At 35.1% G+C, this 72,089-nt stretch overlaps 1 non-coding gene and 1 pseudogene across 1 annotated transcript; one reads left to right on the top strand and one right to left on the bottom strand.

Annotated features, from left to right (window-relative positions):
* The first annotated feature begins 29,993 nt into the window (after positions 1 to 29,993).
* LOC120212244 lies at positions 29,994 to 41,500 on the top strand (annotated as a pseudogene).
* Positions 41,501 to 49,620: 8,120 nt separating this feature from the next.
* LOC120212296 lies at positions 49,621 to 49,732 on the bottom strand. The gene has a single exon (XR_005524682.1). It is a non-coding gene; the product is annotated as a small nucleolar RNA R71 (small nucleolar RNA).
* Between the last annotated feature and the right edge of the window lie 22,357 nt (positions 49,733 to 72,089).

The following is a 72,089-nucleotide window of genomic DNA, read 5'->3' as shown; positions in this document are numbered from 1 at the left end:
AATTTATTACACGTACTTACGAAAGTATCGACACTTTCAATATATCCGGTATCGTTTTACCGGTTTTTATCATTTTGATACCGGTTTTATCATATTTTTACATGTTATATCGTTGTGGATCGATATATATTTTTTTAAAGTATCGACACATTATAGGCGCTAAAACTGCTTCTCTTTTAAATTCACAAAGTGTCGATCCTTATATAAAGTATCGACACTTTCAATATATCCGGTAACATTTTACCGGTTTTATCATTTTGATATCGGTTTTATCATATTTTTACCTGGTATATCATTTTGGATCGATACATTTTTTAAAAGTATCGACACTTTATAGGATTTAAAACTGTTTCTCTTTTAAATTCACGAAGTGTCGATCCTTATATTAAAGTACCGACACTTTAAATGTATCCGGTAGCGCTTTACCGGTTTTATCATTTCAATACCGGTTTTGTCATAGTTTTACCTGTTATATCGTTTTGGATCGACACATTTTTAATTTGGATCGACACGAACCGACAAGTTAAGTTTGCCGGTTGCACAATTTTTTAATATTTCTTTATGACTTAGACCTACTACATTATTATTAGTCAACATTTCCGGTAGCGCTAAACCAAATTTGTTAAATATCTTTTAATGTATCCGGTAACGCCGTATATTAGCCATATATTAACCCGCCTTTCCTGAGACAATCCCATTTTTCATGAGATTTCTAGAATCTCCTAAATCTATAATATCCAAGGAAGGGCAAATTTATACCCAAAGCCCTTAACCTTTTTCAATTTTTCTGGTGAACCCAACATTTTAATTAACTTGCTATTTTAAACTTCACATTTAAACTAAGAAAATTTGAACCTTAAGTTGGGGTGTGACAACTCTTCTCCCTTAAAAGAATTTCGTCCTCGAAATTCACCAGAGTCAAACAAGAAACAAAACCTAGATCTTTAATAGTTCCTTCAGATGACAAAGGCTAATTACTCTATTGATGATAACAGAAAAACTCGCTAGGCTAGAATAAAAACGATGATCTTTATGCCTTAAATCAAAAATTTAAGGGTTCTCAAGTTACGAAACTCGAATATAGAAATGGCATAATAAGACATGCATGGAAAGAAACATAAATAATAAGAAATGTACCTATAAAAGTCTCTGGTTCATCTCGATAACCAGAACGTCAGGTAGCATATACAAGGGCAGAATGTCTAGCCTCATAAGCAATTGGTCCTCTGCTCTACCATCGAGCTCCACTATCGATCCTAGAAACATATCCAAAAGTCATACCCTAACTATAACTCCTAGTGGGAGTCTAAACATAAGCTTAAGAACGTGCATGAGTCTTAGCGGGGGGTCCGATCAACAGATGTTGGATCCGAACAATTTCTTAGAACTCACTGATCTATAACGATAACATGTACTCATCTTCTTATGACACTTTCCCCCATGTCGATTCCCACAGTACTCGTAACTCGGTATCGGAGTGAAACCTAAAGAATTGTTTCGACTAACAGATGGAGGTGAAAGTGACACAGGCCTCGAACCAGTATGACTCCTCTGATGAGCAGTAGTACGAGTCCTCTTATCAGGGCGTGCATAAGACTCAGACTAACCTGAAGGCCTCCTAGATTGATCTCGATCTACCCTATCTCTATCAGGTGCAGAAGCCTCGACTTCCTCAGCGTCGTTCGCTTTCCTGACTACAACATTAAATATATGATCCTGATAATTAACCACCTGATAACGCATCTCATATATAAGTCCCTAAACAAACTTTCAACACATATCCTTCTCGGTAGGTACCAAACTGGAACTATACTTCAACAACTTTAAGAACTCGATCTCATATTCGGAAATTGGCATATCTCCTTGAACCAAGTCCTGAAACTGCTATCGCCTCTGCACAAGATAATATTCTCCCAGGAAACGACTCCTAAAACACTCTCTAAAGAAATCTTAGGTCAAACAATCAGTCGGAACACTACTTACCACAGACTCCCATAAGGTGTGGGCATTCCCGTTCAACATAGAAATGGCTCCCAAACAACGTTGTTGTAGGTCTAATCCTAACTGGTTCATACGTCGCTCAGTATCGCAAAGCCAATCCTCGACCTCAGTCAGAGCTCCACCAGTAGGGCCTCTAAAAGTTTTAACTCTATTAGCAATCAGAGTTTGAGAAATAGGAACTTTAGGTGTAACGCCAGCAGCTCGAATCGATCCTTAAATCAACTGAAGGAACTGTCTACCGAGATTTTCATCTAATACTACCCTTTTAGACTCAGGCTCAACATTGGTCACTCTTCTAATTGGAGTAGTCAAACCAATACTAGGGGCAAGGGATAGATCTGTCGGGGTTCCAGGAGCATAATTACCTATTGAAGGCAAGGGATCTATACGTATATTGTCTATGGGGTCAATAAATCTAGTCCTTTGACCTCGCACACGGCTAAGTTGACGACTACACCTAGCCTACAGAAGGGTAACACCTAGGATTAGATTGACACTTAGAGTCCTGCACACAGTTAAACTCGTAAAAACTTGGTGACATGACCTTTGTGACTTATTCTATAAAACACTTTAAAACTATTTTTTTAGTTTGGACCCATTCACAATCCGAGGTTATAAAATCAAAAGTTCTGATACCGTCTAAATGTAACCCCTAGACTCAACCTATGTGATACGACCACATCTAACGGATTACAATAAAATTTCCAAAATATTTTTCAATAATGTAAAACCATGTTACAGATAACACCTTTAAAAAATATAGTTAATAACATTAAAGTTCAATTTCTAGAAAATTAAAGTCGTGAGGACTAAGTAAAATAAAACATTCCATAATCAGTGTTAAATCAAATCTGACGTTAGTAGCAAAAGTAGTATAAATTGTAAAACAAGTATTTTCGAAATATAGACACATGTCACCCAAAATAAATGCATCTCGGGGGATAAATACATTACAACAAAATAATATTTACAAATGTGTCGATCCCCCAAGTGTCAGGTCCGAGTCGCCTATCCAAAAAGTATTTGAAAGTGAGAGTTTGAGAGAGTGGGCTAGGGAACTTAATGTGTTCCAACAATGCAGAAATAAAACATACAGTTACGTTTCCAAAATCATTACATTTTCAAGTTATGAAAATATCAGTAGTATTTTTAACTTAAAATATAGAATCGCCCTCTAACCGAACACCAAATGCAGTTTCCCAGAACTGCATCCATAAGGATTTACCTTAGGCCCAAAGGATGTATGAGCCAACCTAAGGAAGCATCTTGGGTCCATAAGGTCTTACCCTAGCCGAAGCGTAGGTGCCCACTTGAGGGGTATGCCCTCAGACCTATAAGGACTTACCCAATGCATTTAGCAAAGGAGTTACCCTAAGGGAGTACCTTAGTGTCCATAAGGTCTTATTACTAGGCTCATTGGGCCCAGGAGCCCATCCAAGGGTCACCTCATGTCCATAAGGAATTACCAGCTTGATCGGAGTTGAACCTGCAGAGACTTTATACCAGATCCTAGAGTACCCCGAAGGAAAACATTTTTCAGACAGTAACCAATGGTAGCAGGAAATCATAGTTTAGGCATATTTATTTATTAGTAAAAATAGTAACCAGAGAACATGTGTCAAGCAAGCATGATTTAAAATACAGTAAATCAAGAATCATACTTAAATTAGATAAATCATACGGTAGTCAAATCAGAGCAACCAATTCATTTCAAATAAGAGAAAATAACCATGTGCACATGGTATTTCAAACATATATTTAAAACAGTTATATGGCATACAAGAAACACACATCGCAAAATTGATCGAATTAGGAAATCTATTAAGCATTGGTCTCGCTAAGACAAAAAGTAGTGCACAAACCTAAATTATATCAGAACAGAGTTACTATCAGAGTAATAATCTAAATGGATTTTTAAAAAGGTGTACTGAACCATACAGGTAATAACAGGCTCACGCGAACGAACGGGTCGGGATGAACAACTTTTATTTCGAGCTTTCAATCTTTTCTTATGAATCCATACCATCTTTATCACGAACTCAATTCCAAATAATTTCCCTCACCATGAAAAATAATTTATTAGAATATATATAATAATTTGGCGACCCAATTCATGAAATTGAAGACTAATGGAGCTAATTTAATGCTTACCTACCAAGGTTAGTGACTAAATTAATCTTGTTGAAACCATTAAGCAATATTCATAACTATATGGACTAGAAGACAAGATTGAGTTCTCACCAAACTTGGAGGACTGATGATGTGATTTTCCCCTTCTCACTTTATCAATAATTCCCAACACCACGTGCGCTATGTACCATTGCTTCATTTCTCCTTTAACCCAATATTCAATTTTTATCTTCCACGCATCATTTAATATTTGAGAAAATAACCTCAGTGACCAAAAATCCCATATAATATACGATTTTAACCAACTTTTTCCGGATTTCCCAAAATGACCAACAAAATCGCAATGCGATCGCTAATTCGCAACGCGATCTCCATTATCGTAAATTCGCGTTGCATTTTCGCAATGCGATAGTTGAAAATCACGTTGCGATGGTCTACAGTATCGTTGCGATTTTCCCAATTCGCAATGCGAATAAGTAAATCGCAACGCGAATTGGGAAATTCGCAATGCGATACTGACTATCGCAATGCGATAATAAAAAATCGCAACGAGATACTTACTTTCGCAACGCGATACTGACTTTCGCAACGCGATTTACATAGCGCCATTCGTATTAACGCGTATTTTTTTTTTTCAAATTCCAAACACGTATTTTTTCTTAATAAATCAGAAAATGAACCGTCCACAGTAATCGCAACTCATAACCTCAAACCCAAAAACACAACACTCAGTCCCATCTCCATCTCTCACTCTCTACGGCGAAATCCGTCCCCATCTCCGAAGATTTCCGTCCCCATCGCCGGCGAAATCCCTCACAACCATTCACAGTCAAAAATCCCTCACAATCATTCAGAAATGGAAAATCAACCTCCGAGGGTTAGTTTTTTGTTGTTGAAATTTTTGCATTATTTTAGGTTTTTCATATTGAGATTGATGATAAGTTTACTGGTAATTTCAATAATAGATTAACCATTTCACTTAGATTTCTTATTAAATTCATTCGATTGCTGCCAATACTGCTAACTGTTTAGCCTGTGAAGTTAGTATTTGTCTTTGCTTTGTCTTTTGGTTGAAGTAATGCAGAAGAAGAATAGTTTCGAGAATGAAAATCGCAACGCGGAAATAACTATCGCAACGAGAAATAAAAATCGCAACGCGAAACCAAAATCGCATTGCGATTTTCATTTCGCGTTGCGATTTTCATTTCGCGTTGCGATTTTTATTTCGCGGTTGCGATTTTCATTTCGCGTTGCGACTGTCTGGTCGCGATAGTCATTTCGCGTTGCGATTCTCTCGTTGCGATAGTCATTTCCGCGTTGCGATTCTCATTATCTCGTTGCGATTTTCATTTCAACCAAAAGACAAAACAATGTTGCAAATTTTAGTTTCAAGAATAAACTACTATTTATGTTTATTGTTTTGTTTTTGGTATATCTTGACAGTGTAATTTTTGGTATATCTAACTTGGTATGTTTATTGTTTTTTTGTAGAAATTTTTTTCGGCTTCATTGACATTAAGGAATAAAGTTAGCCTAGCCACTGCAATTGCTTCGAAGCTTTCACCTGCACAAAGAAAATTGTTTGAAGAAACCTGCTTCGGGCCATGGCTGAGAGTACAGCATCCGGGTGGAGATGCTAGTTTGACCCATTTGTGGCTTCAGACCATGACTAGCGATCTACCCGACAGTATACAACGTGGTGAGGAAGAGATATGGTTTCATTTTCCACCGGCGTATACTTGTTTTGGGCGGAAGGAGTTCTGCTTAATCACTGGTCTACGATTCGGACACGATGATGTAGGCCGGTACACTCGTCATATCACCCGCCCATCATGGTTATCCAGGGTTTTTCCTGATGAGTCAATAGAGAAGCCGAACTTACACGTCGACGACATGAAGAAATTGTTTAATAAGAAAGATGGTTTTACTCGGATGAATGACGTCGATGTTGTCCGAGTATGCCTTCTACTACTTTTGTATGCCGGCTTTCTAGGCAGAGAGGCCAGACAACCTATTCCTCAGGAGCTAATATTATTGGTAGAGGACCTAAATACATGGAATATGTTTTCGTGGGGTTCGTATATATGGAAAGCTACCTGGACTAAGTTGTCGTCTGCCTTTGATGACCGCAAAAGTTTGCGGGGCGATGGGTCGAAATACATTTTGTCAGGCTTTGTTTGGGCCTTTAAGGTAAGAATTCTATATATAATGTTTTCAAAATTATAATTAATTATTTAACAATTACTAATGTTTGTTATTATATTGTTTGTAGATTTGGATATTCGAGGCTTTCCCCAGCATGCGGACATATGCATTAAAATCCTCAGATGATATTCCTAGGGCTATTTCCTGGAAGAGGAAACGTATGTTGGATTGGGAAGATTTAATACCATATGTGACAATAAATAATGTAAGTTAACACAAATACTATAATATATAAACAAGTTATTAATAGTAGACGTTTAACTTTGTTTTAGTTTTTATATTTTTAGGAGGCCAACACTCCATTAATGAGACTGACACCCACGGAGGCTGAGCTTGCCACTGATTGGTGGCAAGCTAGTCAGCGTTTTTTTGATGGCACGAATGATGAGCAGCCTCCACTTCCTCCACTTCGAGAGCCATCACCTCACCCAGAGCCATCACCTGATCGACCCGACTGTACACCTCTACAACGAGAGCCATTACCTATCCCGTCACATCATCGAGTCTCTTCTCCACCATCACCTCATGATAGGCGACCGACAAAGATGCCACGACTTCTATCTCCCTGTTCTCCACCTCCACGGGATGAGTCAAGGGAGTTACGTGATGAGGTCAATGCCTTGCATGAGGAGATCGGTACTCTACGCGATAACGATGGTGCATGGCGTGTGGAGGTGTCTACTTTACGTGGTGAGGTTGCCGCTTTACGTGAGATGGTAGTATCGTTGCAGAATGAGGTTCATACTCTACGCAACGAGGTAAGTTTAAGATTTCCATATTTAACTTGATGATAAATTTACTCGTAATTTCACTTAAATTAACCATTTCACTTAGATTGCTTAGTAAATTTATTCGGTTGCTGCCAAAACTGCTAAACTTTTACTTTAACACTGTGAAGTTAGTATTTGTCTTTGTTTTGTCTTTTGGTTGAAAGTTTGAAATATATTTATCTTTGTTTTCACTGTTTAAATATCATGTCTGTTTATTTACTGATATTTGTATTTTTATTTAGCGGACCGATAAGGTGGATGCTTTACGTCGGGTTTTTCTTGCACGACAGAGTTCACGCATCAGACGGCTTGCACGTGCTATTAAGTCTCCGTATACCCCAATAGTGCGAAGACACCGCAAGAAGAAGCCCGACTCGCCTATCATCCCTCAAGATTCCACTCCTATCGTTGAAGAGGCCCCTATCATTCCTCGAGAGTCCCCTCCCACCATTCAAGAGGCCACTGTCATCGTTGAAGAGGTCCCTCCCACCATTCAAGAGCCCGATTCACATGGCATCATATGTAGGATTCTTGAGAAACCCTCTGACGTGCCGGACATGATGGATTCAAGTTGGCTCTCGTATGAGTTACCGGCCAGTACCATACCGGTATGAAGAGGAGAGGAAACAACTACCGGACACAATTCTGGATAACACCCTTTGGGCTAAGACCGCAGTTGATTTTTATCTACATGAGCGAAGCCAGGGGTGTTTTCACTGACATATGCAAGCTCAATGATGATATCTATTGTTGCTTGATCGTCTTGGTGGGGGTATTATTAGGGGTCGAAGACAATGGCTATTCGATGGAGGTAAGTCTTATATTTTTCTTATTTTCATTGATTAATTTGTTTAAAAATTAATGTAATTCACTAATATATGTATTTTTTGTAAAACAGCATATCGATGCGTGGGTGTCACGTCTACTAATAATTAGGAAACTTAAGGAAAATAAAAGAATACACGGTATACAATAATGTCGACGGCTTTTAACGCAGTTCACTTGAAATCAACGAGATGAATCTTTGTTGCAGGACAAGCTATCCCTATTTTGGAACGTAACCATTGGCTTCTCGTCGAGCTTCAGATCCCATCCCTTAAGGCAATAGTATGACAGCATGATAAATTACATATCATTGGCTGATTTAAGAGATTATAAGGGATGGAGCTCTTATTTGGCTAAATACTTGGATGCGATAAATTATTGGACTCGTTCTGGAAACAAGAAGCCAAAGAAGCTCAATATTACAGTTAGCAGAGACGAGACCGCACCACAACAGTTGGTCCTCTCGTATGCTGGCGTTGGACCGTTTGATCACAGGAAGTATAAAGTATCTCCTCCCACCGATAGATAGAGCTGCAGTAGGCTTGTGGTTTCGACATTATATGGCTAGATCGATATATACGAGACGCTGCCTACCTGCATCCGCGTTATAAAAATGTCCATAAACATTGGTATGTTTATAGGCTTGTGGTTTGAAAATGTTTGGTTTAAGTACCTAGATTCAATATTTGTTGTTTGTAGGTTTTAGATGTGTAGAAGTGTTGTTTGAGCAAATGTTTGGTTATGCAGGTTAATCTCAGAAGTGAGCTGCGTGAAAATGATGTATGGCTGCAAAAGTTGATTCAATAGTAGAAGTGTTATTTTCTCTAATAATTATTGCTTATTTTTTGATTGTTTAATTGATTTGTAAAAGGGATTTGTAAAAGTGATTTTTTAATTGATGTTAACATTCTTATTTATGCTTGTTTTAATTGATTGAAATGTAATGGTTGATTTTGTTGATTTCAATCTGCATTATTTTGAAGGCAAAAGTACTATCGCAATGCGAAATGAAAATCGCAACAGAGAATCGCAACGCGAAAATGAAAATCGCAACGCGAAATTAAATTCGCGTTGCGATTTTCATTTCGCATTGCGATTCCCTCGTTGCGATTTTCATTTCGCATTGTGAAATTCGCGTTGCGATTTTCATTTCGCATTGCGATTCCCTCGTTGCGATTTTCATTTCGCATTGCGAAATTAGCGTTGCGATTTTCATTTCGCATTGCGATTCTCTCGTTGCGATTTTCATTTCGCATTGCGATAGTAATTTCCCCGCGTTGCGATGGACATTAAGATGATGCCTATTAAGTGATAACAACTGGAACAGATCATAGCAATTTTCAAACTCAAGTTACTAATATGCCTAACTGAAAATGTTAAAAGTTCACACATAAATCTACAATACAACGTTTGCATTTAAAAATCACCTAAGTTAACAGTCCCAAAAGGTGAAGCCAGTTGTGATTGGGATTTTAAAGATGATTGCGATTTTGATTGCCTTTTTTTACTTATGATTGCAGTGTTTATCCCTATTTTGGAACGTAACCTTGGCTTCTCGTCGAGCTTCAGATCCCATCCCTTAAGGCAATAGTATATGACAGCATGATAAATTACATATCATTGGCTGATTTAAGAGATATTATTAAGGGATGGAGCTCTTATTTGGCTAAATACTTGGATGCGATAAATTATTGGACTCGTTCTGGAAACAAGAAGCCAAAGAAGCTCAATATTACAGTTAGCAGAGACGAGACCGCACCACAACAAGGCCCAAAGGGATTGGTCCTCTCGTATGCTTGGCGTTGGACCGTTTGATCACAGAAGTATAAAGTATCTCCTCACCGATATAGATAGAGCTGCAGTAGGCTTGTGGTTTCGACATTATATGGCTAGATCGATATATACGAGACGCTGCCTACCTGCATCCGCGTTATAAAATATCCATAAACAGTTGGTATGTTTATAGGCTTGTGGTTTGAAAATGTTTGGTTAAGTACCTAGATTCAATAATTTGTTGTTTGTAGGTTTTAGATGTGTAGAAGGTTGTTTGAGCAAATGTTTGGTTATGCAGGTTAATCTCAGAAGTGAGCTGCGTGAAAATGATGTATGGCTGCAAAAGTTGATTCAATAGTAGAAGTGTTATTTTCTCTAATAATTATTGCTTATTTTTTGATTGTTTAATTGATTTGTAAAAGTGATTTGTTTAATTGATGTTAACATATTCTTATTTGTGCTTGTTTAATTGATTGAATGTAATGGTTGATTTTGTTATTTCAATCTGCATGTTTGAAGGCAAAAAGTACTATCGCATGCGAAATGAAAATCGCAACGAGAGAATCGCAACGCGAAAATGAAATCGCAACGCGAAATTAAATTCGCGTAGCGATTTTCATTTCGCATTGCGATTCCCTCGTTGCGATTTTCATTTCGCATTGCAAATTCGCGTTGCGATTTTCATTTCGCATTGCGATTCCCTCGTTGCGATTTTCATTTCGCATTGCGAAATTAGTGTTGCGATTTTCATTTCGCATTGCGATTCTCTCGTTGCGATTTTCATTTCGCATTGCGATAGTAATTTCCGCGTTGCGATGGACATAAGATGATTGCCTATTAAGTGATAACAACTGGAACAGATCATAGCAATTTTCAAACTCAAGTTACTATACATGCCTAACTGAAAATGTTAAAAGTTCACACATAAAATCTACATAATACAACGTTTGCATTTAAAAATCACCTGAGTTAACAGTCCCAAAAGGTGAAGCCAGTTGTGATTGGGATTTTAAAGATGATTGCGATTTTGATTGCCTTTTTCTTGACACCATATGAGCTTTGGATTTTGATGATGATCCATATTTTGGTAGAGGAAAAGATGATTGTGATGGCACTGGTGATCCACATGTCAACCTTGTATGACCACTTTCCTTGCACCGACTACATGTCGATCTCTTCTTCTCTTCACCCTTAGACGGTATACGATCGTGACTTTTTGGTCGGCCAGGTATCCTTCTGTCCATGGTTGGTGGCAAAACTGTTTGTAAGTCATCTGGTATGTCCCACTCAGAAGGATGTGAAATAGGGTAGACAATCTCGGCATAAGACAAATATAGTCTTACCTCCCCATCCAAATAGCCACTGTCTTCAACCCCTAATAGCACACCCCACCAAGACCGATCAAGCAACAAAAACATTCATCGTTGAGTTTGCTGATGTCAGTGTAACACCCTTGGCTCCGCTCATGTAGATAAAAATCACTGCGGTCTTAGCCCAAAGGTATTATCCACAATTGTTTCTGGTAGTTGTCTCCTCTCCACTTCAGATACCGGAGGGTACTAGCCGGTAACTCATACGAAGCCAACTCTCATCCATCATGTCCGGAACCGGTGGGGTTTCTCAATACTTCGATATATTACCCATGTGAATCGGGCTCTGGAATGGTGGGAGAGACCTCTTCAACGATGACAGTGGCCTCTTGAACGGTGGGGGAATCTTGAGGGAGAAAAAGGGCCTCTTGAACGATTGAGGGGACTCTTGAGGGATGACCGTGAGTCGGGCTTCTTTGCGGAGTCTTCGCACCATTGGGGTGAACGGAGATGTAATAGCACTCACACGCCGTCTGATGCGTGAACTCCGTCGTGCAAGGAAACCCGACGTAAAGCATCCACCTTATCGGGCCGCTAAAAAAAATTAATACATAAATCAGTAAATAACAACATGATATTAAAAAAAGACAAATAGTTTCAAACTAGCATTGTATTCACCCAAATCATTATTCTATCATAGTTCACAAAATGCTCAGATAACATTCCAGAAGTAAGCACTTATATAAACTTTAAAAGGACAACATATATAAACATTCCAGAAGAAGAATATTTTACTTTTGCAACACGAACTTAAAATCGCAACGCAAAATGACTATCGCAACGCGGAAATGGCTATCGCAATGCGAATGAAAATCGCAACGACAAAATCGCAACGCGAAATGAAATCGCAACGACAAAATCGCAACGCGAAACCAAATCGCATTGCGATTTTCATTTCGCGTTGCGATTTTGTCGTTGCGGTTTCATTTCGCGTTGCGATTTTGTCGTGCGATTTTATTTCGCATTGCGATAGCCATTTCCGCGTTGCGATAGTCATTTTCGTGTTGCGAAAGTAAACTATTCTTCTTCTGCAAATTGAAACTTGAATGGATTGCATTACTTCAACCAAAGACAAAACAAAACCAAAAACAAATACTAACAAAAACAGATTGGCAGCAACCGAATGAATTACGAGTATGAAAAATCTTAAACTTACCTCGTTGCGTAGAGTATGAACCTCATTCTGCAACGATGCTACCATCTCACGTAGAGCGGCTACCTCACCGCGTAATGTAGACACCTCAACACCCATGCACCATCGTCTTTGCGTAAAGTACCGACCTCCTCACGCAAGGCATTGACCTCATCACGTAACTCCCCTAACTCATCCCGTTGAGGTGGAGGTGGAGAACAGGAGATAAACGTCGTGGCATCTTTGCCGGTCGCCTATCTTGCGGTGATGGTGGAGAAGAGGCTCGATGATGTGACAGAATAGGTGATGGCTGTCGTTGTGGAGGTGTATACCGGGTCGATCAGATGATGGCTCTAGGTGAGGTGATAGCTCTGGGCGAGGTGATGGCTCCCGAAGTGGAGGCTGCTCATCAACCGTTCCATCAAAAAAACGCTTACTAGCTTGCCACCAATCAGTGCAAGCTCAGCTTCCGTGGGTGTCCTCTGTAGAGGAGTGTTGGCCTCCTAACAATATAAAAGCTCAAACAAAGTTAAATGTGTACTAGTAATAACTTGTTTATAAACTATGGTAGTATTTATGTTAACTTACATTATTTATTGTCGTATACCGTTAAATCTTCCCATTGCAAGGTTCGTTTCCTCTTCCAGGAAATAGCCCTGGAATATTATTTGAAGTTTTTATTGCATGTCTTCATGGCGGGAAAGCCTCAAATATCCAAATCTACAAACAATATAATAACAACATTAGTAATTGTTAAATATTACTTATAATTTTGGAAACATTATATAAATTCTTACCTTAAAGGCCCAAATAAGCCTGTCAAAGTGTATTTGGAACCATCGCCATGCAAACTTTTTCGATCATCCAAGGCAGACGATAACTTATTCCATGTAGCTTTCCATAAATACGAGCCCCACGGAAACAGGTTCCACGCATTTAGGTTCTACCAATTTGATTAGATCATTTGGAATAGGTTGTCGCCTCTCTGCCTAAAAGCCGGCATGCAAAAGAATTAGAAGGCATACTCGGACAACGTCGACGTCATCCATCCGAGTAAAACCATCTTTATTATTCAAAATCTTGTCAGGTCTTCTACGTGTAGACTCGGCCTCTCCAGCTCAGGAAAAACCGGGATAGCCATGATGGGCGGGTAATGTCTAGTGTACCGACCTACATCATCGTGTCCGAAGCGTAGACCGGTGATTAAGAAAACTCCTCCCGCCCAAACACGTATACGCCGGTGGAAAATCAAACCATATCTCTTCATCACGACTTGTATAGTCTCTGGTAGATCTCTAGTCATGGTTTGAAGAAACAGGTGTGTCAACATCGCATCTCCACCGGATGTTGTACTTTCAGCCATGGCCCGAAGCATGTATCCTCAAACATTTTTCTTTGTGCAGGTGAAAGCTTCGACGCAATTGTTTTGGCCAGGCTGACTTTATTCTCAAGGTCAATTGAGCCGAATAAAAGTTCTACAAAAACAATAAACATACTAAATTAGATATACCAAAACTACACTGTGAAGATATACCAAAAACAATAATAAACATAAATAGTAGTAGTTTTTCTTCAAACTTAAATATGCAACACTGTGAATTTCGTATTTGTCTTTGTTTTTTGGTTGAAGTAATGCAATTCATTCAAGTTTCAATTTGCAGAAGAAGAATAGTTTCTGAAAATGAAAATCGCAACACGAAAATGACTATCGCAACGAGAGAATCGCAACGCGAACTAAATCGCGTTGCGATTTGCATTTCGCGTTGCGATTCTTGGTTGATTTAATAAAAATCTAAGTGAAATGGTTAATCTATATTGAAATTACCAGTAAACTTATCATCAATTTCAATATGAAAAACCTAATAATAATGCAAAAATTTCAAAAAGAAAATAATTAAAAAAACTAACCCTCGTTGGTTGATTTGGTTGATTTTCCATTTCTGATTGTGAGGTGGCTCTGAGAGATTTAGATAGACGGATTTCGCCGAGATGGGATGGATTCGTCGGAGATGGGTGAGAGTGAGAGATGGAGATGGGACTGAGTTGTGATTTTAGGTTTTATGAGTTGCGATTACGGGATATACTGTGGACAGTTCAGTGTTCCAATATATTTATATTCATGTTTGGAATTTAAAAATAAAATACTTGGCCAGGATACTAATGGCGCTTTGAAAATCGCATTGCGATTATGTATTATCGCGTTGCGAAAGTCAGTATCGCGTTGCGAAAGTAAGTATCTCGTTGCGATTTTTTATTATCGCATTGCGATAGTCAGTATCGCATTGCGATTTTCCCAATTCGCGTTGCGATTTACTTATTCGCATTGCGAATTTCCCAATTCGCGTTGCGATTTACTTATTCGCATTGCGAATTGGGAAAATCGCAACGATACTGTAGACCATCGCAACGCGATTTTCAACTATCGCATTGCGAAAATGCAACGCGAATTTGCGATAATGGAGATCGCGTTGCGAATTAGCGATCGCATTGCGATTTTGTTGGTCATTTTGGCAAATCCGAAAAAAGTTGGTTAAAATCGTATATTATATGGGATTTTTGGTCACTGAAGTTATTTTCTCTTAATATTTTCAACCTTTCTTTAAGCCTTCACACCGTGCTTTGTAAGTGAAACAAGAAAGCTTCGCCGGCCGACAAGTCAAACGCCGGTGACCACCACTTCAGTCGCCGTTCCCGTTCACTGTTCACAATCAAACTTCATTTTCCAAAGTGCCTTGCCTTCCTCGTCAAAGATCCAACCTCTGATTACCCAAAAAATACCAATCGTCGTAGATATAGTGAAAAACATTCGATTTTCTCAAAGCAAAACACATCGATCTACCTCCTATGACCGTCTGATGGTGCGAAAATCGAGATATGTTGTTCACATCCTACCACTCCGACCTTTTCACCGTATAGATTTTCTCACTGGCATTTGGATCTTCAGAAAATGAAAGACTCCCCTGTACCAAGTGATGATACCTTGATTTAGGGGTGTATTCACGTTTGATTGCTTCGTTCTACAATTACGAGTCAGTAAGGTTGAGGTTGGTGTCATCTGTTAAGCTCTGGTTATGCTTTTGTTACTGTGGCTAAGAGGTGTAATAAAATAGTGGTTTATAGTTAAACTGTTTAGAATGAGGCGGGTTTTTTTGGTTCTCACTGCCTTCTCACTGGATGGTTATGGCTGTGGGTGCCCAAGAGTGTTGGGTAGTAGTGTGTCTCCTTGGGGTGTTATATTGTTCTGGATTTGCTTGTTTGTTATGTTGTATTTCTAACACAATCACATGCACTCATTTTTATCCGTTTAGGTTTAGAGAGGTATTTTTTTAATAATACCTACGTTTGTGTCGTGTTTCTACCTCTCAACAAAATGCAAAGTACATCTCTTTAAAAAAAATAATAATTAAATGATGATAATCTTATTTTATATTATAAAATACTAATTATTATAAATTGTACTAAATAATTTATTACAATTATTTTATTTTATTATTAAAAATTATATATTTACAAATTGTATAGGAATGTGGCGTTTGGTTGGATGTAATCTTTTGGAATTGGGAGAATTGGAATCCAATTTGATCACTTTCTCATGTTTGGTTCAAGTTTTCCAAGGGAATTGAAATTTGATCATACTACCTTCATCAATCTTTTGGTAACTTATTCATATATTGAATAAAAATATTTTTTAATTATTTCAGGTCGGGTTTCTAATTCATATATTCGGGTCGGGTCGGGTGAAACTTTATTTTGGTCGGTTGGGTCGATTTTTTTAAGTGTGATATTCGGGTCGGGTCGAGTTCGAGTTTAGGGTGAAAAATACCCGATCCGAAAATATATATAATTTTACCTTATACATTTAGGAATAATTACAATAATACCCCTATATATATATATTTTCAATTAAGTCACTGTTTTTATTGAATAAAAATAATTTTTTATTATTTCGGGTTGGGTCGGGTCGGATTTCTAATTCATATATTCGGGTCGGGTGAAACTTTATTTTGTTCAGGTCGGGTTTTTTAAGTGCGATATTCGGGTCGAGTCGGGGTGTGATATTCGGGTTGGGTTCGGGTTTAGGGTGAAAAAACCCGGACCGACCAGAAAAAAATATATAATTTTGCCTTATATATTTAGGAATAATTACAATAATACCAATCTATATATAATTTTTTTCAATTAAGTTAATATTTTTATTGAATAAAAATAATTTTTTTATTATTTTGTATCGTGTCGGGTCGGGTTTCTAATTTATATATTGAATAAAAATAGTTTTTGGTATATTTTTTTGTAACTAATTAACATACTCCGATTGAAATATATCGAAATATTGCTCTATTTTTTCGTAATTTATTAACATATTTTGATTGCGAAGATTTTAACTTATGATTTTTATTAGCATGATTTTTATAATTTATTAAAATAAACAATCAATCAATAAAATAAAAATTTAATATTTTTTAATTTTTTATAATATATTATTGCATGTATGTTGTAAAATAAACTAAAATAAAATAAAAAATAAAAAAAGTAATTTTGTCATTTTACATTATTAAAATCAAATTTATTTAACATGTCTGCGAATCAAACATAATATAAAATTAAATTCCAATTTCATTTTCTATTAACAAAATAAAATATGAAACAATTTCTTACTAATAAAATAAGCAAAACTTGTTTTCCTGTGTTTGGTTTTCGCAAAATAAGAGAGTCAATGAAATTTGTTTTACGGTCAACGGAAAACTTAAAGCAAAACACGATAAAATGACTTACCGTTCGGAAAAGGATAAATCATTTTCCTTCGTTTTCCGTCCCTTGCTCCACACCGAAAAATCAAGCGAGGCGGACGGTCATCTTCTTAAGTATCTCTCTTTTCATCTTCTCCGTTTTCATATTCCTTGAACTCCTTCTCACCGGCGAGGCGTAAATGAGTACTTTCCATGGGGAAATCTTTTCTTCCTCAAACCCTTCTATATTAATCCCTCTTTCCCATATCCAATTTTGCATTAGATTCGCTGAAACCGTCATTGCACGAAAGCAGTGTTCTTGACACTCCAAAAACTGTAACTCAGGTGCAAACTTCTATTTTAGTTGATTATCTGAAATGGGTTTGATTAGTTTCATATTAATTGGTTGAGTTCTTCTATGTTATTGTTTTCGTTTGGCTGAATTGCTAAATCACTAAACATGTAAAAATTTTCAAATCATGATAAATGGGCTTCGAGGTTATGAAAATTATTGTACTATCTGTGAAAGATTGTAATGTAGCCCCTTATCAACATTTACGAGGATTTATCTGAATTTTATGGTTTAAAGTTTTAGAACAAAATGGAAATTCTGTTACTTGAATTTTAAAAAATTCCTGCAAAAGGTTCGCTTCTAAGCAGTGTGTTGAAAAGGTTACAATATATTGAATAAGGAAATTAGACAATATGTTATTTGTAGTTACCAAATCGTCTCAGGTTTACTATTGCACAATACTGTTGTTAACTGAGATTATGTACTTATTTGAAACCTATTCAATTTGTTCTTCCCATGTTATGATATGCTTTAAACTAGATAATTTGAAATGCATGTTGTTTTTTGTTTTGCTTCTAACTAATAAAACAGTTGGTGGTACATGACTTGTGGATCTTCTTTTCCATCTGTGGTTACATTCTGATTTGTAGAATATGTTAATGTTATTTATTGCATGTTCAAAGAAATTATAATCTGTAGTTATGTTATCGGCATTGTACTTATCTAATCCGGTAGGTGATGGCTAGTTTCATACTCTTTAATTTCCCAATCCCTTTCAGTTTCCTCTGCATTTTCTTATTATCTGCTATGTTTAATTGGTTGAACTTTAAGTTCAATTCCAAAAAATATATAGAAAAACTATTAACAGCTTTGATTGCGATGTCATGCTATTTATCAATGAAGGCAACATGATATCCCATCTAGGAACAAGAATGATGTGGTGCAATGCTTTTGACTTCCTTAAATGTTCTTTTTCTTTATTTTTCTCATTAATTCATGCCCAGTTGCAGATGAAAACAATGGAAACACAATGAAAATCAAAATACAGGTTTATCACTTTCGATTTCGATCTATTTCCTAGAATGCATTTCCCTAAGGAAATATGTTTTTCATTATTAGTATTCTTAATGCTCTGCAGTTTCACATTCATAATTTCACTAAGTTGGCTCTTCAAATAATTATTAGCTTCTTATTGCAGTTTGTTTATGGTTGTTACTAATTTTAGTTGAGATGTGTTTTATTATTGTTGTTCTTGTTGTTGATGATGATGATGTTAAAAGTGAAAGGATTTGTTGGGATTCTGTAATTTTTGCTTCCTTTTCCAGCTGCAGTAGTAACAATGTATACTTAAAAAGGAAAGAATAAATCAATTTACACCCATATTTCTTATCAGCCATTATAGGTACAAAAATGATGTAATCTGTTGTGACTTTGAACAAGTCACTTTACATTATGTGTTTTCGGATTTGTGTGATAGTTGAAGGAAACACTTGTATCCTTTGTGTTCTCTTGAATGTTGATGTTTGGATTTTGATGGTCATGATGATGATTATTTCATTTCTGATGGTGATAATGGAACTAGTTTCTTGGTTTGGATGAGAAATGTCTATGGTGATACTTTTTGGCGTCTTAATCACTAGCTTGTAGATTGTCATCACTGTGTCTTTGATTCAGCTTGTTCTGCTTTTATCAATTGAAGTCTAGTAGATCAAAATGGCATCAATTTTGTGAGTGTTTGAAACGTAATAACTCATTTCTTAATAGGTAATAGCATTTTTTCGGTCAGTAGCAGTCTCACTCTGCTTATTCCGAAAAGCAAAATGTTATTGGAAAGAATAGAGTCCAAAGGTTTTAAGGACTCAAACAGAGGACTAAGTAATCTGTTGTAGGAAGAGCTTTCTTTTTAAAATCCGATAAGCCCCTATTTGACTTTTTCATCAGTGGCCTGCTGTGATCTGGTTATCCTTGTGTGTTTTGATTTCTCTTGTTCTATTGTTGAATTTCTCTTACGTTGTCAATCTTTCTTTTCTGGATGGATAATCTGCCGTCTATTTTGTATCGACTGTAAATGGAGTAATCTTTTTTTTGCCGCACGTCTATACAAGATACTCAATTTGCCTTTGAAATGTAAATATGGCTTATCTCAATAGTCCATTGGTCTTTTTTGTATGTCAGTATACCCTTGAACTCATTTTTCATCTTAGCAAACATTGTAAGTTCAAGTATTTAGTGATTATTATTTATTGTACAGTTCAAGTATTCATTTCTTTGTATTCATAATTTAACGTAATAATATGAATGTAGATTGTCCATAATTTAGTGATTATTATTTATTATATAGTTCAAGTATTCATAAATTATTACGATCATTTCTTTGTAGATGGAACATAATTATGAATTAGACTTTGTATTATTATGGTTGAAAATTATTGTTGTTTTAATGTGATAAACCCTTTAATTATACATTTTCACACTATTATTATTTTTACAATGTTATGTACTATTGTTGTTTTAATGTGGGGTACTATTAATTAAACCTACATAATATTTATAAACTTTTATAATATATTTTTAATAAATTATTAATATTGTAGCAAATAAACCTATATAATATTAATTATACGTTGAAATTCATTTCTAAAAATACTAATGAATAAGCATCATAAAGATTTTAAACCTAAAATAGTGTATTTATAACACAATCAACATAAATTATTAATATTATCTAAAATTTAGTTAGACGTACTTATAAAAATACAAATTTTTATAAAATATAATTATATAAAAAAATCAACCTTTAAGAAAATTAAAAGGTAAAGAATAAAACATATCGAATATGTATGTTTCTTTATTAAAAATAGATTCTGAAAACTGTTTTCAGAAAAATTAACCAAACAGTGTAAAACATTTTACAATGTACCATTCAAATACTGGGAAACATTTTCTGTTTTTCAGATTTCATTTTTCGGAAACTGTTTTCAGTGAAACAAACTGACCCTAATAATAGAAATAAAATATTATTATTTTTATTTAAGATTAAATTAGTAATTTTCAATCTATTCATTATTTATTTCAAAATGTTATTTTACCCAAATACTATATGTATATTCCATTAAACCCAAATAAAATATTTTTAGTTTATTGAAAATGCATAAGAAATGGGTGTGATTCTCTGAATATTCTTACATATCAATGACCTGAGCACTTATCATTGTTAGGGTAAATTACTCTAAATATCACTTAACTTTTGTTTTTGTTATTATAACACTGAAAATTAATTTTATATTCAATTATATCATATAACCGTTAAGTTGGTAACATGGCTGTCACTAAAACAACTGTTAGACATGACTAAAATTCGATGAAATGATTGTCCTATTAAAACGATATTGTTTTTCTTAAAATTGTTATTAAAATTTTATGTTTAAAGGAATTGTATCTTTAGTCCTTTGGAATCAAAGACCGAAGCTTAACCATTAAGCAAATTTAATTTTTTATTAAATTCTTACAAACATAATATACATATCATATACTTCATATATATATATATATATATATATATATATATATATGGGGAATGACTTTTCTTCTACTCATGCTTGAAGCAATATCCTCATCCGAAATCTTATTAGCCGATGACCTCCACAAATATCGCTCACTTCTTTTCTTCCTTACAATCTGATTAAAATTGTACTCCATGCTCGCACTCTTAGACCCCAACGAAGACCCTGATGATCAGTGTCCACTATCGTTGAATTCAACGTCATTTCATTGTCTCGGTTGGTTTGGGGAATCAAGAAATCAGGATTAAGCACTAAAGTGTTACATTTCCTCAAGAATGGTGACATGTCTTGGTAATGTTTAAGGAAAAATCCACTTTAAAATTCAATAGTCTTCGACCAAACCCATTAAATTGCATATAAACCCTAATCCTTGAGCTAATTTAACTAGGCATAATTCAAGTGAATACACAATGTTTGGGGGAATTTATATGTTCTTTTTTGAAGCCATAATTTAGCAAGATTTATTGACTCAATATAATTTTTTTATATGTTATTTTGAATCATTTGATGAGTAAAAACAGATTATTGAGATTAGTAATAGTAAATGAAGAGATTTTTACAGAAAAAAGATATTTTTAATTTAAAAAAATTTAATTTCAGTCATCAAACTTAAATAGTCTAAAAAAATCTGTATAATTTTAAATTTTGCACTCTACAAGTGTATATGGATTAAGATTTAGGGTTTAGAGTTTATGTTTAAGGTTTTAAGATTTAGGGTTTAAAGTTTAAAGTTTAGGTTTTAATATCTAGGGTTTATGGTTTAATGTTTTAAGGTTTAAGTTTTAGTGTATAGGGTTTAGGATTTTTGGATTTAGATTTTAGTGTTTGTTGTTTTAGGGCCTAGAGTTTTAGGTTTAGGGTTTAGGGTTTATGTTTTAGGCTTTAAAGTCTATGGTTTATGTTTTAGGCTTTATAGTTTTAGAGTTTAGAGTTTTAAGGTTTATAGTTTATGGATTAATGTTTAGTTCTTAAGGTGTAGTGTTTTAGGGTTTAATGTTTATGATTATAGATTTTAGGCTTAGGTTTAGAGTTTTAGTGTTTTAGCTTTAGAATTTAGGATTTAAAGTTTAAGATTTAGGGTTTTAGTTTAAGTTTTAAGGTCTATAGTTTAGGTTTTAGGGTTTATGATTTATTATGTAAGGTGTAAGGTTTATGATTTAAGGTTAAGTGTTTAAGGGTTTAGTGTTTAAGGTTCAATGTTTATGAACCATGGTTTATATATTATGGTTTTAGGGTATAGTGTTTAAGATTTATTATTTAGAGTTTAGGGTTTATGATTTATAGTCTATGGTTTAGGGGTTTAAGGTTTATGTTTTAGATGTTAGGGTTTAGAGTTTAAAGTTGTAGGGTATATGGTTTTAGGGTTATAATGTTTTAGGATTTAAGACTTAGGGTTTAGGGTTTAGGCTAATAACTTTAGGATTTAGGGTTTATAGATTATGGTTTAAAGTTCAATGTTAAAGGTTTAGGGTTTAGACTTGATTTAGATTAGATTCGAATCGGGTTGAGTCATTTCAGATTTTGATTTTATTCAAGTCTACAGTAAGTTGGGTTGAGTCGGGTTAATATCAAATCGGTTGATTTTGGATCGAGTTAAATTGAATCGGTCGATTTTTTTGGTCGAGTCAATATTAGATCAATTATTTTCAATTTGGGTCAACTTTAGATCTTTCAGTCAATTCATGTTGAGTTGAGTATGAGTGGGTGATACAATTTAGTTCAGATAGATGAGAGAAAATAATGGAGAGTGGAAACATTCTATCTTCTACCAACGAAGAGTGGACGACTTTTGTGGACAACTTGAGCAAATGAGTATCAAGAGGAGCATTATGGGAACTATTTAATCATCATGGCAAGGTTCTTAGAGTTTTTATTCCCACTACCAACAGAAACCCAAGGTATAAATATTCTACTTTTTCTTTTGTTCATTTCGCAAGTGAGATAGATTTGCAGAGAGCCATAGCAAATGTAAATAACACTCGTGTTGATGGGAGAACTGTATCGGTATCGAAGGCAAGATTCCCAAATTCTCAAAATCGAATAGGTTCTACTTCTCGGGCAATTGAAAGGTCAAAGAAGAGGTCAAAAGATGATTTATCTAATCAAGAAGTTCGGGTGAAAATGGTTAATAGGGAAATGGATATGAATATGGCTGCAAAGAATGATGGCAGAACATGTAGGGAGGTGTTACTAAGTAAGTCAAGGGAGAACTTGTCATCCAAGGTCCTAGGAAATAATGTTAATAGTAGAGGAGAAGATGTGGTGAATAGGGGAAATCTGATGGATGTCTTCATCCCTATCGAAGAGACTGCGTGGATCAATTACTCCTTAGATGATATTTTGAAAAGATCATATGAATGTGATTTTGTTCAAAGATATTTGCTTAGTGATGGGATTAAAGTGAAAGTTGCAAAATGGGGGAATGCATATAATTCATGTATTTTTACTTTTGAATCGAAGGCGGAGAAAGAGGATGCATGGTTGAACAAGAAAGAGTTATTTTTCTGGTTTGATCATCTGGTTCCCTTTGCACTGGAGAATGGTGTGTCGTTATCCTACTGCATAGTGTCCCTCATTGGTGTTCCTCTTCATTGCTGGCATGAAAATTTCTTTACAAGTTCAACCAATCGCTAAGGAATTTTTGCTGGTATTCACGATTCAACGAAAATTTGAATAGCAGATTGTATTTGATTGAAATTAAGTTTGGTGAAAGTTTTCATGGAACAAAGATAACGTATGTTAGGGATGGAAAGGAACTTTGCGGATGTGTGGCTTGAGGAGACTATGATGTATTGAACTAAGCCAGATCGGAATGATCATGCCGAGGGCGATAACTCTCCGCTGTGTCAAGCTGGTCTAGCCGGTGGAGATTTCTTGATCGTACAGAACCAGGATGGTAACGTTTCGGGTATGATGATCAGTGGCATTTTCGAGGCCACTATCCATGCTCCTGTATTGAATAATGTGTTGGAGGCGGCGCACGAGAAGATTATAGAAAACGTTGGACAGGTTGGCCGTGCATTTAATTTGACAAATAATAGGAGTTATGTTGCCATATTGGCCCCAGCCCCCAAGCTTCTACTAAACCCAATTCTATGGGGTGGACCTCCCGGAGGCCCACTTTAAACATCTCATTGGGTAATATAGGGTTTGGAAATCCTTTAAGCATTGGTGCCCGTAAAATATCTATGGTTCAGGAGGCCAGCAGTCCAGTTTGGATTTGTAAAATGCTGTTGTTGCTGATTCTTTCGAGTCTAGTTACTTTTCTCCCTATTTGGATTATTTCTCTGATATTGTACCTAATAGCTTAGATGGTCCATCTCTTTCAAAAATAATCCTCCCTTCAAGGAATGGGTCAGAACCACTGGAGGACAGGGAAGCTAATCTGTCGGAGAATTCCAAATCTGCTCAGTGTCGTCCTTATTTCAATGGTATTGGAAGGGTCTTTTTAAACGTTGTGCATAGAAGATTTGTTAGGAAGCAAATTCGGGACTCTCTCGATCATGAGATTAATGTTTCCTCCCCGCTAGACACATCTGCAACTCACTCTTCGGAAAATTTGAGCTATATTGAGGAAACTCTTGGTGCTTGGGAGGTAAGTAAAATTCTTGAAATTTCGTTCCATGGTGGGAAATATGTTTTTGTGGATAAAGTTTCTGATATTGAAAATGGGAACGGTTCGTAAGGGGTTACGATTAGTGAAGTTTTTTCGGGGGTTTTCTTATGATTATGATGAATATATCAATTATTACATGGAATGTAAGGAGGTTGATTCATATATGGAAAACTTATTCTCTCCTTTTGTGGCTTCAGCTGGTGGTCTACTTTGCATGTGGGATGATAATTTCTTTACTGTGACAGATAAGTTTGCATCTCGGATGTTCATAGCTTTTGTTGGTTACATTAAGATGAATCAATTTCGGTGAGTTTATTAATGTATATGGTCCATAGTAGAGTCGGAGAAAGAGGTTTTCTTTTCAGAATTGCTCTCTTTTTTGGGTAATTACAATGTCTCATGTTGCTTAAGAGGTGATTTCAACGCATTTCTGAATATTGAAGAGAAAATGGGCTAGTAGGTGAATCTTTCAACGATTGATTTATTTAGAAACTTTATTCAGGAAGTTAATTTAGTTGATTTGCCCTTCAAGGTGGAGCCTTCACTTGGAGCAATAACAGAGACCCTCGTATGTTCGTAAGGTTAGACCCATTTTTAGTTGATGTTCAATTTTTGCCTTCATTCCCTAATTTGACTCAAAGGTTGCTTCCAAAATCGATTTCGGATCATAATGCAATCCTACTTGAAAACAGTGGATGTAGTTGGGGGCTGAAGCCCTTTAAGATTTATAATTATCTGTTAGATGAGGAGGGGTTCGAAGAGATGGTTATTGCTATTATCCGGGTTCTTAAAAAGAACAATAAGCAATTTTGTATAGTTAGTATTCTTAAAGGTTCAAAATCGGCAATCAAACACTGATCTAGGAATAGAAACATCAACTTATCCGAATCAATTTCGGTCCTAGAAAAGAAAATCCAGTGTTTGGAAGATAAATTGCAACAAGGTTCCTTTGTTTCTAATGTTTTGGTTTCTCTTGCAAAATATAAGGAGTTGTGAAAAATGTTGAGGAAGGAGGAACTTATTTTGTTACAAAATTCTTGATTGAAATGGTTTAAGGATGGAGACGGAATATGAGGTTTTTTCATCTATCTGCTTCGAACAGGAGAAGAGTTAATCCGTTGCAGTGTATAATGTGTTTAAGAATTTTTCTCCAGCGCTTATAATACTTGAACTACACTCAAATTAAAGGAAATGAATCTTAACTTTCCGAAAATTTATCAAGACCAGAAGTTGTTTCTTGAAAAAAAGTTCTTGGAAGAGGAGGTTTGGGAAGTTATTTCCTCTACTGATAGTAATCGAGTGTCGGGACCTGATGGATTCAACATGGGTTTCTTTTTAAGAAATTCTAGTCATATCTCAAGGATGATGTTTTGAAGTTTTTCAATGATTTCTATTATGGTAGAGAGACTGGGAAGAGGGTGTGAACCATTCTTTTATCACGTTGATCCCTAAAAAGAGCAATCATGAGTCATTGGAAGATTATAGACCTATTAGCTTGGTGGGGGGGAGTTTATAAAATTGTCTGAAGTTCTCTCTAGGAGATTAAGGCTCTGTGCTGATTCTGTTATTAGTAAATCTCAATTCTCTTTTATCCCATACGGACAAATATTATACTACTCTTTTGTTGCTAATGAAGGGATTGACCACTTACTCAATAGGGGTTCAAAGGGGATTGCCTTTAAGATTGATTTCAAGTGGGCATATGATACAATAGATTGACACGTTCTTTTAAGGATTTTGAAGGAAATGGGGTTTGGAGATCGTTGGTACAATTGGATTTTCAAATGTATTTCATCAGCTTCTATCTCGATTTTGGTTAATGGTGTGCCAACTAAAAGTTTTCCAATGGCTAGAGATCTTTGACAAGGATGTTCTCTCTTACCCTTGCTCTTGAACATAGTCGGTGAAGCTCTAGGCCTCATGCTCTCTAGTGTTGTCCACTTGGGGCTGCTTCGTGGATTAACAATTGGTAGGGAAGAAAATTCTTTTAAGCTATCTCATCTGTAGTTTGCAGATGATTTGATGATTTGATGCATGATTAACATTATCAATATAAGTCGCATGCTTTCCTTAGTAACATCAATAACCAATAAAGCAATAATATATCTCAATGTCATCAACATTGCAATTTCTCTCGGTCTCGTCTAACATCAAGTATAATTATATATAAGTGATATCGGATATATATATATAGATCTTGCCTCTAAAGTCGTATCGTTATATATATTTCAAGTGCCACTATGGCCATATATATAGTCACCGCACATGTATAATCACAAATGCCACTAAGGCCACTTGGACAACTATAAACATGTCACATCTTAAACAAGGCCCATAACCTATTTTATCTTGTTGGTATCGATACCTAACTTTTGAATATCAACACGATCCCTCGATATTGATGCTAAAACAAACCTCAAAATGGATTTACTGAAAACGTGTGTTGATACTCCCATGCTAGTATCGTTATCACCCGATGGGTATTTATACTCATAAAGTATCGATATCGATTTAAGCTTTGAAGTTCTATATTTAAAATGGGGCATCGATACCAAAGCCTAGAAAATGAATTCGAAGGCTTGAAAATAAACCCCAAATCCCTTCTACAGATCACCATTAAGGACAAATAACATTCCTAAAGACTAAGGGGGTCTTATGTGTTCATTTAGTAGATAAATAACCTATGCAAAACATCAAAATCAAACAGCCAAGTCATAATTCATGCATATCATTTAGAACATGGTTGAAGGCTATAAACTAAGGCTATAAACTACTACAAGACATCATCTTTATGATAGTCACGATACAACAAAGGATGGAGATACACTACCTTGTTCAAAATCAACCAAAGAAGGCTCTTTGCTCAAGTTCTACCAATCTTCTCCTTGCCTCTAGGTCTAGGGGGCTTTCCCTTCTCTTTTACTAATCAAACAACACTAAAAGATACTTATAATTAGTCAAAATGATCAAATAAAGGCTAAAGATGAATTTATAGACAATTATATACTCTAGAAACTCTTCTAACAAGCCCTAAGCTTAAACCCTCCTAACCTCTCCCAAGCTCATGTCTTCACATATGAGCAATATGACTCTCATATTGAAGCCCATGAAATTCTTGGAATGTTTCTTACCTTGAAGAAGCTAAGATTTACTCTTAATGATGATGTGATGAAGCTTAGCATCAAAAGGAATGAGAATAAGGTTTTTGGAAGAAGAAGCATAAAAGAAAGTGAGTGAAAATGAAGCATTTCCCCATAATATGGATGATGACATCACCCTAAATCACCTTAAATCAACCATAAAAATCTTCAATGTGTTAATTACCCTTTTAGTCTCTCCATCTTTAAACTCTCATAAAAATCTCTTCTTTAGGATCAAGTCGGTTCAATTCGGTTCAATTCTAACCCAAATGAGGCCTAATATACCTCAAAGGTCCAATTAAACAACTAAACTGGTCCACGGTTGTCCCAAGTCAACTCTCATACGTTGACTCAGAATTCCAGCCATTACAATGAAATTCTTAATGTGGATAACTAATGTAATGAATATAGATTAAGTTTAAAAGTTGAAGCACTCTAAAATCACGTGTCAATTTTTTAATTCCTAACAAAAACTTCCACTAAAATATTTTGTATCAATTCACTCCCCTCTTGTTTACACTCTTGATTGATTGACTTAACAAAAGCATTGGAAAGTAAACATGATATTTTCTCTCAAATATTTTTTTAATTGTTTTCTCTATCATTTTGCATTTTCGAGGCTCTCTTTCCTAATGACCTTGACATCGTTAGGTGCTGATCAGAATTTGTCGATCCTTTTTTCCCCTTCTTTGTCACACTTTTATTCTGGTCTAGGGGCCACATGCGAGCCTTTTGTTGGTTGTTCATAGAGAGGATCATAGGCTTGTTGGGTTGGAGAAATTCCTTTGACATCTTCTGGTTCTTCCTTGAGAGTGAAATTCATGCTATGAGTCATGTTTCCCCTTTGTTAGTTGTTTCTCAAAGGGTTCGAAGGAGGCTTTAGTTTCTATATGTTGCTTTCTTGTTTGTGTTTTTTGTTATGACAAGAAGAAAGTAGATCTCTTCAAATGACCTTTGAGGCTCATTCTATTGCTACTTCAGTTGTTCGTCAAGGTCTTCACAGTCATTGGAGTTCCACTGGTGATTAAATCCCCCTCCCATTGGCCGAGAAAAGTTTTCTCCAATGAAACTTTTCTAATATCAGACCCTTTAACGCTTCTAGTAAGACTTTTGCATGATACAATCAACGACCGCCTTATATATTTTTTCTTATTCTATTAGTTTCTTCAATTTAGGATTTATGTTACCTTTTATCCTTGAACCTTGCTTATTTTATTTTCATTGCCCTATTTTTACTATAATTATTTTCCTCTCCCTTATGAAAGTTTTTTCTTTGATAAAAAATAGATAAAATGAGTTTTTTAGTACAATAGAAATTGCACATAGTAAATTGAACATAGGCACGCATGTGTCTATGTGGAGAAGGTGAATCCAAGTCAATAGAATAAGCAATTGGTAAAGAATCAAAATTTGTATAGTCATTAAACTCATTTATTTGGTTTAGGGTATTTGAGAACACGCAATTTGACCGTTTTGATGACTTACCATATTTTTTTATAATAAATAGTGGTAGTATTTGTTTTAAAGACTCTCAAATACCATGAGTCGTTGGTGCTCGAACCGAATATCTATAACAATAACAATCATCATTTTAATCATTGAAATCGTTTGGTTCCTACAATAAAATATATTTTCTTAAAAGTTTAATAGTTAAAAATTATATAATGAAATTTGAGTGACTAAATATTTGTACCTTATTTATAAATAGAGTTAATTGCATCATATATCCCTAAACTATAACCTTCATTTTAGATTGGTCCTTAAACTTTTAAAGATGTCAATTTCATCCCTAAACTATGACTCTCTTTCTAAATTGGTCCCCAAACTTTTGAATATTTCAATTTCATCTCCAAATTCATGCAAATATGTAGTTAATTTCAACCATAATTTAACCTAAATTTTGTTTTTTTCTCTCAAACATATAATAATATAACTTGACATAACGATTTTATTAACAAAGGATGTGATTAGTATATGTGTATAGTTCGGGATGAAATTGGAATGCTTAAAAAGTTTAGGAATTAATTTAGAATGAATGCCATAGTTTAAGGATGAAATTGAAATATTCAAAAGTTTGAGGACTAATTTAGAATGATAATCATACTTTAGGAATGAAATTAAAATATTTAAAAATTTAAAGATTGATTTAAAATAACTACCATACTTTAAGAACATATGATATAATTAACTCTTACAAATAAAATTATACTTTTAACCTTGATTAGTATTTAAAAAAAAATTATAAATAAATAATATACTCATAAACTATAAAAACAAATATTTTCCTAGGAAGTACGGAAGAGAAAAAAGGGACACTGAATAAATAAAATGCAAATACTATAAACTAATAATTTAACCTAACAGGCTTTTGCATTTACATCTTTAAACAATTTTATAACGAAAACCACAAGAGAAGAAAGCCAAGAAAGAAAGGGTTAGTGCTCCGGGGATGGGGGACGTTTATTGTTCGGACTGCAAGCGGCAGCGGAGGTGGTTTTCGACCACTCGGCCGGCGACACTGTGTGTTCGGAGTGCGGGTTAGTTTTAGAGTCACACTCCATCGATGAGACGTCGGAGTGGAGAACGTTCGCAAACGAGTCGGGCGATAACGATCCTGTCCGTGTTGGTGGTCCCACCAACCCGCTTTTGGCGGATGGCGGTTTATCCACTGTTATCGCTAAGCCTAACGGTGCTTCTGGTGAGTTCCTCTCGTCTTCCTTAGGCCGGTGGCAGAACCGGGGGTCGAATCCGGATAGGGGGTTGATTGTCGCTTTTAAGACCATTGCTACCATGGCTGACAGGTATTTGATTTTTATGGCTGGGTTTTTGGATTTTGTTTTAGGAAGGTATTATGAAGGTTGTTTGACTGGTCATCATGGGAGAAAACTGGATGATAGGGTTACGGATCTTGTGAATTGTTTGAGTTTTGTTTTTATTGAACTAAATAAGTTAGGTGAGTTCAGTTTGTCCGTTGCTTCTAAAGATAAATGAGTGCACATGCTTAGACATTTTAAGGGATTTTGATTTGTTGTTGAAAACAATCTTGATGCAATTTTTGTGTCTCTTGTTTGTTCATAAGAAATTGTTGAACAAAGATTGAGGGAAGATCCTAGGAAATTTACAATGATTGTCATTGCAATAATTGGAAAGTGTAATGCCTTTTCATTTATTTTTCTTAAGCAGAATCAGACTGGTATCTAATTGTATGAATTAGACAAATATGGTGTTCTCTGTTGAGTCTGATGTGATCTGACTGACTGTTAGAATGTTGAGTTTGGCTTGATGCAATCCAACTAAATATTAGGATTGCATTTTTCTATAGAAATATATGTGATTAATTTACAAACGGTTTTTTATACTGGCTTTCAAGTACCATTATGTTTTTTTAGGCTTAAGATTTGCATTACTATTCACCTCCCATACCCTTTCTTCATGAAGTGAAGTTTTATGCTCGAGTGATGGTAGTATACTATTTAACGTCACTTATTTGGAGAATTTTTATGTTTCAGGTTGGGCCTAGTTGCAACCATCAAGGTATGCTACTGATTGTCGTTTGAATCATATATGATGTTTCATTCTATTACTATGGATTGGTGTCATGAACATATGCATAGGTTTGATCTACTTTGTTATTTTAGTATGTTGTATGTGTATATTCTTGATACTAGTTTGCACTGCTACCGTAGACCAAAGCAAGAGTTTATCATGTCGGAAACAACACTAAGTTATAAGAAAGTTAAAAATGCATCATGAAGAGCTTTATAAGAATCACTTGTTTGAAATAGAATATCTCTACAAACACATTTGTGATAAATTGGCCAGCTTGGAACAAGTTATACTCTTGAATAACGAATTCTGACTGAAAAATGAATAGGAAAGATGGAACTCAAGGAAACTTAGGTTAGAGAAAATCTCTAGTTTTTCCTTATTAATTCAAAGATGATAATGAGATAGATATGTTGGTTGTAAAGCCTTCAACTTGCAAGTTACTAAGTTTTCTTGCAAATAAAGCTTTATTTATAGCCCTAGACGTTTTCCCATTGCATTCAAGCATAAATTGCATTTGATAATTCTTCAGTTGCCCGTTGAAACTTGAAATGCAGCCAATTCTGTTCTTGACATTGATTTTCTCTTCCTTAAAGCTTAGGGTTGTAGAAAATCAACTGTAAAAGAATTTTGACTGAAAATCTGATAGGAAAGATGGAACCTAAGAAAACTCATGCTAATGTTTTGTACACAAGTAATAACATAAGGAGAAAAACTTAGTTACATGAGTTTGAAAGTAGTTTGTTAAAACATAAAGAAGAATTAGTACAAATCTGAACTTGATATTAGAAAGATAAGTAAAAACTCAAGTAAAAAAATAATAACTATTCAAAATAAGCAATATTTATTTCTTCACTTTATCCAAACGAAACCATGTGAGTGGCTAAAAGTTACAAAGTTAGTTTATTGCTAACTCATGTACTAAAATGTGCACAAACATGAGTAATAAATGATACTCCTTTCAAACGTATCATTAGGGTTATAGCAAATCTCTAATTTTTCTTTATTTATTCAAAGATAAGAATACGAAGAGAATGTTGGCGGTAAAGCCTACAACTTATTTGTATATGGTTTCTTCTAGAAAGTACAGTTTTTAGGCTTTCTTGCAAGTAAAGCTTTACTTATATGCCTTGATTTAAACCCTAAAAATAACTAATAACCCTAGCCATCCATAATATATCTAGAAGTTATTAAATAAATCTGAAATAATAAAATATTATAAAATCATTAAAGGCTTATGTGTCATGTTGAAAGCCTAAAATACATTCAAACATTATCATACCTCATCAGAGATTAGTTACCTAAGTTAAGAAGATTGAGTTGGATTTATAAATATTTTATCTAGTTAGTATCCCTAAATCTAAGAGATTCTTTTTATTACTAGAATTAGTCTCTTACCTAGTTTAGAAGTTACCTAAGATAATGCTTAGGTTTGTATATATAATTGTAAGTTTCCTACACGTTTAATAAGAGCGAATTACTATAAAATTCATGGCTTTTGTCATGGTATCAGAGCTAGTCGTTTTTGGGTCTTAATCTCCTTGTTGAGTTTCTTTTCATGGTTCTTAAGAGAGTATGACACCTAATCAGCAAAATATAGGCGATATGGGTGATTTCAGCAGTGCAGAAACTGCTCAAGGAGGCACAATGGGTGATGGAAGTCACTCTAATTCGATAAGTGACTTACAAAACATACAAGCCTCTTATAGGTTAAATGGAAAAAACTACCTTAAGTGGTCTCAACTGGTTCAAACTTTCCTAAAAGGGAGAGGTAAACTAAGTCATCTCCTTGAGACGGGTCCAAAGGAAGGAGATCCCAGATTTGAGGCTTGGTTGTGGAATTCAATGGTGCCTGAAATTAGTGACACCTGCATGTTTCTTGGAACAACCCAAGAGATATGGGAAGCTGTAAAACAAACCTATTCAAATGTTCGATATGCTGCCCAAATTTATGAAATAAAGAGAGATTTCAGCCACTAAACAAGGAAGCAAATCTATAACAGAGTATTCTAATATTATGAAGAATCTGTGGCAGGAAATGAACCGCTATCAATGCATTCAGATGAAATGTAGTGAGGATGCAGCAATCCTAAAAAGGTTTGTAGAAAAAGATAGGATTTATAATTTTCTTGCTGGACTAAATATATAATTTGATGCAATAAGGGTCCAGATTCTAGGAAAAGAAGACTTGCCCTCACTGAATGAAACTAGTGCTATCATTCGTGCTAAAGAAAGAAGAAGAAGAGTGATGGTGGTTGAAAATAATCAAGTAGAAAGCTCAGCTTGGTTACTAGGGTTGTTCCTGAGGGACCAAATCGTATGGAGTAGCAGAATATTGAAGGCAATGAAGGAACAAGGATGGTTAACAAGGACTCCTTATGGTGTACTTACTACAAAAAACCTCGTCACACCAAAGAGAAATGTTGGAGTTGCATGGAAAGCCTCAGACTGCAAATAAGAACTTCACAGAGAAAGGAGGTTCAACAAGAGGACAAAGCAAAGCTTATGCAACTAAACATGTGGCTAAGGAGTCTGATAAACAATCTGTTGAATTCAACCGAGAAGAAGTAGAAAAATTGAAGAACCTACTGGAATCCTTAGAAAAACAATCCTCTGCAGGTACATGCAATTTAGTTTTCTCAGGTATATCTTCCTTCTCTTCTCAGAGTTCTAATGCCTTAGAATCATCTACCCACATACCTACCCAAAACTCCTGGGTAATTGACTCAGGAGCCACTGATCACATGACCAATTCTTCACTGAACTTCCTCACCTATATACCATGCTCTAGCAACAAGAAAATCACAGTTGCATATGGTATTATGATAATGGTTGCTGGCTAAGGAGATATTGGCATCAGTAAAAATCTATTGCTTAAAAATGTTCTACATGTGCCAAAATTATTTACTAGCCTTATCTCATCTTACACAATGTATTTTTCAGGAAAAGAAACGAAGAGGATGATTAGGCGTGCTAGGGAAATAAATGGCTTATACTACCTTGAAGACCTTAGTGAACCAGTTAGAGTTTTTAATACTCAACCATTGTCTTTTTTATCCAAATCTACAACCAATAATGACCAAATTTGGTTACATCACTTTCGCCTTGTTCACCCATCTTTTAGACTCTTAAAAACTATGTTTTCTTCCTTGTGTAATTCCTTAAATGTTGAAGAATTTCATTGTGAAGTTTGTGAATTTGCAAAGCATAAACATTCCTCTTTTCCATCAAGTAATAAACGAACCAACAATCACTTTACCCTTATCCACAATGATGTTTGGGGGCTTCCACTATTCCTAACATAACTTGGGCTAGATGGCTTGTGTCTTTTATAGACGATTGTACTCAGTTTACTTGGATATATCTACTAAAATAGAAGTCTGATGTTACCTTTACTTATAAAACCTTTTACACCATGATCAAGACTCAGTTTGGGGCTAAAATAAAATGAATCAGATCAGACAATGCCAAGGACTACTTTAATCAAGTCATGTCTCCTTATTTCTTAGAAAGAGGTATTATACATGAGTCCTCTTGTGTAAACACTTCCCAACAAAATGGAGTAGCAGAAAGAAAGAATGGACATCTTCTTGCCATAATTAGAGCCATTTTATTTCAAAACAATGTCCCTAAAAGGTAGTGGGGGGAAGCTGTGTTAATTGCCACTTACATGATAAACAGACTACCCACTAAAGTTCTTGAATCCCAAAGTCCCCTTCAAACTCTTACAAAGTTCTTTCCAAATCCATCTGTTAACCTAAAACCAAGGGTATTTGGGTGTGTTGCTTTTGTTCATATTCATTCTCAAGGCCGAGGGAAACTTGATCCAAGGGCATTAAAATATATTTTTCTTGTGTATTCCTCCACTCAAAAGGGCTACAAGTTTTACCACCCTCTTACAAGAAAATACTACATTTATCCTGATGTTACTTTTGTGGAAAAAGAGAATTATTTTACATCTCTTTATTTTACAGTTCCTTATCTTCAGGGGAAGATAAGGATGCAAATTTGTTTTTACTTCAGCCCCTTGTTGATTTCCTACATCTACATCTATACCTATACATTCTACAGAAACACAGACAGAAACCCAGCCTGCTTCTACTTCATCCTCTCCCCAATCAGAACCTAATACTCCTCAACCAAACATTAATACATCATAGCCCAATATTCAGGACACTACTTGTCCTTCTGAACAAAATGATGCTGAAAATACTATATCTGCTTCTGATTTTGAATTTTCCATTGCTATTAGAAAAAGAAAAAGAATCTGCACCACCAAACATCCTACCTATCTGTTTTTTACCTACAAAAACCTGTCCCCCAGTTACAGAACCTTCCTTATTAGCCTAAATGACATTGCTATTCCTAAAACAGTATCTGAGGTATTAGAAAATGAAAACTGGAAAAAGGCTATGAATGGGGAAATGGAGGCACTGGAGAAGAATAAGACACGAGATTTAGTGAAGCTGCCAGAAGGGAAAAGAACAGTAGGATGCATATGGGTATTTACTGTTAAGTATAAATCAGATGGTTCTCTAGAAAGGTACAAAGCAAGATTGATGGCAAAGGGGTACTCTCAAACCTATGGAATTGAGTATCTTGAAACTTTTGCCCCTGTTGCAAAGATAAACACAGTAAGGGTTCTACTGTCCTTAGCAGTTATTCAAGGATGAGATTTACAGCAGTTTGATATCAAGAATGCTTTTTTGCATGGTGACCTTGAAGAAGTTTACATGGATATTCCACCAGGATTTGATTCGAATACTGGACAAACAATGTGTAAATTGAGAAAAGCTCTTTATGAACTAAAACAGTCCCCAAGAGCTTGGTTTGAGAGATTTACTAAAGTAATGCTAAAACAAGGCTTCAAACAGATTCAAGGTGTCATGCTCTATTGGTGAAATGCTCTCCTTCAGGGGGGAGTAACTGCACTGTTGGTGTATGTAGATGATATAATTGTTACAGGTAATGTTTTTGAAGGAATTTTTAATTTAAAGAAGTGTCTTATAAAGGAGTTTGAAGTGAAGGACCTTGGAAGATTAAAAATACTCCCTTGGTATTGAGGTAGCTCACTCACAAGGGATTTTTATATCTATGTAGAAGTATACATTGGACTTGTTGAAAGAAATTGGAAAATTAGGAAGTAAACCAGCAGAAACTCCTATAGAAGTCGATCACAAGCTTGGAGACTCAAAGGAGGATGATATGGCAGTTGATAGAAGTTTTTTTCAGAGACTAGTGGGAAAGCTTATCTGTTTGTCACACACCAGACCAGACATAGCATATGTTGTAGGGGTTGTGAGCCAATTTATGCACAATCCCAAGGAATCACACCTAAGGGTTGTAGTCCAAATTTTGCAGTACTTGAAGGGTACACCAGGCAAAGGAATTCTATTTAGAAGAGGGGGGAACTTGACTCTAGAAGCATACATAGTTGCAGAATATGCATGATCCATAATTGATAGAAGGTCAACCTCATGCTATTGCACTTTCTGTGGAGGAAACTTAGTTACTTGGAGAAGCAAAAAGCAGAATGTGTTGGCTAGATCAAGTGCAGAAGCTAATTTTCGAGCTATGGCATTGGGAATTTGTGAGTTATTATGACTGAAGATTATTTTAGAAAACTTGAAGATAAAGTGGAATGGACCAATGAAACTCTACTGTGATAACAAGTTAGCAATCAACATTGGTCATAATCCAGTTCAACATGATAGAACAAAACATGTTGAAGTGGATAGACATTTCATAAAAGAGAAACTTGACATTTCAAGTTGCAGTCATACTTTCCAAGGGACAACTTGGTAAGTATTTTAAGAAGTTAACAGGCAAGCTGATGATGGAAGATATCTATGCTCCCAGCTTGAGGGGGAGTGTCAGAGATTAGTTACCTAAGTTGAGAAGATTGAGTTGGGTTTGTAAATATTCTATCTAGTTAGTATCTCTAAATCTAAGGGATTCTTTTTATTACTAGAATTAGTCTATTACCTAGTTTAGAAGTTGCCTAAGATAAGGCTTAGGCTTGTATATATAATTTTAAGTTTCCTACACTTTTGATAAGAGTGAATTACAGTAAAATTCATGGCTTTTGTCATACCTATTGTATCTCTCCCTTTCCCCAATCTGTGCATGAGCAGAAATGAATTACAAATATAAAACACACTAATCTTGTGCATGAGTTGAAAACTTGAAATGCTTATAAAAGTTACCATAGCAGCTGCAGCTCGCTCCCAGAGTCCCTGTCTACGCATGATAAAAAAATAAGTTGTGAATTTAAACATCCAATCCTGTTCATGAGTTGAAAGATCAAATAAGCTTCTCTGCTCTTAGTCACCTTACCATGAGGAAAAAGAATAATGTTAGGGTTGGTGGCTGGGCAAGGAAGTACTTGTTTACTGGACAAAATTGTTTGGTAGATGTGATTTATTAAATAGACTTCTAATATGTAACTAGATCTTATTATTAATAAATAAGGAAAAGTTACTAGAAAATCATTCGCTATTCTTTTATATATTTATTATCTTACATATTTTTTGACAAATTTTATAACGATAGTTATACAGTATTTCTGCTGTATAAAAACTAAAAGTCGTCTATTTACTACTAGTAGGATTAGGTAACCGAAGAATGTTGCGACTTCATAGAATGCCAGGATAAAATGTTCTATATTTTCGGAAATATTTGAGTAACAATTGGAGAGGGAGCGAGACATCCTGTCAATAATTTCTTTACTATGCCTTTTTGTTATTAGTTTTATGTGAAAGCTTTCAGAAAAAGTAAAATAATGTGTTACTAACGAACTGTGCCAGGAATAATTCTTTGCGGTAGTTAGGAATTGGAAATTCACTTCCCCCACTTTTAAAAACTTATATTGGAATCAGCTTTTAATTTTGAAAAGTTTCTTCCTTAAAGCCACTGACAATTTCTTGTTTACTGCTACCCCTTGTAATCTGCTTTTCAAATATCGTCTTCCAATGACCGCCATACAAATTTGAGCCACTGACAATTAATTGAATTTGGCGAGTTTAGTTCTTTGGGATGGATTTGGAATATTCAGTTGAGGAGGAGTTTGGCAGATTGGGAATTTGAACAGTGGGCTAATCTGATGAATCATTTCTAATTTCTGTCTGTCTAAAGAGGCCATCGATGGTCTGATCTGGAAAGGAAAATGGGCTGGTGTTTATTCTGTAAATTCATGTGTGAAGATTTGTTCCTTGGCTTCCCAGGAGAATTCTTTTTGGAAGAAAATTTTGTGGAAAGGATTGGTGCTACCAAGAGTTGAGTTTTTTTATGTGGCAGGTGGTTCTTAAAAAGCTGCCAGTGAGGACTGAACTGGTTAAAAGAGGGGTTACGGGTATTGTAGATATTTCTTGTCCTCTATGTAATTTGGTTGATGAATCTTCTTCTCATTTATTTTTCTCTTGTTCTGTCGTGTGGTCACTTTTGAACAAATTTGTGCAGTATTGGAGTATTAGTTTGGTTTTTCAAGAAAATGCGCAAAACTTCCTCCTAGCTTGGGAAGAACTAAATTCTAGTTCTGCTATTTGGAACTTTATTCCGGCTGTTGTTATTTGGACTGTTTGGAAAGTTAGAAATGATATTGTCTTCGAAAGAGGGAAGTTAAACCAGACTAACTTATTTTTTCTTAGCAAGAGTAAGGCTTGCATCTTGGTTCTTAGATAAGTTTGCAGACTCTTATATGGATTCTCTTATCAGTGACCCTTCCCTTGGGGATTCATGTTACCCTCTAAACAAATCGATTGTCTCTACGATCCCTTAGTCCCCCCTCCTAAGGGCTTTGTCAAATTGAATGTGGATGCAGCTACCAGTTCTGATTGGAAGAGCAGTGGAATTGTGGGTATTCTTAAAGATGATGAAGGTCTTCTATTAGGCTCTTTTAAGGAGGCTACGGGTCCTGGTCCACCTACTTTGATGGAGTTAAAGGCTGTCCAGAAGGGATTATATTTCTTTGATTCAGTGAGAGGAGGTATTAAGGGTCGGTTGATTATAGAATCAGATTGTAAAATGGTAGTGGAATGGGTTAAGAATGGAACTTTGTGTCCTGATCTCTATGCCTTTATTGTCAGGGATATAGCGGTTAAGCTTAAAGAAGTGGAGGGTGTTAGGACAGCCAATATAGAGGCTGATGGGTTGGCTAAGTCTGGGATTGGCTAATTTCAGTGTGTTTTAGGGGTATTTTATTTTGGGTTCTTAGGTTTGTTTGTAAGGGTTTTATCTTGATGTTGTAAATCTTATGTATCTTTTATTAATGAAGTATAAGGCACTCTTTTCCTCCTTCCTCTGATTAAGGAATTCATTGAGTTCCTTAATCATGAAGGGGGTTTTTAACGGGGCCTTCAATTCCTATAAAAAAAACAATTTTTTTGTGCTTCTAAAAGAAAATTATTTTATAATTGAGGCTATTGTCTAAGTCATATTTAGAGGTTTTCCTATTAATGAAAAGAACCATTGTGTATTATATTTAAATTTTAGCTTGATGACTTTTATTCTTTACTCTTTCATCAATTTTCATGTGCATATAATTTATGGGCCTTTTTTCCACTGACTCAAGGACCGAGCCAATGAGATATATAAGAAGGTGGAAGATCAGAAGTCTAGCAGAGGAAGAAATCAAGATGCATTGTTGGCTGCTTGCCTATATATTGCTTGTAGACAAGAGGACAAGCCACGCACTGTCAAGGGTACATACTAAGATTCTTTTAACATCTGGATGTTCTGTGATTTATCTTGCTTAATGTGTATGAGCTTCCCTGAACCTGTGGATTTCAATTAGAAATTTGTTCTGTTGCCAATAGAGCCACCAAGAAAGAAATTGGCTGAGCAAAAGACTACATAGTGAAACAACTTGGACTGGAGAATGGCCAGTCTGTGGAGATGGGAACCATACATGCTGGTGACTTCATGGTGAGTTCCCTTTATTGCATTAGGGAAACAAAAATTATTACAGTGCTTTCGTAAACAACTATGTTTTTTTCCATATAGTTGGAAGGGTGAATTTCCATTGTTTAATAATGTATTTATTCGTTTATGCTTGCTACTGACTTTAATTTCTTTAATTATCAGAGGCGGTTTTGTTCCAACCTTGGTATGAATAATCAAACAGTTAAAGCTGCCCAAGAATCAGTTCAGAAGTCGGAGGAATTTGATATAAGGTAGTAACTATGGAAACATCATATAGATGTGAGCCTAAACTGAAACTACTGTTTAAGACTTTTACTTTAAAAAATCAACTCACTATCCTCTGAGTTGAATAATTCTTTATGGACTGTATTTTCGGTTGAGCAACTGACATGATTAGGCAAATTATGCTTGTTGATTATATAGACATACAATTATGCTTGAGATTTTGCAACAATTGCCTTATGCTTTAGAGACTATTATTATGGAGGTGGACTATGAGGTACTGATGCATGAGAAGCAAGAAACTTTTGGGGATGATCTTGAGAGTCAGGGCTTGGGATTGTTATCGAGACATCTGATCTCTTGTGTATATCTTTAACGGTTTTTTTCCACTTATACTAGTTGCTATATGTATCTTCTAACAATTTAAATAATTTTACAGGCGAAGCCCAATATCGATTGCAGCCGCTGTTATTTATATTATAACACAGCTTTCAGATGATAAGAAGCCTCTTAGAGGTTTGATTTTCCCACCATACTTGTTAAGTAGAAATAAAGATGTTTCACCATCTATTATGTGCTATTTTCCTTCTTGATACCGTTCTGAATATTGCATTTAGCTTCTACTATCGACTTATCAGACATGGCTGCTTATGACATTGTCAATTAAGAAATAAAAAAACAGTGTCTTCAAAATTTGAGCTGCTACTATTGTTCTATGAAAAATGCACACTTTTGATGGTAACATGTGATGGATGCAGATATTTCATTTGCTACGGGAGTTGCAGAAGGGACCATCCGAAATGCGTACAAGGATCTTCACCCCCATCTGGTAAAGATAATACCAAATTGGTATGCCAAGGAAGAAGATCTAAAGAATCTATGTAGTCCTTGAAGTTCAAAACAGACGATAGATGAGAATACACACACACACACACACAAAAGGGCCCTGAAATTGGTAGAGTTTTCTCCCTTGGATGCAGTGGAACTCTTGGAAAGCTCCAAGATTAATGGTTTTTGTGTGTGTGTTTTTTCCTACTTGACTCTTTCCTTACAAGTAGAGACAGAAGGGAGGGAGGTAATGCGGAAAAGGTGGTCCAAGTGTATTTTTTGGGTACTTAGTGATCTAAGTTATTTACGGATTAGTTTGTCTTACAGCAGATTTTTCGGGTATATTATAGAAGAGGAATTTATACTAGACTTGATGGTTTAAGTCAACCATGGCTGTATAGACAATAGATTTTGGATATTAATGTTTATGATAATGCCAGATAGTAGCACTCCAATGTTCACGGTCAAATTTAATGGTGTTAACGGTTTTGTTCAGGTATTTAAAAGTGCAGCATTGAAAACGTTAACATATACTTTTAACGAAAAATTCTTTATGCACATAAAATTAACTTTAGATATAGTTTGGACATTTTTACATTAGGCCAATTCTAAAATATAATTTGTTAATATAAGGCTAAAAAATGGTATAAATTGATCGAAAATGTTACTGAGAATGTAATTTTTAGGTTAAATAGATTAATGTTTCGGTTGTAATTGAAAATATTACATTTCTCTTAACGTTTTTTGTTGCAAATGAAAATATTACAAATTTGTATAAACTTTTTAGGTTGAACATGATAATGTTTTATGTTAAAACTCTTAAATTGATATTAAATTAGGATGTCACATAACAAAACTACTAGTAAGGAAGCCTTATAAGCTAACCATCTAGTCTTTTGTAAGGTACCTCTATAATTTAACCATCAAATCTTTGTTTATAAAAGGTTAAGTCTTTTAACTAACAAATTTTATAAGTATATAATTAATTTTGAATACATCATTAATTTTCAGTTTAGTTGATACTATTGTTATAATAATTTGGAATTTAGGTTATGTTGATTTGATTATATTTAAATGTATAATATTTTCTATTAAGGGTTTAAAGGGGTTATGAGATAATTTAAGTACTATGTAAAAAAGTGATTTTTAGCTTGTTCAATGTATATATTAATAGAAATATATTTATTTTTATATAATATAATAAAAATAAATCATAATAGTCAATAAATAAAATATTCAGAAGCTTATAAGTGATATTGTCGACTCTTGTGTATGAATTTTGTATATATAAATCTAAATTGAAATGTAAAAAAAGAAAAAACTAAACACAATAAGATAATAAAAAATTAAGGGTAAAGTATAGTAATGGTCACTGAACTTTTTTGACAATTGCATTTAGGTACCCCAACTTTTAAAACTTGCAATACAAGCTTCTAACATTTAGTCCGATTGGAATATGATCCCCGATGTAACCGACCGTTTGACACTATTACACTATCGTTAATATGTTTGCAATATGGTCACTGAAATTTTCAGGCACTTGCATTTAGGTCCCCCAACTTTTAAACTTGCAACACAGTCCTCAATTTGATTATAAACCCCAAATTCCTTTTCGATCTTGAATTTCCTTTTTCGCTTCTATCTTCTCATTTCCAACGTAACTTTTCAGTCGGGGATGCATGGGAAATTCTAATCCAACTTTGAATTCTGTGGAGGTGTTGACTTGAATAAGGGTCCATTGAGAGAAGACCCGACCAATGGGCTATCGGGACCATCAACGATTCAAGGTGTATGTTAGATACATGTCATCTCAATTGAAGCATAGATGTTTGATGAAATGCTTGTGAGAAAAAAATAGGGTTAGAAATGCAGAGTTGACAAATACTACTAAGATGAACTAAGTATCATTGTTAAAAGTCACCAACAAAGCTGTAATTATTTTGTATAAATTACATATAATAATTTTTTTGTTTAATCCTTGTGGTTAAAGATTTTCCAACAGATGACCAAGTATAATGAAATCCCAAACATCGCCTTCACCTCTCTGTCTCTTTCGCTCACATGCACTCTCGTTTGGTTTTTATTTTTTAGTTTTCCGCCATGTAAAATTGTAAACCCAAGCAGTGCTATGTCTTTTAGCTTTTTATTTACAAAGAAAAAATGGAGGTAGAATTGCTGAAATACAACACCGATTGCGTTTATTTCTTAGTCTCTCCCCTCACTTTCAAGAAGGTATTTATTTTCTCTTTTGGGCTCTCCGGAAGTAAGCTTTTCCTCTTTTGCACTTTCCCATTTTCAGCTCGCATTGTGTGTTTTTTGTTGAAATTTTTATATTTATGGAATTGCATGTTAAGGATTTGGATATTCAGTGTTAGTTTTGAACTAAAACATCTAATTTTCTTAATAAAAAACTTTTAGTACTCCTTATGAAAGATATTCAGCCCATCAGAATATAAGTGAAAGAGGGTCCTAGGCTAAATTTTTTTGATCTTCTTGTTTGGTTTTTCTTTAAATCATGGAATTGGTTGTGAGTACCGACATAGTGAAATCGCCAGGCTCAATCCGAGAGATTACTGGTACTAGTTTACTGGGAATTGTATTGATTCGATATGTGATTTTCGGCATCCTGTGAGCTCGTATTCTTTTTAATAAGTTCATGTTGATTATGGGACTGATATATCGTGAACGAATTGGATTTTTTTACATGTTTTGGAAATTTTACAGTTGAATATGTATTGAATTATAGCTTTAGAAGACAATTCTGGATGCATGCAACTTGAAAGGCATCATGACAGGGTAGTATATTTGGAGCAGCTACTTGATATGTTGCCCGGTCATTGCACATTTGCACCTTCATTTATGGCATATATATGTTTGTTGCAGTGTTCTCTATGTTTTACAATGTCTTTTATTGCTGATATGTCATGAATTTACAAGAATTATGGGGTTATATGATTTTAGTTCCGCTATCTGCTTTAGATTCTAATCATGTTTGGTTATTGAGGAACATTAAACATGGAGCATTAAAAGCAATTATATGTTAAAAGGGTCGTCCATTAATGCATTTACAATTGGTAATGTTGTACTTGGCATCTAATGCCTATCTTAAACAACCCATTTGACGCCTTAGCTTTTGGAGTGACTATGACCGAACCTCTTTCCCTTTATTTATTAAGTCCTCCTTTTGAATGAGTTATTAATTGATATTCTTGGTTTATTTTAGTTATTGCTTGCTATATGTTGTAGTCCTATGAAGTAAAACTCTTTACTATTTTCGCAGCCGTTGGATGTGCATGCTCAAGTTCCATCCAAACCTATTGGATTGTCATACCAAAGTGTGGCAGCTACGAATAAGAGAAATTGACATTGTTACTTTTACTTCAACGGTTTATGCAATAAACGTGATAGGTGCACTTTTCATGTTCAAAGTGCGGCAGCCGTTGGATGTGCATGCAACAAACCTTAAATTTATATTGAAGTACACTATCAAATAGAAAATTCATGTTCAAAATTCCAAAACACTTCAATTACATTCTAAACCCAAATTCCAAAATACTTCAATTATATTCTAAACCTTAAATTAAAGTATTTTAGAATTTGGGGTTTAAAATGTAATTGAATTATTTTGGAATTTAGGGTTTAGAATAAAATTGAGGTTTGTGTTATAAGTTTTAAAAATTGGGGGACCTAAATGCAAATGCCTGAAACGTTCAGTGGCCATATTGCAAACAGACTAAATGTTGGAGGATTGCCGCGTCGTCTTCTTCTAACGACATTGTAATGGCGTCAAACGACCGGTTACGTCGGGGACCATATTGCAAACAGACTAAATGTTGGAGGACTGTATTGCAAGTTTTAAAAGTTGGGGGACCTAAATGCAAGCTTCAGAAAAGTTCAGTGACCATTACTATACTTTACCCAAAAATTAATTTAATAGGCTGATTGAAAAATTCCGTAACTTAAATGATTGATTGAGATTAAAATTTAATGTAAATTAGATAAAATTATTTTAAAAGATATTAATTTTATAGTTAAAAAATATAATTTAATATATCATATGATTTTCATAATCATAAATTTAATATACTAGAAGTAAATATTGTTACCCTATATATAATTTTAAGGTAAACTATATAAAATGACCCCTTATGTTTTCGATCAATCTATTTTAAAATAAAATATATAAGTGATCTCTTATATTTTTTCTGATTGATTTTTGGTCACTAGTTTAAAAACAAAAGCGGTCTTTGGTCCTTAACAAAGTGTCATATGAAAATTAAAAATTAATAAAATATGTGTCTTCTTTTACTTCTTCTTTTGGTCTTCCCCTTTTCCCCGTACTTCAACCAAGCTCCAAACACAAACCTTCCATGAACAATGTCAGCATCAAAAGAATGAAGAACGAGATCTTCAAACTATTTTTCAAGCTATGTCACAAGCTCAAAATTTAAAAAGGATACTGAAACTATTACTATTAATCTTCATATCAATTCAATACTTCTTGGCTTGGATCTTAAACTCGATAGATACCCACTTTGCCATGAACTCAGAGTTACAAAGAGGTGAAAATTTAAAGTTTTTGTATGAGTGGTTTGAAAACTGCCTAATCAAAGAAATTAATATTCCAATGATGTTTGTATCATTGCGATCCAAAATCCGCATTAGGTAGTAGAAAAAACAGAAGCCTCCATAACTTCAACTTGTTGTCATAATTTAAACATGAAAACATGATCTTTCTTTTCATATGGTTATTTCACCATGGACAGTGCCAGCATCAAAAGAATTAAAAACTAGATCATTTATGGGAGGTTTGTGCTTGGAGTGTGATTGAAGTACAAGAAGCCAGGAGAAGAACTTATGGCTATCTTGCTTGCAACTTGTGATAAATGTGAAGAAGAAGGAGAAGGAGAAGGAGAAGGAGAAGGAGAAGGAGAAGGAGAAGGAGAAGGAGAAGGAGAAGGAGAAGGAGAAGGAGAAGGAGAAGGAGAAGGAGAAGGAGAAGGAGAAGGAAGGAGAAGGAGAATGAGAAGGAGAAGTAGGAAAAGAAGAAAAAATTAATTGCTTCGTAACAGTTCCATTAAGAGATCAACAGTTAACGACTGAAGGATTAAAACTGAACAGACAAAGACTAAAACCAATCTTTTAAAAATCGGTGATCAAAATCGATCAGACCGAAAACATAAGAGATAATCCATATAGCTTACCCATAATTTTATTCAAATTCAAATATATAGAATCATTAAAATAATTATATATGGAATTAGGCATTGAAGTAAGTTGGATGCATTCGTTTTTCTAATATTTAACTTTGAATCTATACATATACTTTAAAATTTTAATTCATTTATTATTTAGTTTAATTTTGATTGTTGTTATCGTAATTTATATCTGTTAGAGTTTGATTCAAATTTGAAATGACACAAATTAATTGGGAATTTAATAAACCTAGTTTGATTAAAAGTAGAAAACTTTATTTTCTTTTATGTAGAAAAGTTACTTTGAGTGGATTTACTTTATAAGTTTCATTTTTTAATTAAATATCTATCCCTATAAATAGATATTAAGAATTAGGGTTAGAGATTAGGTTATCCATTAGGAATCCTCTTGTATTCTTCTTCTATTGACATTAGTGAATTTTCTCCTATTCTGTCGTGGTTTTCCCCAAAAGGTTTTCCACGTAAAATCTTGGTGTCTATTTTATTGGCCGATCATTATGCATGTCATCATCTTCTAACAAATTGGTACCAGAGTGTCTGAGATATTTGAATCGATCATGATAATGATATCTTTGAAATATGAAATTTCGTTGTTGGATCGCAACACCAGATTAAGGTTGTGGAAGGTAGAGGTACGGAAATTTGTAAGAGCTCTCTTATTCTGATGAAAGGGAAAAGAAAGATTATCAAGTTTTATATTTTATAGGATTTAACAATTATAGAAGACAAACTATTATTTTTTCTTTCATGGTAAAGAAGTATTTTGTATGGAATAAAACAACTGTGGGCATAACGGTTTTGAGAGCATAAAATTGTTATTTTTTTTTCATATATAACGGATTTGAGAAGAAAATGATAACAGATTCGAGAAGAAGAGAATTCGATTCCCTGAGTATAACAGAAAAGATATAATTGTCATTGATGATCGAAATGATGTTGTGCATGACATTGCTTGTAGTGAACATGTTGTGAGCAAAGTTACCACTTATGATTTCCTTATCGATGTGAAGACTAAATCCTAGTTTGGACAAGCTTTAGATTCAATTGAAAATCATTGTTGAAGAATACCTGATAACTCCGTAAAAAGGCTACTTTTAAGGCCTTTCACTCAAGTTATTGTTCGTCTAAGGGTTCATATAGGTCATTTTAGATTCATGTAGTTGCATTTGTGGTGGTTGCGTTATTTTTACTTTGTTAAGGTGCTATATGATGGGAAAGGTGTGGTTGGCTAGTGATGTGTAGGAAACAAGGAGCATAGGGCAAGTTGAGAAGAATTTCTTGGCACCGCATGTTGCTGAAGTAGACAACAATGCCTTGACATTTATGGTGCAAAAAAAGACAAAGAGATATTTTCACAAGAGGACAACTGTCAAAGCACATGTCTACTTATTGTAACCTTTTGAATGGGGTACACTGCCACCTATGGAGATAAACTTCACGCAGAAGGAATTAATTTGGGGGTATGATGGGTATTTTGGGTACAAAATTTCCCAAGAATACCCTTACATATTTTATTTATAAGGGCACCTCACAAGAGAGAGACAATCTTGAAAATCATCATCTTATCCATTTTATCTACCTCCATTAATGCACAAGAACTCTTGTTTTCTCCTTTATCAATTTTTATTGGTGTTCCTCCATTAGTGATGCTCGAGGGAGTGGCGAAGCATATGATAGAGCTCGCGCTATAGTCGTTCGTGGTGGCTTGAAGGAAGTGTCGGCTGTGCACATCTAGTGCTTTCTTCTCCAGCCTTTGCTCTATTTTTAAAGTTTCAAACTTTATTTGGGTTGCAAGGCTAAATGAACGATTGGGTATACTCCATGGTTTGTTCGAACCACACTATGAACTAAGCTATATTTGGTGGGGTTCATTCGATTGATACTTGAAATTTTATTTTAATGGTTGATGAATGTTTATCTTTTTGTTTTTACTTATTTTGTTTATGTGTGCTTTATCTTCTAAGATTGTAGGAGGCATGAGAGTGTCCATTTCTTAGATGAAGACTAGATGTTCGAGAGAAATCTAGTCACTAATTCTTAAGTATTTGAAAGAAACTTCAGTATGATTAACATAAGCAAAAGGGTATAGTTAATCACTATAACATAATCCCTTAGTACTTGAGAGAGACTAAGATAGGATTTCAACGACTAAGAGGGGTAGTGCGTCTTCAATAGTATAGGTTGCCATAGTTGAGTCTAAGAGGAGATGCCGTGGCATTATTATGTTAGGTTCTTAGATTAGAGATAACGAGGACACTTTTAGCAAACTCTATCAAACAAGCAAAGCATTAGAAGACTAGATCAGCTAGAAAGATAACTTTTCAACTTCTTAAGTGACTCCCCACCATTCATTCTTGAAGTAGTTTCCCATATGAGGATTATCAAGCTATTCCATTTATTTGTAATTTTTTCCTTGGCATTTTCATCGTTTCTCATTATAAACTGTTCTCTTGCCATGACACAATAACATTCATTTCCCATCATTCCATTCACCCTCACATCTCCATTGTCGAAGCATCATCAGTGTATACATCATTTATAAACTTAGATAAATTAGTGTAGTGGCTTGGTCAATCTCATGATTTCCACCAATCCCCGAAGACTATACTTACTTATCATTATATTACTTATTGCAATTGTGTATATTTGCACATCATTTGTGTATAATTTATTAGTACTCACAACATGCAACAAGTTTTTGCCGTCATTACTGGGGATTGACAACGTGAAGTTAATTAGTTTGCCAAAGCATTTTATTTTGCTTCTTTATTTGGTACAATTTACTTGCTATTTTGCTTTATTCTTTTTCAGGCTTACCTGGTGTATGACCAGGAGACATTCTGACGAGCCATTAGAACCAATTGAACATGAGATTTAGATACTTTTTAGGAAAAGGAGACATGCTCAAGCAAATATGTATCAAATTGGGAACCAGGGCATTGGTCAAGAGGAAGGCGATCAAAATGCCGAGGTATTCCACAATGCTAGGCTTGCTAATAAGCCTTGTGTTATTCGTGAGATGATTTGAATCATGGAATTATGGCACCCAAAATTCAAACAACCTTTTTTGAGCTCAAACCTGTGATTTTCAATATGTTGAATTCTATAGGGCAATTTGGGGGCATGCCAACTGAAGATGCTAGGCAGCATATTCGCAACTTTTTAGCGGTTTGTATTTTTTCCGCCAACAAGGAGTTAATGAGGATGTGTTGAAATTAAAGTTATTTCCATACTCTTTGCATGACCGAGAAAGGGCTTGGTTGATTGGTGTTCTATCCGGTTTGATGGAGTCATGGGCATATCTTTGTAAAAGTTTTCTATTACGCTATAACCCGCCAAACATGAACACTCAGCTAAGGAATGAAATAATATCCTTTCGCCAAGACGGTGATGAATATATGTATGAATGTTGGGATCGTTATAAGGGTTTTCTTCGTAAATGTTCTAATCATGGTTTTCAAGACTGGATTCAAGTAGTTATGTTTTATAATGGAGTCAATGCCCACACGAGTATGATGCTCAATGCCTCAGTAAATGGGACATTACTTGATAATTCACCTACTAAGTCATTTGCTATTTTTGATAGAATTGCTAACAATGACTATCAATTTCCTTCCTCAAGGCTTAGAACTAGGAGATAAATACTTTGGGCATTCGAGTTAGATACCAAGGACTATGTGTCCACTCAACTCTTAGCTATCACTAATATGTTGAAAAACTTACAACACTCTAATAAGGTAAAGGAAGTGAAGGCAACTAGTTCCGCATGTCTGATATGCCATGACAATCATCTCGAGAGCGAATGCCTGACCAATCATGAGACCATCAATTTTATAGGCAATTTCAATCAAGGCAATAACAATCCCTACTCCAACACCTATAATCCATAGTGGCGTTAACACCCTCACTTCTCATTGGGTATTCAAGGAGCCCCTAATGCTAGTCGATCTACTTATCAACAAAAGTATACTGAATCTCAAGGATACCAAAACACTATGACATGGCATAATACTAACAAGGAAGCCTCACCTTCAACAAACACTATTTCTTTGAAGGACACAATTCAAGATTTCATATCTACCACGAAGACAATACTGTAAGACCACACTACTTCAATTAAGAATCAAGGAGTTTTTCTTCACAGCCAAGGTGCCTTAATTCAAAGCCATAACTCATCTCTGAGAGTTTGTAAGGTCAAGTTGGTTTGATTGCCACGACATTACAAGAGCGTCAGCAAGGAAGATTTCCAAGTGACACTAAATTCACTAAATCTCATGGAAAAGAACAATGCTATGTATTGACTCTTCGGAGTGGAACTTAGATTAATCAACAAGTCAAGTTTGGGGAAAGAAACATGATGATTCTACCCCCACTTCTGAACAATCTGAACCTGAATTACAATGACAATATCATTGTTGAGATGGACAAAGATGATGGTTTTACTAGTGAACCTGTCGAAGCACTAAATTCCAATGGCAAAGCAAAAGTAATTTCTACTCCCGCACTTGAGGAGGTTAGACCCCTACCGCTATTCTCGCAAAAATTGAAGAAGCACAATGATGAAGTTCAGTTCAAAAAGTTTGTGGACATTCTTGATCAGCTCTACATTAGTGTACCTCTCTTAGAAGACATTTAACAAATGCTGACTTATGCCAAATTTATTAAGGAAATTTGTACTAAGAAGAGGAAAATTGAGAAGTTTGAGACAGTTGCCATGACAAAAGAATATTGCTCGGCATTGAGCAAGTTACAGCCGAAGCAAAATGATCTGAGCAACTTTATTATTCCATGTTCTATTGGAACTAATTTTGTAGGAAATGCACTATGCGATCTTGGTTCAAGTGTGAACTTAATGCCAAAATCTATATTCTTGAAGCTTGGTATGGGAAATGTCAGACCCACCGCTGTGATTTTACAACTTACCGACCAATCCCATGTTAAACCTAAAAAGAGAGTCGAGGATGTCATAGTGAAGGTGGATAAATTTTTGTTCCCAACCTACTTCCTTATCCTTGATTGTGAAGTTAATGCCAAGGCACCCATTATCTTGGGTAGGCCTTTCCGAGCCACTGTTTGTATTCTGATTGATTGTGAAAAAGGTGAACTTACCATGATATTTTCCAATCAGTGTATAACTGTCAATGTTTTTTGTACTCTCAAGAACGCAGGTGACTCTGAAAAATACTAAGGCATTTTTTAAATGAACCTTTTTAATTGAAGCAGAAGCTGAACAACTTTGTCAAAGCAATTTCATTCAGCTAGAAGACTATGTATGGCCTATTGACGATGAAAGGATAAAGGAGCATGACAAATTGCCAGCTGGGGTGAAGCAATCTAGCTAGATCAAGTATGCATTTTGAACCCTTGATTTTGATAAATTTATTCCTCATAATCCATCATTATTGCACGCACCTACCCTAGAGCTAAAGCTTTTGCCACATCTTAAATATGTTTACTTGGGTAGTGATCATACTTTCCTTGTGATTATTTCCTCTAGACTTACTACTAACTAACAGCAAAGTTTTCTAAGTGTTTTGTCGCAACATAAGAAAGCACTTGGATGGACTATGACTGATTTGAAGGGGATTAGTCCCACGATTTGCATGCATAAGATCCTGCTAGAAGAATGCCATGGTAGCTCGATATAACTACAACGAAGGCTCAATCTAGTCATGAAAAATAGTGATGAAAGAAATAATTAAATGACTTGACGTTAGAGTGATTTACCTCATATCTAATAGCTCATGGGTGAGCCCTGTCCAGTGTGTGCCCAAGAAATGTGGCACGAATGTGGTAACCAAGGAAGATAATGAGATATTGCGCATGCGCACTATCGCTGGTTGGAGATATGCATGGATTATCGTAAGCTCAATAAAGCTACAAAGAAGAACCATTTTCCTCCACCCTTCATCGATCAAATTTTGGATCCATTGGAAGGAAAATCATTTTACTGATTCTTAGATGGGTATTCTGGGTACAATCAAATTACCATCGAACCAGAGGACAATGAGAATACCATATTCACATGTCTCTATTGCACTTTTACCTTTAGGAAGATGCCTTTTGGACTCTGAAATGCCCTGACAACTTTTCAACGTTGCATGCAAGCCATCTTTTTTATGGTTGAGGACTTCCATAAGATATTCATGGATTCTTTCTCCATTTCTGGAGATGACTTCGAGCTATGCCTTTGAAATTTGACAAAAGTTCTTAAAAGATGTGAGGAGGCTAACCATGTTTTGAAATGATAGAAATGTCACTTCATGGTAACTGAGGGCATTGTATTAGGGAATAAGATATCCCATAAGTGCATTGAGGTGGATAAAGCTAAGATTGAAATGATTGAAAAATTGTCACCACCTACCTCTGCTAAAGGCATCGGGAATTTTCTTGGACATGCTGGCTTTTATAGAAGATTCATCATGGATTTCTCCAAAATCTCTAAGCCCTTGTATACCTTGCTTCAACAAAACCAACCCTTTGTGTTCGAAAAGTTTTGGCTAGGCGCATTTACTGAGCTGAAGAAACAATTCATTTCGACACCCATTGTAGTTCATCCCTACTGTATATCACCATTTGAGTTGATGTGTGACGCAAGTGATGATGCTATAGGAGCTGTTTTGGGGCAACACCAAGGTAAAATTTTTCATATTATATTATGTTAGTCGTACCTTGAATGAGTCACAAATGAAATACACAACCATTGAGAAGGAATTACTTGCTGTGGTATTTGCATTTGATAAGTTTAGACCATACCTAATATGCACTAAGGTTATTGTTCACATTGATCACTAGCTATAAAATACTTAGTGAACAAAAAGGATGCCAAGCCTGGACTTATTAGGTGGATATTACTTTTATAAGAATTTGACTTAGAGGTTGTAGATAGAAAATATATTGGGAATCAAGTTTCCGATCATTTATCTAGGCTAGAAAGCAATTCTAAATACCATGACATTTTAGATATTCAAAAGGAATTCTCTGATGAGAAAACCTTATATGTCACGACAGTCTCGTGGTACACTAATCTTGTTAATTTTCTTGTTAGTTGTATACCACATTTTGAATTGAACAACCAGGGAAAGAAAAAGTTCAAGCACGGTGCAAGGTTCTACTTTTGGGATGAGTCATATTTATTTAAGGATTGTGCATACCAAATCAGTAGACAATGTGTACCTGAAGAGGAACAACAGGACATCCTATACCATTGTCACATGGCCCCAAGTGGAGGCCATTTTGGAGGAGCGAGGACCGCTGCCAAGGTTCTGTAATCAAGCTTTTATTGGCCAACATTTTTCAAAGATGCTCAAGTGTTTTACAAGTCCTGTGATCGATGCCAATGCACTGGGAACATATCCAAGTGATATGAAATGCCATTGCAAGGTATTCTACAGATTGAGTTATTTTATGTTTGGGGCATTGACTTCATGGGACCATTCCCATCTTCTTGTGTTGTACATTTTGCTAGATGTGGATTATGTGTCCAAGTGGGTGAAGGCAATTGCAACATCAAATAATGATTCCGAAACCATGCTTAAGTTTTTACACAAGAATATATTACTCATTTTGGAGTCCCTCGAGCCATCATTAGTGACGAGGGAACCCACTTTGATAATAAGTTGATGGCAAAGACATTGAGAAGATATAGACCCCGCCATAAGATTTCCACGACATATCATCCACAGACGAAGCCAAGCTGAAATATCCAACCGTGAGATAAAGCAGGTCTTAGAAAAGTGGTGAATCTAAGGCAGAAAGTTGGTCACCAAAATTAGATGAGGCATTATGGGAAGCTTTTAAGACTCCTCTGGGCATGTCACCCTTTAACTTGTGTATGGGAAGGCTTGCCACCTCCTTGTTGAGATGGAATACAAGGCATATTGGGCCATTAAAAGGCTAAATTTTGATGTTATATTAGCTGGGGAGCAAAGATTGTTGAGATTAATGAGATGGAAGAGTTCATGGCACAATCATATGAAAAGGCCAAGCTATACAATGAAAAGACTAAAAAGTGTCATGACCAAATATTGATGCCACAACATTTTCATGTTGGCCAACAAGTATTACTTTACAATTCAAGACTTAAGCTCTCCCCTAGAATGCTCAAGTCTAGATGGTCAGGACCATTTGAGGTAAATCGCGTCTACCCTCATGGAGCAATTGATATAAAAAATATAGACGATGAGACAATCTTTAAAGTCAACCCTCATGAAGCTCAACCTTTGCGTAACAAATCGATGCTTTACATGCATGACGTTTGAGTGTGCCTTTCCCGTGAACCAAATTTCAATGCCACATCAACGGATGTTGTTGTTTGTCAATAAATAAAGATTTTATTTTTATTTTTACTATTTTTATTATTCATGGATATTTACAAATTGTTTTGTATTGTAGGGACCCACCAAAGCTCATGACTAAATGATGGAGCGTTTACCAATGGAAGAAAAGAGAAAATTTAGGAAGGAAATATTCTTTTTACACTTTATTACTTTATTTTATTTTTATTTCATTCTTTGATTTGTCCATTTACCCCTCATTTAATTCTTACTTTTTTACTTTTTCACCTACCCATTTAACCCCATATACTCGTTTCTTTTCAACCGTCCACTCATTCTCTCTCTTTCACTATTTCTTTTAGCTTATCATCTTCTTTTTCTCTCTTTCCCTCTACACAGATGCCATTGTTGCAAGCAATTAAAGCTCTTAATTTTTTGTTATTTCTTCTTCCAAATTAGTGTAAAAATGGTGTGCACGCGACCTTCAATAGTCGAAGCAACTCTCTCTTAATAGTTCGTGGATGAAGCTATGAAATAACGGTTCCAAAACTTTAAAATTTTAAAACTCTTTTTCGAGTTGGGGTTTATTTTCACCGAAGAGCAAGACGGTGGTTTTGGGCTGAATTCCATGGACATCTTCGAGCCCCATAAATCAAACCAAACTAAACCAACATGTTGTTTTTGTTAGAGGTCACTATATTTATTTTACACCGTCGATGATTAACTGTTATTTTCCCTTATAGGGCATCATCGATCAACATTTGATTTTGAAAAGGAAGCTAATAGTACATCATACGATGGTATACTTGAATATTTGTGTTTGTCAAACATCGAATGGAATGACTATCAAGCTAGCTATTTTCTATCAACCGGGAGTGTCTCCAACCTCGCATGAAATTATGGAACCACTTCATAAAACACAAGTTAATGTCGTCTGCCCATGACAAGATGGTAACCCTTCATTTTCTAATGTTATTACATTCTATTATGGTTACTCGTATAATTGATGTAGGATGTATAATTGTTGAGCAAATTCATGAGTTTCTAGGAAAGAAATCTAGTGCGTTGATGTTCCCAAATCTTATCACGTCATTATGCTGGAAAAAGAAGGTGGTTGAAAGCGGTTTTATCGAGATTTTTTCTAGAGTTTCAGGCATCAAGAAAACACGACTGCCCATTCTGTTGGGATTGGTTAAACCCAAATCCAAGATAGCCAACATCAAGGAGTCTGAGGAAGATGAAACCTACAATGCCGAGGCAAGACTGCTTGCCCTTGAAGAATATGTCCAACAAACAAGGACTCAATTGAGTGCTCTACGTGTGATTTAAAAAATTTCTTTGGCTACATTAAGCAAAGGGATGCTATTGTGGAGTCAATCTTATGGGAGATGATCCTTCACGTGGAATGAAACTTCTTGAGTTTCTCATATAAAATTATGCCAGCAATTAACGATGTCGAGGTAACCCCTGAACTTGATGATGATGATTTTACTAATGTTGAGCCTGTACAAGACCCCGCAACTAAGCCCCCATCTTATGTTTTTATGGATGAGCCATCCCATGCAACCCCCAACCAAAATGTAACACCAGAGTCTCCTTCTATGCGTAGAACCAATAGTCTTATCAAGACTTCAGCAGGGCACGTAAACACCTCTATTGCCTTTTATTACTCAACATCTCCGGAATCCAACCCCACTGCACTAAGGAAGTGCAGCAGGCATGGAAATGGAAGCACCTCCACACCACCACCACCACCACCACCATAGAAATCGAGGTACCTCCTATTGTTTTCATTTTTGCATAGCATGACATTGCATTTAGTTTCATTAGTTACTTATTTATTTTAAGCATTGAGGGAAATGCTTCTCTCAAGTTTAGGGGAGGTAGTGTTCTTTGTAGAACATGTGCATGATAGTATTAACATAACATTATGCCATGGCATCAGTAATTGGTATTGTGCTTATTGATTGTATTAACATAACATGACTATTGAGAGTGATAGAACTGACTCTGAATCTTGATGCTTTGTGAATTATTCTTACATAATTTGTATGTTCTCTATATATAAGGAATTTAGGAAGTTTTTATGAAAGAACTCTAGTTAGCATTGACATTAAAATTTGGTATTGTGCTTAAATGATAAATCACTGTTTAAAGAACTCCCTTATGTCTAAATTTTGTTTAATCATGAATAAACGCTTCGACATAGCTGTACAGGGACACTCCTCTGCCGTGGCATTGCATAAAAATCTCTTTAATAAATGGCATCCACACACATACGAGTGAATGAAAGTAGTCACAGGATGACTCTACATGTATGCACTATTGAGTCAATGCCTAGATACCACATTTTAAAAAATTGAAGCCACAACAAGTGTAGACGATAGCTGTGATGGGCTGACTCTCCTTGTAGCAGCGTAAAAAGAGAGAGAGAAAAAATGTGTATTATGTAAAAAGGGAGTATAAATATGCTTAATGAATGAGTAAATAACGTGGAAAAACTAGGGAACTCAATTAGAAATTGCATAGATTCATTAAGTATACATTAGATACAATCACACACACATAACCACAAAGAATCTTGACATAGGGAAAATACTTGAATTCTTGATATGTCTAGCATGTGAAGCCAATTCTTTCTGAGGGTTGAAATCTTGTTATCTTATTGTTGAAAATACCATGACATTTTGATTGTGTTAATTTCTATCTATTACTTGAGAAAAGAAATAGCCTAAGTTTGGGGGTATGATAACTCCGCAAAAAGGATACTTTTAAGGCCTTTTTCACTCAAGTTATTGTTTGTCTAAGGATATAGGTCATTTTAGATTCATGTAGTTGCATTTGTGATGGTTGTGTTATTTTTACTTTGTTAAGGTGCTATATGATGGGAAAGAAGTGGTTGGTTAGTGATGTGCAGGAAATAAGGAGCATAGGGCAAGCTGAGAAGAATGTCGCAACATCACATGTTGCAAAAGTAGACTGTAATGCCTTGGCCTTTACGGAACAGAAAAAGACAAAGAGATATTTTCACAAGAGGACAACTTTCATTAGAAGACTAGATCAACTAGAAAGATAAGTTTTCAACTCTTTAAGTGACTCCCCACCATTCATTCCCAAAGTAGTTTCCCGTTTGAGGATTATTAAGTTATTCCATTTATTCTCTATTTTTACTATTTTACATTGCCTTGGCATTTTTATCATTGCTCATTATAAATTGTTTTCTTGTCACGACACAATCACATTCCTTTACCATCATTCCATTCACCCTCACATCTCCATTGTCGAAGCATCATCAGTGTATATATCATTTCTATAATTAGATAAATTAGTGTAGTGCTGCGGTCAAACTCATAATTTACACCAATCCCAGAGGACGATACTCACTTATCATTATATTACTTATTGCGACTATGTATACTTCCACATCATTTGCGTATAATTTATTAGTACTCACAACACGTAACAATACCCTTCTAAGAGGTTTCGTGGAAGAAGTGGAGAATATGTTCTCAAGGTGGAGAACTTGTTTGTGGAAGTGAAAAATTGTTTTTTTATTGAGATTGGATGTCTTACTGATTTTGGGTGTCTCGTCTCGAAACCTTCACACTTTCAAAATTCTCGTCAAGGTGGAGATTTGTTAGAGTTTTTCTTGAATTCAAAGTGACATAAATTAATTGGGAAAATAATAAATCTAGTTTGATTAAAAGTTGAAAAATTTATTTTTGTTTAAGTAAATAAGTTACTTTGAGTATTTATAACTCCATAAAAAGGCTACTTTTAAGGCTTTTTCACTTAATTTATTGTTTGTTTAAAGGTTCATTTAGGTCATTTTAGATGCATGTAGCTGCATATAGTTGCATTTGTGGTGGATGTGCTATTTTATTTTGTTAAGGTGTTGCATGAGGAGGAAAGTGTGGTTTTTAGTGAAATGCATGAAATAACAAGCAAAAGGGTGAGCTGGGAAGGAATTCCATGGCATTTCTAGCGTAGAAAAGGACAAAAAATATTTTTAACAAAATGATAACTGGCAAAGAGAGATGGCAAGACATGTGCCTGATGGTTATAATCGCCTGCTGGGGACCACTTCTACCTGTGAGGATAGGCTTCAATTACAATAGATGACTCTAGGGGTATGATGGGTATTTTGAGTGCAAAAACCCAAGAATACCCTTAGATATTTTTATTATGAAAAGATACCACATAGGAGAGAAAAAAGAGACACAACCATCTGAAAATTCTCCATTTCCTTAATCTTCTTCATCGTTCTTTTCCCTCCTTTTTCTAGTGGTGTTCCTCCATTAACGAGATGTAAAGAATGGCAAGCTAGGCGTCCTAGAGGAGCTAGCGAGCTAAAGTGGTTTGTGGTGGTCAAGGAGAGCTCCGACAGTGCGCATCGAAGGCTTTTTTCTCCTTTCCTTTTTCTGTTATTTTTCATTTGATTTGTGTTAAAAGGATATAATGATTTTTATGAATTATTTCATGGATGATTCAAACCGCACCATGAACTAGTTTTATTTTGTGGGAGTTTACGATGGATGTTTAAGTTTTTATTTCAATGGATGATTGTTCGTTTTCTATAATTTTATTTGTTTTGTTCATGGTGCTTAATGTCTTAAGGTTGTAGAAGCTATGAGAGTAGCCATTCCTTAGGAAAATACTTAGTGTTTGAGAGAAACTAAGTATCTCATCTTTAGTGTTTAAGAGAAACTAAGGAGGATCAACATGAAGACTGACATAAACAATGGGTTTTAGATAGTAACTAAGCCTAATCCACCTTTAAACAAGGTTAGTATTTTGATTGATTAAAAGGAGTAGTGCTCGATCGAGAGGGTAAATGTTAGTGTGAATACTAAATGGTATTGCCATGACATATTCTGTTAGACTGATAGGATCCCCGCACTTGCTAACACCAATAGGTTTTGTCATGACATTCTCAACCTGTCTGGTCCCTTGTCTATAGATAGTATAGGAAACTTTTAGTAAACTTTGTCAGGCAAGTAAAACATAGAAATGTAATCATGTTGAGAGTTTAAACTTATGTTTGCTAGTGACTCCTATCATTCATTCCCGTAGTAGCATGTTGTGTGAGGATTATCAAGTCATTTCATTCTATCCATTTTTTATCTTTTATTTTATATTTACGTTTTCATTTGATTTTATTACACACACAATATTTTTTCCACGACATTTACATCCATTTTTCCTCAACATCACCATTTGCTGCCACATCATACCATTATTCCATCCCCACCAATATCTATTGCCTTGATATCTCTCATTAGTAGATACCATTACTAACTATACTTAGATAGAGTAGTGCTTTTATTTGGTTAAACTTTGTAATTTTCACCAATCCCTGTGGAGACAATACTCATTCATCATTATTTTACTTGAGCGATCGTGTATACTTGTACATTATTGCTTATAATTTTATAGTACTCACAACAAGCAACAGGTTTTTGGCAGCATTGCCGGGAATTGGCATCGTGAAGTTAATTAGTTTTGCCAGAGCATTTTATTTTTGATTTTTGATTCTTGTGTAATTTACTTTATATTTTATTTTATTATTTTTCAAGCTTATTTGGTGTATGCCTAGAAGACATTCTAAAGAGCCATTGGAACCGATTGAACCTGAGATTGGTAGACTTTTTGGGCAAAGAAGACGTGTTCAACGTGCTCGAGAAAATATGTATCACATTGGGAACCAGGGCATTGGTCAAGATTTTAATACCCCAAAATGTCGGGTCAATGACTATATTGAATGGATTTAAAATTTGGAGGATTAAATTGATTAAATGGTAAAGTATAAGAAATGATTTAGGAAATTGTGTTTAAGGCCAATTAGTAAGAATGGAAGAATGAAAGGGCATTTTGGTCCTTTAGAGGGAAATATATTTAAAATTTATTTATTAGGGATATTTAAGAAGAGAAAAAGCGAAAAGTTGAGAAAACTAAGTTATTTTTTCTTCTCTTTCTTCTCGTCCCGTGCTCTCCCCCATAGCCAAGGGTAAGATTTATTCAAGTTGGTTTTTCCTTTAGTTTATGGGTTGGTTTTGAAACCTTAAGTGATATAGAGGCTTAAGGAAAGTTCAAGGATGATTAAAACTAAGTGGCTAATGAATTATTTGAGATTTAAGAAAAATGGGGTTTTGAGTGATATGATGAAATATGAGTTTTTATTGAAGTTTACAAGTAAATTTGACTTGTCAAAGAGGTAAATGAGAGATTAGAAGCCTTGGTTGTGATTAAAAACATATATGAAAAAGTAGTGTGATTATTGGGTTGGAGTGTTCTTTGAAGAATATAGATGTTATAGGAAGATTTATGAAAGAAAGTTAATTGGGTTCAATAAGGATTAGTTTAATGGTATTGTTGGAGGTAAAAGTAAGATAATGAAATGAAATTTGGGAAAAAATCAAAATGAAAAATAGAAAATCCGGGAAAGGGTATCGGTACTCGAAGAACAATACCGATACTATAGGTTTAAATTTGAGGAATTAGGATGAACAATATCGATATTGATGCAATTAGTATCGATACTGCTGTGGGTATTGATACTAAGTGGAAAATATCGATACTATGGATTCCAGAATGTAGAAATGGTATCAATACTAAGGGAGTATCGATACTAAGGGAGTATCGGTACCATAGTATAGAAGTATCGATACCAATGTAGGGGTACCAATACTATTAAGCCTGGACTTTTTAGATATGATGAATTAAATAATAGTACTTTTGAGTATTATTAAAAGTATAAATGTTAGAGGGTATACTAACATTTGTATGGTATGTGTAATTGATGGATGCTTGTGTAGATCGTAACCAAGCTCTAGAGTCAAGCAAGAAAAAGGGTAAGGATAAAGTTGTCGAATAGTTGGACATCATTACAACATACTAGTGAGGCATATCAGGTGAATGCATTTATGGTACTTCTATGAAATGAGGGAGACTTGCGACGAGTCAACCTCGAATGTTTTGATAAAGCATGTTTTAAAGTACTTTGTTATGTTTTCATAATGTGTATGGAAATGATATTACGAATAAATTTTAGAGTATAAATTGCTCTAAAAGGAATAAATGAACGTTGAAGTTGTTCAATAATTATCGATATTGTAGAAAGTACATTGAGAGTCATAGGTGCATTTCGACATACTTCGTGTATGATGGTATCGATCGATTTTGTTTAATGCATAACGATGCATTTTTGTATTAGTACTATGTGTACTTTTGGCACTATATGTGCAATCATGGTATTCATAATGAGTTTGTGAATTACTATTTTGATATACAATTATATATATAAGTTATCGATCGATTTTGTTTAATGCATAACGGTGCATTTTCGGCACTAAATGTGCAACCCATGGTATTCATAACGTGTTTATGAATGACCATTTCAGCACTATGTGTACAATCCATGTAATTCATAATAAGTTTGTGAATTTCCATTTCGATAATTCAGTGCAATGCATGTACCCTGTATTCTCATTTGACATACATTGGGCAAAATAAAGGATAATTGAAAAAATACTAATAGATAGGTATGATGGGCATACTAAATTGGTTTCGATGACTATATGAAGGAAACTTGGGTTACTAGAATAGTTTTAATTATTCTTATGAATTATACGATTTAGGTTGTATTTTGATAGTCATGATACCCTTGTGTATGAATTTCACTTCATTTATATTTTATGCCTCACTAAGTAAATACTTAGCGTGTGTTGATTTCACGCGTAGGTATTAGCAAAGACTAGCCGAGTAAGGAGTGCAACAGAGATCATCAATCCAAGGTTGACTCATCAGTAACTGTAGGACAATTGTGTATACTTTTGATAATTAAATGGCATGTATTGGACTTATAAAATGCTTAGGAATGTATTTGTCTTACGGTTATTTTAATATGTTATAACCTTAAGATTATTTTATCTACTGAAAGTTAACAAACTTTTATTCTTATTACACTAAAATCTTTTATTAATGGAACAAAATTTTATGGGATACAAATAAAGAAATGTTTCTAAAATTCAGGTGACACCTGTAACTTGTATACTTAAACGTATATGGGGAATGGGTGTTACAAAGATGACAGAAATCAGAAAGTCGAGGCATTCCAAAATGTTTAACTTGCTGATAGGCCTCGTGCTATTCGTGATCATTTGAATCCTATACTGGATTATCTGAATCCTAGAATTATGGCACCCAAAATTCAAGGAACCCATTTTGAGCTTAAGCCAGTCATGTTTAATAAGCTGAATTTCATAGGGCAGTTTGGGGGCATGCCAACTGAAGATGCCGGGCTGCATATTCACAATGTTTTGGAGGTATGTGATTCTGTCCACCAACAAGGAGTACATGAGGATGTGCTGAAATTAAAGTTATTTCCATACTCTTTGCGTAACCGAGCGAGGGCTTAGTTGAGTGTTTATTTCATATGGTTCGATAGAATCATGGGTTAATCTTTGTAAAAGTTTCCTGTTGTGCTATAACCCGACGAACATGAACACTCAACTAAGGAATGAAAAAGCATCCTTTTGCCAGGGCGATGATGAATCTATGTATGAGTGTTGGGATCGTTACAAGAGTTTGCTTTGAAAGTGTTTAAATCATGGTTTTCAAGACTAGACTCAAGTTGTTATGTTTTATAATGGAGTCAATGCACCCACGAGGATGATGATTGATGCCTCGTAAAATGGAACATTGTTGGATAAATCACTTACTGTGGTATTTGCTATTTTGGATAGAATTTCCAACAATGACCATCATTTTCCTTCCTCAAGGCTTGGAACTGGGAGAAAGACACTTGTTACATTCGAGTTAGATACCAAGGACTCGTTGTCCGCTTAAATCTTAGCTATCACTAATATGCTGAAAAATTTACAACGCTCCACTAAGGTAAATAAAGTGAAAGCCGTTAGCTTGGCATGTTTGTTATGCCAAGGCAATCATCTGGAGAGTGAATGCCCAACCAATCATGAGTCCATCAACTTTGTAGGTATTTTTAATAGAAATAATAACAATCCCTATTCTAACACTTATAATGCAGAATGACATTAACATCCTAACTTCTCATAGGGTAATCAAGGAACCCATATTGCCAGTCAACTTACTCGTCAGCAAGAATTACACTGAATCTCAAGGCTACCAAAAGATTATACCATGGAAAAATGCTAACAAGGGAGCCTCATCTTCATAAAGAATTAGTTCTTTGGAAGCCATGATACAAGATTTCATATCTACCATGAAGACAATGCTACAAGACCATTCTACAATTAAAATCAAGGAGCTTTTCTTCATAGTCGAGGTGCCTTACTTCAAAGCCATAGCTCGTCTTTGAGAGCTTTGGAAGGACAAGTTGGTCAGATTACTACGGCATTACAAGAGCGCCAGCAAGGATGATTGCCAAGTGACACTGAAGTCACTAAATCTCTTGGAAAAGAGCAATACAATGTATTGAATCTTAGGAGTGGAACGAAGATTATTCAATAAGTCAAGTTTGGGGGAACACAACATGATGATTCTACCCCTACAACTGAACAAGTTGACTCTGAATTACACATTAAAATCATTACCGAGAAGGATAAGGAGAAGGGTTCTACTACGAAGTTCGTCGAAGCTCAAAATTCTGAAGCCAAGGCAAAAGAAATTCTGACTCCCGTAGTTAAGGAAACTAGACCACCACCATTCTCACAAAGACTAAAGATGCATAATACCGAAGTGCAATTCAAAAAGTTTATGGACAATCTTGATCAGCTTCATATTAATGTACCTTTCTTGGAAGCTCTTGAATAGATACCAACTCATGCCAAATTTCTTAAGGAAATTTGCTCCAAGAAAAGGAAAGTTGAGAAGTATGAGACAGTTGCCACGGCAAAAGAATATTGCTCCTCATTGAGCAAGTTGCCACTAAAGCAAAATGATACGGGCAACTTCATTATTCCATGTTCTATAAGAGATAGTTTCGTTGGAAAGGAACTATGTGATCTTGGTTCCAGTGTGAACTTAATGCCGAAATCTATATTCTTCAAGGTTTGGAGATGGGAGACCCACCTCTGTAATTTTACAACTTACCGACCAATCCCATGTTAGACCTGAAGGGAGAGTTGAGAATGTCATAGTGAGGGTGGATAAATTTGTGTTTCCATTCGACTTCCTTATCCTTGATTATGAAGCTGATGCCATGGTGCCCATCATTTTGGGGAGGCCTTTCCTAGCTACTGGTCGTATTTTGATAGATTGTGAAAAAGGTGAACTTACCATCAAAGTGGCTGATCAGTGTGTGACTGCTAATATTTTTCGTACTCTCAAGTATGATGCTGACCTTGAAGAATGCCAAGGCATTTTTGAAATGAATTCATTGATTGAAGAAGAAACTGAATAGCTTTGCCAGAACAATTTCATTCAGCTAGCATGCAAGGAATGTTCAATTGATGATGAAGGCTTAGAGGAACATGAAAAATTGTCAGCTAGGGTGGAGCAATCTAGCTTATTACTAGCTAGATCAGGTATGAATTTTGAACCCTTGAATTTTGAAGAATTTATTCCTCCTAATTCATCGTTATTACATGCACCTACCCTAGTGCTTAAACCTTTGCCAGGGCTTCTTAAATATGTTTATTTGGATAGTGATAATAATTTACCTGTGATTATTTCCTCTAACCTTACTACTAATCAAGAGCAAAGTTTGTTAAGTGTTTCATCGTAGCATAAGAAGACGTTTGGTTGGAGTATGGCTGATTTAAAGGGGTTTAGTCCCATAATTTTCATGCACAAGATCTTGCTAGAAGAATAACATGGCAACTCAATAGAACCACAATGAATACTCAACCTCGTTATAAAGAAAGTGGTAATAAAGGAGATACTTAAATGGCTTCATGTTGGAGTGATTTACCCTATATCTAATAGCTCATGGGTGAGCTCTGTCCAATGTGTGCCAAAAAAAAGTGGTACGACCATAGTGACCAATGAGGGTAATGAGCTATTACCCACGCGTACTGTCACTGGATGGAGGATATGTATGGATTATCGTAAGCTCAACAAAGCTACAAAGAAAGACCATTTTTCTCTACTATTCTATCAAATGTTGGATCGATTGGCACACAAAGCATTCTATTGATTCTTAGATGGGTATTCTGGGTACAATCAAATTGCCATCACATCAGAGGACCAAGAGAAGACTACATTAACTTGTCCCTATGGCACTTTTGCCTTTCGAAGGTTGACTTTTGGACTCTGCCATGCCCTGATAACCTTTCAGCGTTGCATGCAATCCATCTTTTCTGATATGGTTGAGGACTTCCTTGAGATATTCATGGATGATTTCTCCGTTTCTGGAGACGACTTCGAGCGATGCCTTGGCAATTTGGAAAAAGTTCTCAAGAGAATGAGGATTTCAACTCATTTCATTCTATCCATTTTTTATTTTTTGTTTTGTCTTTAAGTTTTCATTTGATTTCATTATACACACAATACATTTGCTGCCATTCCTGACCAATATCTATTTTGACATCCATTAGTACATACCATTACTAACTATACTTAGGTGGTGTTTGTTTTTGCAGAGGTAAAAGGTCTGCAGTCTGCAGACCACATCTGCAAGCATCTGCAGCAGAAGAGGTGGACCAAAAGTCTGCAGTCTACAAGAAGAAGACTGTTTGTTTTTTAACGTCTGCAGACTGCTAAAATAAACTGAAATATAAATAAACTGATTTTTTAAACTTAAAAGAGTTTTGCAATACTAAAATTGAAATAATTTTAGTTTTATAATACTGAAATTTAAATAATCCATACAACTACAATAATAATTTTTTTTAAAAATAAATCAATCCAAATTTTAAAATAAATCAATCCATATTTTAAAATAAATCAATCCATATTTTAAAATAAATTAATCCATATTTTAAAATAAATCAATCAACATTTTAAAATAAATCAATTCAAATTTAAAAATAAATTTTTCCATATTTTAAAATAAATCAATCCATATTTTAAAAATAATTCCATCAATATTTTAAAATAAATCAATCCAAATTTAAAAATAAAATTTTCCATATTTTAAAATAAATCAATCCATATTTTAAAATAAATCAATCCATATTTTAAAATAAATTTTTCCATATTTTAAAATAAATCAATTCATATTTTAAAATAAATTAATCCATATTTTAAAATAAATCAATCTATATTTTAAAATAAATCAATCTATATTTTAAAATAAATCAATCCATATTTTAAAAAAAATCAATCCATATTTTAAAATAAATTTTAAAATAGATTTAAATAATTTTAATGTTATTTGACGACGTCTGCAGACATTTGAAGACATAAAACCATGTCTGCACCAAGAAGACCTCGCGCAGACGTTAGAAGAGCTTATGTCTTCTAAAAAACAAACGGTATGTGAAGCTCAATGTCTGCGCGGCGCAGACATAAGAGCTTTGCAGACCTTACATAGTAAAAACAAACACCATCTTAGATTTAGTAGTTCTTTGCTTTGGCTAAACTCGTAAATTTCCACCAATCCCTGTTGAGACTATACTCACTTATCATTATATTACTTGAGTGATTCTGTATACTTGCACATTATTTACGTATAATTTTATAGTACTCACAACACACAATAAATTTTTGGCGTCGTTGCCAGGGATCGAACCCGGGTCACCCGCGTGACTCCCCGGTCTAGTTAATGCTTCTTTAGTGAATGAGTTTTATGCCAATATTTCCAAAGAAAATCAACATTTCATTTTTCCGTGGTAAATATATTCATTTCATACTGTCTCCCATTAATCGATATTTTCATTTGTAGGGTTTTGAAGATCAACATGCAAACTTTGAGAGAGATACCGATAATGCAACTTACGACGGAGTGTTGAAGGATTTGTGTTTTTCGAATACCTCTTGGAATGGCTGAAAAACTAGTTGTTATTCCATTAATAAGGAATGTCTTCAACCATGAGTAAAACTGTGGAACCATTTCATGAAGCATAAGCTCATGCCGACTGTCCACAACACAATGGTAACCCTCCCACGATTAATGCTTTTACACTCTATCATGGTTATGTGTTCTATTGATGCGAGTAAGATAATTTTTGAACAAGTGCATGATTGCTTAAGTAAGAAATCTAGTGCGTTGGTCTTTCCAAATCTTATTACAACATTATGTCGCAAGAAAATGGTTGGTGAAAGTAATTCTGATGAAGTTTTGTCTGGTGTCTCGAGCATAACAAGAGCTCAGTTGCCATTTCTGTTGGGTTTGGATAACCCTAAGACTAAGGTAACTACTAATGAAGAATTTGAGATGACAAACCAGCCAATGTCGAGGCAAGACTGCTTGCTGTCAAAGAAGCTATCCAGCGGAAACAAATTCATTTGCATGCTCTACATGGCGAGATGAGAACTTTCTTTGGTTATGTTAAGCCACATGGATGATATGATGGAATATATGTTTCAAGAGATGATTCCCCACATCGAACAAAAATTCTCAGGTTTCCTAGACGAAATTATACCAACATTTAATGCCGAGGCATCTCCTGAGCCCGATGATGCTGACCCTCCTGTTGCTAAGTTAATACCAGATCTTGCCCACCAGTCCCCTACTCCACAGTCTCCTGTGGCATCAGTTGAACCAACCCCCAGTCCAGTTACTGTACCTGCACTTCCGTCCGCCAACTAGACTAGCCGTCGCACTAAGACCTTGGTAGGGCATGTTAATATCGCCCACTAATATTCAACTTGTTTTAATTACAAACCTGCACCCCTCCGAAAGAGAACAGGACGAGGAGCTGCTAGCACTTCTACTACAACACGGCTGCTATTAAAAAATTGAGGTACCACCCTTTTCATTCATTTTGCATTTCATAACATTGCATTTAGTTTAAGTAAGTAATTAGTTGTCTTAAGCATTGAGGATAATGTTTCCCTTAAGTTTGGGGGAGGTAGTGTTCTTTGTAGAACATTTACATGATAATGTTAGCATGATATTATGCCATGACATCAGTAAATGGTAGGAGAATTAAATAAAATGTTTTGGTGATGCCCAATGATGATGAACTTTTTAGGCTAGAAATTGAATGTAAATAACTGTTGAGAATGATAGAACTTACTCTAGGGTTTGATGCTTTGAATTATTCCGACACGATTGTATGTCCTTTATTCTTAAGGAATTTATGATTTTTTATGAAAGAACTCTAGTTAGATTTGGCATTGAAATTTAGAATTATGTTGAAATGATAAATCAATAAGAACTCCCTGATATATAAAATTGTGAATAAATGCTTCGACATAGCTGTAGAGGGACACTCCTCTTTTTCGTTGTAGTGCCTGGAACTTTCTTTAATAAATGGCGGCCATGTGTGTATGAGTGAATGAAAGCATTTCACGAGATGAATCTACTTGACTAGCTTGGGGGTGGAAGGTATGATCCCTTTCACCTAGAGTATGGGATGGTTGGTGTGATGGGTTAACTCTCCTTATAACATATAAAAAAGGGAGTATAAATGTGCTTAATGAATAAGTAAATGCCGAGAAAAAAATAGGGAGCTTAATTAGAAATTACTTAAATTTATGAAGTATAGATTAGACACAATCACGTACACACACAACCTAGGGAAAACTACTTGATTTCTTTATATGTCTATCATGTTGAAGCCAATTTTTCTGAGGGTTGAAATTTGATTTTTGTCTTAATTGTCTTGATGTTGAAAATTCCCATGACATTCTATTTGTGTTAATTACTATCCATTGCTTGAGGATACGCAATAGCTTAAGTTTGGGGGTGTTATAACTATATAAAAAGGATACTTTTAAGTCATTTTCACTTAAGTTATTGTTTGTTGAAAGTTTCATTTAGGTCATTTTAGATGCATGTAGCTGTATATAGTTGCATTTGTGGTGGTTGTTCTATTTTATTTTGTTAAGGTGTTGTATGAGGAGGAAGGTTTGTTTTTTAGTGATGTGTAGGAAATAACAAGCAAAAGTGTGAGATGGGAGGGAATGTAGTGGCATCACACATTGCTGAAGCAGATAGAAATGCCTTGGCATTGCGTAAAAAAGGATAAAAATATATTTTAAACAAAATGATTGCTTGCAAGGCACGTGTCTGATGGTTATAACTGCCTGTTGGGGACTACTACCACTTGTGAGGATAGACTTCATGCACAAGAGATGAATCTAGGCGTATGATGGGTATTTTGAGTGCAAAAACAAAAGAATACCCTTAGATATTTTTATTATAAAAATACAACACATAGGAAAGAGAGAAAAATGAGACACAATCCAGCTGAAAATTCTCCATTTCCTTCATCTTCTTCACCATTATTTTCCCTCCATTTTTCTATTGGTGTTCCTCCATTAACGAGCTCTAAGGAATGGTGACCTAGGCATCCAAGAGGAGCTAGCGAGTTAAAGCGGTTTGTGGTGGTCGAGGAGGGTTCTGACAGCGTATGTTGAAGACTTTTTCCTTCTTCCCCTTTGCTGTTATTTTTCATTTGATTTGGGTAAAAAGGAACGAATGATTTTTATGAATTATTTCGTGGATGATTAGAACCCCACCATGAATTAGCTTTACATGGTGGGAGTTCACGATGGATGTTTATGTTTTTATTTCAATGGATGATTATTCTTTTTCTATGATTTTATTTGTTTTGTTTATGATTCTTAATGTCTTAAGGATGTAGGACATATGAGAGTGGCCATTCCTTATGAAAATACTTAGTGTTCGAGAGAAACTAAGTATCTCATATTTAATGTTCGAGAAAACTAAGGAGGATTGACATAAATAATGGGTTTTAGATAATAAATAAGCCTAACCCTCCTTTAAACAAGGTTAGGATTTAAATCGACTAAAAGGAGTATTTCTCGATCGAGAGGGTAGATGTTAGTGTGAATACTGAATGGTATTGTCGTGACATATTCTGTTAAATTGATGGGATCCATTCACCTACTAACACCAATAGGTATTGCCATGGCATTCTCAACCTGTCGAGTCCCTTGAGTAGAGATAGAATAGGGAAATTTTAGCAGACTCTGTCGAGCAAGTAAAACATAGAAATACAATCATCTTGAGAGGTTAAACTTAAGTTTCCTAGTGAATCCTATCATTCATTCCCGCAGTAGCTTGTTGTGTGAGGATTATCAAGTCATTTCATTTTATCCATTTTTTATCTTTTGTTTTACCTTCACATTTTCGTTTGATTTCATTGCACACACAATATATTTTGCCACGACATTTACATCAATTTTACCTTGGCATCACCGTTTGTTGCCACATCATACCATCATTCCATCCCCACCAATATCTATTGCCTTGACATATCTCATTGGTACATACCATTACTAACAATACTTATATAGAGTAGTACTTTTCTTTGGTTAAACTTTGTAATTTACACCAATCCCTGTGGAGACGATAGTCACTCATCATTATATTACTTGAGCGACTGTATATACATGCAGATTATTTGCTTATAATTTTATAGTACTCACAACATGCTGTCGAAACTCTCATCGATTATTATAAACCGCTTTAGCTCGATAGGTCCTCTCGGACGCCTAGCTCACCACTCCTTAGAGCTCGTTAATGGAGGAACACCAATAGAAAAATGGAGGGAAAAGAACGGTGAACAAGATGAAGGAAAAGGAGAAATTTCAGCTAGATTGTATCTCCTGGATAGTTTCTTCGAGAGTAAGCAGTCTTGCCTCGGCATTGGATGGTTTGTCATCCCCAGACTCTTCATTAGTAGTTTCCTTAGAATTAGGGTTATCCAAACCCAACAACAATAGCAATTGGGCTCTTGTTATGCCTGAGACACCAGACAAAACTTCATCAACAATAATCTCACTAACCTTTTTCTTGCGATATAATGTTGTAATAAGATTTAGAAAGACCAGCGCACTAGCTTTCTTACTTAAGATATCATGCATTTGTTCAACAATTATCTTACCTACATCAATAGAATGTGTAACCATAATAGAGTGTAAAAGCATTAATTGTGGGAGGGTTAACGTTGTGTTATAAGAGGTCGACATGAGCTTATGATTCATGAAATGGTTCCACAGTTTTGCTTGTGGTTGAAGACGTTCCCTATTAACGGTGCAATGACTGGTTTGTCAACCATTCCAAGAGGTATTCGAAAAACACAAATCCTCTGAGACTCCGTCGTAAGTTGCACTATCGACATCTCTGTTAACATTTGCATGTTGATCTTCAACACCCTACAAAATAAAAATACCGATTAATGGCAAACGGTGTGAAAAAAAATATATTTATCATGGACAAAAATGGAATGTTGATTTGTCTTGGAAATATTAGCATAAAACTCATTCACTAAAGAAGTATTAACGGGACCGGGGTTTCTTGCAAACTTGTGTCATTTTAACGGCTCAATAATGTCCATCACATCGGGCCCGAAACCATAATATTTTTCATCAGTGAAAGTGAACCCCAATTCAATTTTTTTTTTGTGTTTTTCGAAATTTTGAAATCATTTCTTTGCTGCATTGTCTACAAATTATTGAGGAATCGTAGCTTCAGCCTCCGAG

The sequence above is a fragment of the Hibiscus syriacus genome, unplaced genomic scaffold, assembly GCF_006381635.1.
Source record: "Hibiscus syriacus cultivar Baekdansim isolate YM2019G1 unplaced genomic scaffold, ASM638163v2 tig00110009_pilon, whole genome shotgun sequence".
Classification (NCBI taxonomy): Eukaryota; Viridiplantae; Streptophyta; class Magnoliopsida; order Malvales; family Malvaceae; genus Hibiscus; species Hibiscus syriacus.
This window is presented reverse-complemented; position numbering and strand designations above follow the sequence as displayed.